This window comes from Opisthorchis viverrini, assembly GCF_000715545.1.
Source record: "Opisthorchis viverrini unplaced genomic scaffold opera_v5_303, whole genome shotgun sequence".
NCBI classification, from domain to species: domain Eukaryota; kingdom Metazoa; phylum Platyhelminthes; class Trematoda; order Opisthorchiida; family Opisthorchiidae; genus Opisthorchis; species Opisthorchis viverrini.
The window spans coordinates 275,003-326,469 of NW_008751963.1; the positions used below are offsets into that span (position 1 = coordinate 275,003).

The following is a 51,467-nucleotide window of genomic DNA, read 5'->3' on the forward strand; positions in this document are numbered from 1 at the left end:
TACCCACAACTTCGAGCAGTTCCAATCCGGCCACGTCTCTGGGATGAACTCTTCCGTACCCAATAAATTTTCGCTCAGATCTGGCTAGCCTGGCTTTCCTACTGCAATTTCGACCTGCCTGTTGCACAAGTTCAAATCCGTATACGGAGTTCAGGTCGCCCTATGTATTAGCAACTTGCCCCCATCCAACCTATTCCCTGCACCTGACATCCCTACAACAGTGCAACCAGTGAGCCTGCTTGCTTTCAGATTAAACCACATTTTTGAGACAAAACTTGACATGTGCTCCCAATTTGAATCATCCCGTCTCCATCTCCACTGTTGCTCACTGTGACTCCGGCCATTTACCTAACCGCCCAGGGTCACTCATGGCCAGCGATGGCTTTCAGTTTTAGTTCATGCCACCGAACTGTCTTTGATCTAGTCGAACCTCATGCCCATTTTTCCCAAAAAGTTGGGAAATAACCTATTATTGCTATATCATCAGGGTTCACCACTGACGAATACTTACCTTTTGTTAGGTTCGTTTAGTTTGCTGTCATCCTCTTTTTGAGTATTTTTCTGTTAAATACTAACCAGATGCTGCTCATTCGATTTCATTCCCTGTTCATCCCCATTGTTCTTATGCTCTAAACTTCGGTAGTAATGGCTCCGAACTCCCCGTGTGGCCGTCAAACGTTCATTCTGGCAGGTCCCTAACTTGGGCCCACAAGGCCTTCAAACTGAATCGAAATTATCTGCGACCCTGTACCAGCCTGTCTCTACCTGTCTTAATCCCTTCGTCTAACCGAGACCCAACCAACACAAGGATGCGCATCCCCTGTTCGATGGCCATAACCTTGACGTTTGTCACGGGGCTGTCCAAAATCCGCCGAAAAGCAATATAATAATAGGCCGCTGGCTATTTGCACACCTAAATTATCTTCGCCGAAAATACGGGGTTTTCGAAGTTGTGACTTTAACCGGGGGCAGGTTAATCCATTTTCATCTTGCGGTGATATTTCGCCTGTAGCATTTCGTTTAAGTGAGCAAACTTTCAAGGTCACAGTCCACCGTGGATTCGCATTTTTCACCGGTTTACGCAACGTAAAACAACGTTCTTCGGTGTTTTTTACGAATAAAAAACATCTAACGAATATCTAATTCAGTGTTCACCCCGGAATACTGGCTGTTGACGTTTGTTTGCTTCACACACCTCAGCTTCAACAAGTACGATCATAAAAGCACAACATAGTTTGTTCGGTGAACACAGTCTCAAATTTCACCAAGCGCAACACCGTCAAACAACAACATGAACTGTGCAGTAGCGATGCGGGGGCCATCTCTGTGGATGACCTACCTTCTCAGATATCATACCTATACTGTAGATAATACGGCGTCACGAGATATCTGCAGGTATGATTCCTATCATGAATATGACGCTCTATAAGTGGTGACCGCCTTAAAGAGGTCGCCGTGATGACGATAACCATTGTCTTCTGCCTCGACTACTTATCGTAACTGCTGGGTCCATGTCTGTGTACGACGCTGATTGTGGGGCCTAACATATGCACGGCAGCCTAATCCTGTAGCCAACGACGACCCCTTATGCTCATAACTCTAAGCGATGTCACTCATCCCGAATACTTATTGTAACTGCTAGGTCCACGTTTATGTGCAACGCTGATTATGGGATCTCACCTATGCACAGCAACATAATTCAATGGCCAGTGACGGTCTTTAATACCCATAACCGCTTATCTATGCTACCTCTAGTAAGCCCCAGCCTAGTATCTATGCAGGCAGGCAAAAATGAGGCCTCAACTAGGTGTGATAGCCCAATATGTTGGCCTGTCATATTCATGGCTGCACTCGATGTCGCCTTACCTGGCTGCCTATCGCACCTGCTAGTTCCGCATCCATGTGTGGCGTTGATTGATCGGTAACTTAATCCAATCTAATCTGTCGTACGCGTAAATGTACACGTTGTCGCTCAATTTCACTACTTAGGATAACCACCAGTGCAGTATTTATGTGAATCGATGAATACGAGGCCCAAACTATGCACACATATCTAATCTAATGGCCAACGACGGACCTCATACTCACAGCCGTACGCGATGTTACCTACCTTGACTACTTTCTGAGACTACTAGGCCAGTGTAAATATGCGACGCTGATTATTAGGGCACAACTATGCGTAGTGTCTTAATTTAACTGCCAACGCTTACCCGTCGTACCCATAACTGTGCGCGCTCTCGCTTATAATAATGTTTTATTCCCAACTGGTGGGTAGCATACCGTCAGGATGATGACAGTATTACTGTCAGAATAAGAGCACGACTGATGGGGGTTGCGATATGTGGGAATTTCCTGATTGTGGTTGCCGGTAAGTGAACGAGTGGGTGCGGTCAAAGTAGGAAGTGCACAATTGCGGGTGTGCTATCAAACTGGTTATCAGAGTGCCGTGCCGTCACTGCACTGAAATGCTTCGGTTTCTAGACAGCTGCCTGACGGAAGTTGTGATTGCGGTAATTATGCCGAGATGCGCAGTCCTGCGATCAGCGGGATGTTGTGCATTTGCCGGGGGATTTCTCAGGGTGAGCGAAACCAATGTAATATTGCGCGTAGTATTTGTTGTTTTTTTCAGGTGGGGGATCCCTTCGTTCGTAGTGCACAGATCAGGTGGAGTGGACAACGGCCAAACAGATCGTCCGTAGCGCATATTTCCACGGGTCAAAGCTTGGAAAGATGAAATGAGATGACATCTAACGAATATCTAATTCAGTGTTCACCCCGGAATACTGGCTGTTGACGTTTGTTTGCTTCACACACCTCAGCTTCAACAAGTACGATCATAAAAGCACAACATAGTTTGTTCGGTGAACACAGTCTCAAATTTCACCAAGCGCAACACCGTCAAACAACAACATGAACTGTGCAGTAGCGATGCGGGGGCCATCTCTGTGGATGACCTACCTTCTCAGATATCATAACTGTACTGTAGATAATACGGCGTCACGAGATATCTGCAGGTATGATTCCTATCATGAATATGACGCTCTATAAGTGGTGACCGCCGAGGTCGCCGTGTAGATAATACGGCGTCACGAGATATCTGCAGGTATGATTCCTATCATGAATATGACGCTCTATAAGTGGTGACCGCCTTAAAGAGGTCGCCGTGATGACGATAACCATTGTCTTCTGCCTCGACTACTTATCGTAACTGCTGGGTCCATGTCTGTGTACGACGCTGATTGTGGGGCCTAACATATGCACGGCAGCCTAATCCTGTAGCCAACGACGACCCCTTATGCTCATAACTCTAAGCGATGTCACTCATCCCGAATACTTATTGTAACTGCTAGGTCCACGTTTATGTGCAACGCTGATTATGGGATCTCACCTATGCACAGCAACATAATTCAATGGCCAGTGACGGTCTTTAATACCCATAACCGCTTATCTATGCTACCTCTAGTAAGCCCCAGCCTAGTATCTATGCAGGCAGGCAAAAATGAGGCCTCAACTAGGTGTGATAGCCCAATATGTTGGCCTGTCATATTCATGGCTGCACTCGATGTCGCCTTACCTGGCTGCCTATCGCACCTGCTAGTTCCGCATCCATGTGTGGCGTTGATTGATCGGTAACTTAATCCAATCTAATCTGTCGTACGCGTAAATGTACACGTTGTCGCTCAATTTCACTACTTAGGATAACCACCAGTGCAGTATTTATGTGAATCGATGAATACGAGGCCCAAACTATGCACACATATCTAATCTAATGGCCAACGACGGACCTCATACTCACAGCCGTACGCGATGTTACCTACCTTGACTACTTTCTGAGACTACTGGGCCAGTGTAAATATGCGACGCTGATTATTAGGGCACAACTATGCGTAGTGTCTTAATTTAACTGCCAACGCTTACCCGTCGTACCCATAACTGTGCGCGCTCTCGCTTATAATAATGTTTTATTCCCAACTGGTGGGTAGCATACCGTCAGGATGATGACAGTATTACTGTCAGAATAAGAGCACGACTGATGGGGGTTGCGATATACTGATTGTGGTTGCCGGTAAGGAAACGAGTCGGCGAGGGGGCGCAGTCAATGTAGGAAGTGAACAATTGCGGGTGTGCTATCAAACTGGTTATCAGAGTGCCGTGCCGTCACTGCACTGAAATGCTTCGGTTTCTAGACAGCTGCCTGACGGAAGTTGTGATTGCGGTAATTATGCCGAGATGCGCAGTCCTGCCTTCAGCGGGATGTTGTGCATTTGCCGGGGGATTTCTCAGGGTGAGCGAAACCAATGTAATATTGCGCGTAGTATTTGTTGTTTTTTTCTTTTTTTCAGGTCGGGGATCCCTTCGTTTGTAATGTACAGATCATATGTAGTGTACAAGGGCCAAGCAGATCATCCATAGCGCGTATTACGACGGGTGGAAGCCTGGGAAGAAGATGAAATGAGATGAGATCAATAATGTCTGAAGAGTTATAGGGGCCACCAGGATATAATCCTTCAATAGGGGAAAAATGAACGTCTATCACAGTTATGGCAGTGACACCAGGTGGTTGATTAAGACAGGATACGAATGGATTTGCACTCAGTAGTGTAGTCATTAAAGTCAAGCTAAGATTGCCAGTATAACTATACCACCTGAGACAGGACAGTTTACTCTATGTAGGCTGAGGCGGCGTGGTGAGGGTAACCAAACACGTAACGACGGCTGGGATGTCAATTCTGAGATGGTGGACTAGATTTCCTGGGGGTTATTAGTGAGTTGGACGATACTAAGACAATCTAGGAGAAAAGATGTATGTAAGGGAGATAGTCACCATACTCCGGAGCTATCTATAGCAAATATCAGGCCAGTATCTATGCGAGCCGATAAAAACGGGGCTCCAACTATGTGTGATATCTGAATCCAGCGGCAAACGATGAACCATCGTACTCGTGCCTACCTAAGCTATTTATCGTAATTGCAAGGCCTGTGTCTATGTGTAACGCCAGCTATGAGGCTTCAGCTGTGCACAGCTGTTCAGTCCAATCACCAAAGTCAGCCCGGTCATACTCATAACTATATCAGATGCCACCTGCCGAGGCTACTCGTGTTGTGGAATTCGTGGAGTCAATTCACAACATTTGCTTGGACTTGAGCGAAGAATGGTTGGAGTCAATGAATCTCCGGGAAAGTTCAAGAAGATCCGTTCAGGAGAAGATGGATGTTTTTTTTAAATTAGATGCAAATTAGAGTTTTGCTTCTCTGTCCGATGGTCTGTGACCGATAAGTTGGCGTTTCCCAGTAAATAACTCCGAAGCAAGGGCCTTCATCCTTCCATTTGGTGCCGTGCCCAGGATAAGGATGAAGATCCCGTGGCCCCAACCTCTTGAGGATGGGGATGTTCGGACCTTCCTGGAGGCGGTTCAAGACTGCCAGGATGGCGCCTGGATCTGACACGACTGTGTTCCTCGCAGGCCTGCAACAGTCGTTGGATCGCGCTTTGCCAAGGCTGGACGGAGTGACCAATTCCTCGAAGGTGTGCGGCGGCACTTGGTGTTCAGTTGTGGTTGACGCGAGCAACTGGCCAGTTGGATGTGGAGGAGATGGTGCGTCTGAAACGGGAGCTGCCCGGGGCACCACTGACCACGTTGCAGTCGTAGGAGAAGAGGGATGGTTCACTAGCGCAGGAACTGCACAGCAGAGTGAACAAACTCGCCGAACAGCTGGCAGCCTTGAAGACGGAATCGTAAGGGCAAGCTCGAACCAGCCGTTGCTACATGTGTGGCAAGCCTGGCCACTGGAAGAATCAGTGTCCATGTACCCGACCACTTGTACAAAATAAAAATTTAGAGTACTCTTCTTTTTCAGGGTGGGTCGCGATTAGCGCACCGACAAGCTACCATACAGGCTGTTGTCGAGGTATACGGGAAAACGGAGTTATGTTTGATTGATACAGGAGCAGAACTATCGCTGATGCAAAGAGGGAACCAAGCTGAACGCAGACCGTACGGGCTAGCCGTGATAGCTCTTGGTGGATATCGACTGAAGACTGACGGATTGTCAACGCGCTCGATACACCTAGGCGACAAGTCCGTGCAGCATGCGTTCCTAATCAGCCCAGACGTAGAACAGATAATATTGTGGGCGGATTTTCTCAAGCGCACAGATTTTGTGATTGAACTAATGCACGGAATGCTGGTGACAAAGTATGGTGCAATCAAGCTTGAAGGTTACCCAGGCGCTGTTGTTAGTGCGCTGCGTGCGTACAATTCCTCAGTTGTGCTTCTAAGGAAGGTGATTGGAAAATACAGGTTTTGCGTGGATTTCCGGCGCTTGAATGAGCTGACCGTAAATCGGGTTGTAGCCGTGCTTCCGGCTGCAAAGATTTTCTATTCCCTCCAGCACTCCCGATACTTCACTGTGTTCGACTTGCTTCCTGGATACTATGAAAAACCTATCAAGGAGGAGGACCAGGAGAAAAGGGCGTTTTCTGTTAGGTACACCCAATATCAATTTGGACGAATGCCGTTTGGTTTGTTCGGGGCACCATTCACATTCCGGCGCTTGATGCTCCGGGTAACCCAGGGGTTCCAGAATGTTGCCGTGTACGGAGACGATATGGTTGTGTACAGCAATTCGGAACCAGTGCACTCAGTTTACTTCAAAGCTGTATTGAAGCGGATCCGGAAGGCTGGCCTGCGGATAGATGAAGCCAAGACACAGCTCGCTCAAGGTTCGGTGACACTGCTGGGCACGAAATGTGTCTGGGAGAAGTTAGCCCACTGCCCGAAAAATTGGCAAAGATCAAAAATTTTGCTGATCTTAATTCAAAGCAGTCTCTACGGCAGTTTCTTGGACGAACAGCATACCACAGCCGGTTCGTTAAGGATTTCAACGAAATCGCTTCACCACTGTACGATTTGCTTGGTCTAAATCGGAAGTTCGAATAGACCGGAGAAGCACATGAAGCTTTTGAGCATGTCAAAGCACAGATGTTGGATCAGCAACTAACCTTCAAACTTCCCAGGGTCGGAGAGATGTTTATTGTTGCAACGGACGCCAGTGATCGCGGTATCGGCGCGGTCCTAAAGCAGAGGAATGAAGTTATCGAATATGCCAGTCGCGTCCTGACAAATGCTGAACAGAAGTACTCCACCACTGAGAAGGAATGTTTGGCGATCGTCTGGGCCCTAGATAAGTGGAAACCATATCTACTTGGGCAAAGGTTTCATGTCGAAACCGATCACAAAACCGTGGAGTGGATTAGGACTACCGGGAAGCTCGCACGCTGATCGCCCCGACTGCAAGAGTACGACTCCACAATCCAGCACGTGCCAGAAGGAGAACCACTTGGCTGATTGGCTGTCAAGACCAGAGGCTGAAGATGAGGTCACCAAGATCCTGATTGGATCCAATGGCTTCATTGTCGAACTGGATCCCGGAAAGTTGGTGCAACTAAAACGGCAGGATCCTGTATTTCAAAAGGTAGCATCTGCCTTGTTGTATGGGAGGAACGTTGAGAACGGAGAGGGAGACAAGGAATTAGACGCGTTCCAGAGTCACTTTGACCGGCTGGGGCTGAATGAAGCTGGCATAATTTCCTGGAACGCCACTGATTCGGATGTTTTACTGCCCGTGATACCTCGCTTCTTGAGACGGAACCTTATCGTCGAATGCCATGATGTGGCACATACAGGGTGCACGAGGACGTACGACTCACTTCGACGAAGGGTCTACTGGCCTGGGACGAGAAGTAAGGTGGTGAGTTATGTGGTGCCCTGTAGGCGATGCCAACCAATGAAAGAGGATACGACAGGGGCAACCCATCCAATGGAACCTATTCCTGTCTCAGAAATCGGCGAGCTGTCGTCAGTTGACTTCATTAGCCCATTTTCGGTGATAACCAGTAAGAATAAATACATCGCGATGATGCCAGAACACCTGTCGCGATGGATTGAGGCGGCAACCATGCCTAATTAGCGGGCGACGACGATCAGTGGAGTGGTGATGCATCACATCGTCGCCGACCATGGGGTTCCAAAAATGGTTAACCGATCAGAGGCCTTGCTTCAAGAGCAAGGAGTTTGGGAATTACCTGCAGAAGCTGGGTGTCAGACGGCTAAGGACGGCACCATACCACCCGCAAACAAATAGCCTAACCGAACGATCAAGGAGTAGCTTGCGGCCAAAGGTGATTGGAAAATGAACTTTCCAATGGTCTTGCTAGCTCTTCGTGCTTCCACACAGTCAAACACAGGCAAGTCCATGTTTATGCTGATGTACGGTCGACATCCGCGCGTTCCGGTTGATCAGGAAATTGGGTTGTGGGCGGGAAGACGCTTGTCTCCGGAGGAGCTAGAGGAAGAAAGAAGGAGAGGTCGAGAAAGCTTGACCGCCATTCAGGATAGGATTAAGCAGAAAACGGCAAGTACAAAAGTATGAACGTTTCCCATAGGCACGAGCGTCAGCTGGAAGGACCACCAGAATCCTGGAGGGAGTGGACTGGGGTCGCGGAAGCTAGGCAGTCGATGGCAAGGGCCGTTTGTCGTTACCGACCGCCGGCGAACGTCTATACCATTGAAGATGGTCGAGGATCGCAAATAGTGAATGGGACGCGGCTTCACAAGTGGCATGATACACGCGAAAAGCGGCCGAGTAGACCCTATGCCGAAGCCGACCTGACGGAGGTAAATGAAGATCGATGGCATGCGATCGAGCTTTAAGGGGTGGAGGTATGTAACGGTGGTATTACTGATGGAGAGGTACGCGAGTAGTATGTGGTGTTCGTGGAAATTCACTTCACGTCTTTTGAAAAGGAACGATCTGTTACGGAATTCGTGGAGTCTCTTTGTGACATTTGCTTGGAGTTGAGCGAGGATTGATTGGAGTCAATGAATCTCCAGGAAAGTTCAAAAAGATCCGTTCGGGAGAAGATGGATGTCCAGTTTTCGCAAATAAGATGCTAATTAGGATTTTGCTTCCCTGTCCGATGGTCTGTAGCCGGTCAGTTCGCATTTCCCAGTAAATAACTCGGGAGCGAAGGCCTTCTTCCTTTTACTCTTAGTGCCGGGCCCTCGCACATGCTCGTAGCTGGTTATAATGCCCTTAACCATACACATAACAGACTAATCCAATGGCCTATGTTGGTCCTTCATATCCGTACTTCGTTCACCCACCAACACCCCATGCCTGAAAAATACACAACCACCTTTAACAAATCATGTTCCTCCTCATTGGTTGCATCGGTACACACATGATAAGTAGTCAATCCATTTCTCAGTTTTTTGCTCGACAGGGTTTCTGAAAAAAATGTATAATCAATCACGACTCTAGAAGAAATAATTAAACAAAATTGTAGTGGCTAACTCGCTGATCACTTAACAAATCCCTTTGTCAACAACCCCGTGTCGGTGTCCGTGCTGAACTTGGGGACTTATGAAGGTTATGAAAGTTATGAAGGTAAGCTCACAACCAGCTGAAGTAGTCCAAATGGGCGATAACGGGGAAGTCGTGTGCACATCGATGCTTAGACGGTGGGATTCGGCAACGAAATGCATTATTGGGCGCGGCGGAGTTAGGGCTGAATAGAAGCGTTTACTTGTCAGTCGTAAGACCAAGCGGTGTAGACCTGAGCCCTTAGATTCAAGGTCCACACGCGTCGCCAAACGTGCACCAATGGATGCAGCCGTAGCAAAGATCTAGAATGTGGACGGGCGCTTGGTGTTAAATCCGCTCGTTTGGAGTACTAAATCCTAACTTCACTCGATTTCTGCTCTCTGCTACCGATACAATGTTGCTTAAAAACTCGGCAGCTAGGTCTTTCTCGTCGAAACTTGAAATCATCACATTGTTAACCACATTAGTAACCTAACCAGCATGGGGCACCCCTGTGGGCTTCGTCCATCTCATCATTCATCTTGAAGTAGAGCCTTTTCAACAAACTCGGCGATGTTAGACAGTCAGCTTGCCTTGAAAAACCGTCCATAATCGCACTCACAGAGACCTGGCTCACACCAGATGTCCCTGACGCGGAGATCTCGATAAACGGTTACTTTATTTTTCGAGCCGACTCAAAAAGAGGGCGGGCAGCTGGGGTTGCTCTGTACTTACAACCGGCCATACCAATCCCGACTGTCCTCTCTGAAACCACCCCCGCACCCTTTTGCGATGCACTGTGGGTCTAAATACCACTGCGCGGGTCCGATTCTCTCCTTCTCAGTGTGACCTACCGTAGCCCCTCGAGTCCACCTGAAGATGGCCAATTCCTCATACAAACCCTTAGGCAACTCTCCACCGAATAACACTTCACTGATCTCCTGCTGGTAGGGGACTTCAATGCCCCAAAGGCCTCCTGGATAAAACTCCAGCGCGTCGAATCAAGCGGGCGTTCTTCGGCGACGCTAATTGAAGTCGTTCAACAGAGCGCTTAAAGTCAACATGTCGTTGCACCCACCAAATACCGCGCAGGCCAACAACCATCACTGTTGGATTTGGTCATCACCAACGAAAGACACTTCGTTGATCAGGTAGAAATTAACGCTTCACCGGGACATAGCGATCACCGTGTACTGACCTTTAATTTCACCTGCTATTGGGCCAGAAATTCGGAACCCCAAACGTGGTTTCGAGACTTCTGCCGTGCAGACTTCTCAGGAATGCGCATCTTTCTTGAACAGCTCCAGTGGAAGAACTATAAAGGACCATTGTCCAAAAAGTTCATGGGGCTGACGCAACGTTCGTCCCAAAAAAACCGGCACGCACTCGGATGTATTGCAGGCTGCCAAAAGGATTCGCTGACTTGTGGAAAAAAGATCCTAACTCTTTCTCAGAAAGTTGACTACAGGGGGTACAGAACATGAGCTGGCACTTCATACAATGGGGAACCACTGTAAATCAGACATCCCCAAATGGAACATACAAAAACAAGCCACCATTCTGGACCTCGCTGGAAAAAAGCAAAAACGTTCTGTTCAAATACATGAGACATCGCCGCAGAAACAAGACATCGGCGTTCTTCTTGAGGGAGAGAAACGCAGAACCGACGAATGACCCAGCAGTGGTATCTGAGGTTTACAGCGAACACTATGCCTGTCTATACTCAGCCCCACCTGAAAGAAACGTCCTCCACACTGGCAAATCATTTACACCTGGTGTTTCGTCAGTCGCTTGACGAAGGCCACTGTCCCCCTGCTTGGAAAGCAGCGACCGTCAAGCCAATCTACAAAACTGGTGACTGACTGTCGCCTAGCAGCTATAGGCCTATAGGCCTCACTAGCGTCCCGTGCAAGGTGACGGAACCCAATCTGAAGCGAGCTATACTAGACCACCTTACTTCCGGCAATCTGATATCTCCAGCTCAACATGGATTTGTCCCACACCGCTCTTGCGTGACCTACATGCTCGTGTTTATGGACAACGTATTCCAAACCAAGGACGAAGGACGCATGTCGGATGCCATGTTTTTCGACCTCTCGAAAGCATTTGATAGGGTTCCACAAGTCCTGCTGCTCCACAAACTCGAGTCTTACGAGATTCAAGGAAAAATCCTTCATTAGATCAAGGCGTTCCTATCAGACACATCATTCCGAGTGAGAATAAGCTCCACCTGCTCTTATTCAGCGCCAGTCTCCATTGGAGTTACCCAAGGGTCCGTCCTGGGACCACTCCTGTTTCTGATCTACGTCAACGACCTCCCAGATATTCTTGCGAGTCCATGTCTACTTTGTGCGGACGATTTGAAATCCTGGAGTACTAATGCCAGTTCCCTCCAAATTGATGTAGACGCTGCCAAGCAGTGGTCGTTGGACTGGCACCTTCCTCTGAATGATGAAAAGTGCGTCCATGTGTTGTTTGGAGGGGATTCAGCGATTGCCTTTGTTATGCATGGTGAAAAGGGACCAGAAAACATCATGAGGATAGATGCCAAAAAAGATTTAGGCATCTGGGTCTCCTCAAACTTGTCCTTCGCACTACACCATGAGAAATCGGCCCAAAAGGCATTCGCCATTTTACGGATGATCCGACGCACCTTCTCCCGTATTACTCGCATGGACTTCCAAATACTCTATGGGGCCTACGTCAGACCGCTCCTGGAGTACGCCAACCAAGTTGTCTACTCAGGACGTACGAAAGACGTTACCCTCATTGAGCGTGTCCAGCGGGCCGCCACTAGAATGGTTGCCGGCCTCAAATCCGTGGACTACGAAACGCGTCTCGCGATGCTTGATCTCTTTCCCCTGGAGTACCGTCGCCTCCGAGGGGACCTAATTCTTACTTACGCCCTGTTTGAACGAAGCTTGGCAAACAGGTTTTTTACCGTTGACCCAGCAAACACCCGGCCGGGACATAGTAAGAAAATTTTCAAGCTCAGAGCACACACATTCATTAGACAAATTTTTTTCTCATTTCGGGTTGTAGGTGTGTGGAATGACCTTCCTTCGACGGTTGTACACGCTCCTTCTCGAACCCAATTTAAAGCACTATTAGACACTTATTTATGCGAATCCCCGCGCTGAGAACATAAAGAGCAGTGCTACACCCTTTTTTCACTTGTGCCTTTCAGATGAACGACAGACGCTGACCGACAAGAACAAAACCGACCCGGGAAACTTGGGCAAAAGCCTCGATCCTGTGTATCCACCCGTGTAATTATAATAATGATAGCAATATTACTAATGTTTGTTCCCAAATTGTGTGTAGCATACCATCTGGCATGATCATGCGTTCACATTCAGAATGACGTATGACTGTGGGATTTGCGGGTAGTGGGGATTGCGCGGAAAGAAGACAATATCATAAAAGGCTGGAAGTATTCGATGAAATAGTATTAATAGGTTTCTTTCCTAGCTTGTGAGAAACGGTGAGCATGAGGTCCGACTAGTTCAAAGACAGCCTGCTGACACGAACTAATACTGAAAACGATTGCTGGCCATGGGTGACCTTGGGTAGTTGGGTAAATGTCTGAAGTTGTGAGCGACAAAATCGATAAGTCGAGCAACGAGCACCGAACAATGGATCCGAATTCAAAACGAAAGTGATCCCGACGAAAATGTGCTGTACTGTATGACAAAATATCAATAAATAAACTAATGTACAACAAACCTTGACAGGTATCGACCGACAGTTAGACCCACGACAAACACGGAGACAAGTATCAAGCATGAGAAACCAGTTCGAAAAGTGCCCAAAATGTGAATTTAAACAAGTGATAATACGGTTCATTTGAGGAACCAACAACATGTTCATAGTTTGTGCAACGCAATGCTTTAATGGATGGGATAGAGGTAAGGTGATGCGATAATAAGAAAATGTCAATGAATAGAAAGCAGGATTGGGCGGGACATTTGAATTTACGCAGTTGAGTTCAGGGAGATTGGGCGGGAGAAATTTTTAAGCGTTTTGTGCGATACACCGGCCACCAAATTTCTCCAAGCGATGCGTTGCAAAGTGATACGAGGATACGCTCAAGTAGGGTCTAGGCTATGACTGGTCTAGGGGGAGAGAGAACGCTGACCTCTACGGGAATTCCGGCATCAGACCCAAAAAGTCTACACTCTACTCAGCACCCTCAATCAGGCACAAGCGTCTGGTGTCACATCTGCAAGATTATCTGAAGATTTAACGTGCCTCCACTGCTCCCTGCTGGAATACTCGTGTATGATTACCAAGTGATTTGCAACAAACGTCGTGAATCTGGAAGATCGATCGTTAATCCAGTGCAAAACAATCTGCGAATCCGTCCAAAAATAACTTTTGAACGATATGTCCTTCAGACTCTTAGTAATGATACAGACTGTCTTTACCGCAAGCACGGTCGCTGTTAGCTCCAGCCGAGATACTGTCTTGAGGGGGGACACTCTCGACTTACCAAAAAGCAATCGACAACATGGTCGATTAAGCCCCGCACAGAACCGAACGTAAGCAGCAACCCCATATCCGATATCTGATGCGTCGCTGAACAGATGCAGATCTGCTTCACCTCGATAGCTAATGTCCACTGAGAACATACACCTAGACTGTCCGATTTTACCGAGCGGGGTGACAATGTCAACCCAATCTGTTCATTCTTTTGCACATGACTGGTCGATAGGAGTGTCCCGTCCAAGGCCGGTTCGACACAGCCTTTGTAGCAGTTGCTAAGGTGGTAAGCAGAGCGGTGCCACGATACCAGGTGGGCCAAAAAGGGAACACACAGATGACAATATGCCGCGTCTCGTGTGCGGTCCTCTCGGTATAGCATACTGGAAACAGAATTCGTCTCGTAAATTATCCCATTGTATACCAAGGGTTGGATGTATGACCGGGTTGCAACACGACAACGTTACCGGTGACTCAGCACGCTCGGCACTGAAAAAGTGCTCTATGGCCTCGGGTGCGTTAGTTGCCCATTTTCTGAGGTGGAAGCCTGCCTTGAAGAGCATTTCAGTCAGCTGAGTGGATATCATTCTAGCGGCATCAATGGATGGAACGGACAACAAACAGTCGCCTACGTAGAAATTATTACGAATCGCCACGGAGACTATAAGATCATAGTCATTTGCAAATAGCTCCACAGTTTGCTGCAGAGCAAAGTTGGCGCAGAATGGCAAATAGTTCGCTCCAAACACGTGCGCGTTCATTTGGAACTCCACCGGCTCCAATGAAATATCGCTACCCGGCCACCATAGGGACCGAAGGGCGCCTGTATCGTTTTCCGGAACGCGGACTTGCATACACATCCCTTCTATGTCAACCAAAAGTGCTGCGCGCTCCTTGCGAAAACGCAAAAGCACTTCTATCAGATCAGTTGTCCAATCTGGACCTTTATAGATGTAGTCATTTGGAGATTACTTGTTGAATTGCACCGCACAATCAAACACCACCCTCAATTTCCCAGGCTTCTTCAGAATGACGACTGATTGATGAGATAAATACCACCGAGGACGAAACTCGGGACTCAACTGATGTGCCGGCACTGACGAAGCGTATCCCGTCTTAAAGCTGCGTTCTATCACATATTTATACTGTTGGAAATAGGTCACATCCTTCAAGAAACGCCTTTTCAAACTCTGCAGTTACATGATTGCCATCTGCAGGTTGGAAGTGGCACAACTGCTATCATCTTTCCATGGCAATGGGATAACAAATTGACTATCAATCACACGAACCCTTGCTTTTACGAACTCCAGAACACGTTTATCTTCGGGAGACAAGGCCAAATTAAGCGAGTTAACATCTGCAAACTCGTCATTGTATAGTCGATTCAGTTGTTGCATGATGTTCGGATCTTCCCGAGATAGGCAATTTACAGAAAGGTGACACCGCTGTTCACTCCCTTTTGGGTCTAAGATAGTACATCCGAGGGGCGTTTTCAATCCAAACGGCTGTTTACGTGCCCCTAGTCGCTGGTCCAGTACCCAATGTGAGTCCCCAATGTACGTCACATCCTATCAAAATTGCGGCACACTTGCGTGGTATTTCGGTGATATGCAAGTCGTCCAAATGCGCATGGCGCCTTGCCAGTGCTAGACGAGATCTGACGTTAACGCATGGCATAATACCAGGCACAACGAACGCTTTCTCGATATTGACCCAAGTGCTGTCTAACAGGGATCCGATTTCTAAGTTCTCCACGCACTAATCGGATAGACATGTACCACTCATGGTCTTGATAGTGAATTGTGATGGGTGTGGCGGGATGCCCAGTTTTCGCAACACGTCGTGGCTCACCAGGGTAGTATCGGAGTCATTGTCTAACAACGCGTAGACAACGATCTCACCTAAGGGCCCTTCAATGCGGACTAGGAGCAAGCTCAACGCTGTTGAACCTTGAAGTGCATTGGCAGTGTTATAGATGCCCTGCACCGAACGCGAATGTTCAGGCGTGGTGTGTAGCAAGTAATGGTGACGTGCCTTGCATTCATCTACAACACACTTGCGTTCAGTGTTGCATGCCTTGATCATGTGCCCAGCCCTCAAGCAACGGAAGCACACCTTACACCACATAGCCACATCCCGGCCTTTATCACACTCATACTCCGCAAATTTCACGCAATCTGTTAATGGGTGCGGTTCCCTACGAAGAGGGCAGGATTCAGGTGCCTCAAAAGCAGCGTTAACGAATGAATGTTGCCGTTTGATGGATTGCTTGGGCAGGGTTGTCTGGGCCGCGCGACACTTGTTGGTTTGGTCGGCTATCGTGCCAAACCTACTATGGGATATCCTTGCTCTGATATCCATGAAGTCACGAAGATCTCTAAACGTCGGTTCAAGTTCATCCTTCGTTACACTATTGATGTATTCGGCCCACTTCTGCTGGAGCGATATTGGCAGGCAGCGAACAAACCGTTCGAGAATCGACAGGGAGTTCAGGTGGGCCTCATAACCTATCTGTTTCAAGGCTATTTCGCAATTCTCCAGTTTTATTGTGAGCCGTGGTAAATCAGCTGGAGAAGCCGAGAATGCCCTAAACGTTTCGTGCAGCCCATCTAACAACGATCGGGCGACACAATGAGACCTGCCAAAAAGCCTACTCAGAATTTGGCGGGCACGTCGATAGGCTTCTGGGGGTGGAAGTACCGTGCACCCTGCGATGGCCTCGCGCGCTCTCCCTCTGCAGTAATGCAGCAAGCAAAGCAACCTCTACCCATCATCAGTCGTTCTCGACTCAACATAGAACTCAAACCGACGAATGAATTTCGAATAATCTTGCGAACTACCGTCGAATTTAGCTAATTCGAATATGGGGAAGTCAATTAAAGTCAAAGGGGCTAGCGTATGATTACCAGCCGTACACCCTTCGCTGTTGCGCTTAGGGGAGTGCTTCCCTAAAAGGTACCCTTTGGTGGGGTCATCCCACACTGGTATCTCAGCCGATTTGGATGTGGTTGCAACTGGAACATTATTAGCATCAGAATTAGGCTCGCGGTATGACGGCCCAAGTTCATGTTACCTGCGGCATTCCTCAGCGTAAATCGCCACCCTTGAGGGCGCAGAAACTGACTCATCATCGGCACGCGATTCATCCTCGGAGCAAGGGACGGTGTGCATTAAACGAGCAGCTTCTACGTCGTTATCAGCTTTCATTGGCTGGATCTGACGGTCCTGCTCGTCTCTCACAGCCTGCATTTCCTACACTTTCTGTAGCTGACTTCGCTTTAACTTGGCTGATAATAAGGCTGACTCGGATCTCCTGCTACGCCTGCTATCTCTAGACCCAGCCGAAGAGCCCATACAAGAATGCATATCACGAATCACTTGCCTGCCGTCTGTCTGTATAGCCTCTTCTCCATGATTCTTCTCTTTTAATACACCGCTCCTTGCTATTGGTATTTTCGACGGAGTTCGCGGAAAGTGTTCTTGCCAAGTACTGTAAGCGACAAAATCGATAAGTCGAGCAACGAGCACCGAACAATGGATCCGAATTCAAAACGAAAGTGATCCCGACGAAAATGTGCTGTACTGTATGACAAAATATCAATAAATAAACTAATGTACAACAAACCTTGACAGGTATCGACCGACAGTTAGACCCACGACAAACACGGAGACAAGTATCAAGCATGAGAAACCAGTTCGAAAAGTGCCCAAAATGTGAATTTAAACAAGTGATAATACGGTTCATTTGAGGAACCAACAACATGTTCATAGTTTGTGCAACGCAATGCTTTAATGGATGGGATAGAGATGGGGTGATGCGATAATAAGAAAATGTCAATGAATAGAAAGCAGGATTGGGCGGGACATTTGAATTTACGCAGTTGAGTTCAGGGAGATTGAGCGGGAGAAATTTTCAAGCGTTTTATGTGATACAGAAGTCACAACGAGCGAAAGTGCATGCTAAGATGGATGTGGGATAATTCGACTTGGGAGAACATGGCAAGTTCTATCTCAAAAATATGGTGCAGTCTGAAACTAAAGAGACTCACTGGTTGCGCTGTTGCATTGAAGTCGGGTGCAGGGTTAGGTTAGATGGGGATATGTTGCTGCAGCATAGGGCCAACCGAACACCGTATAAGGATTTTAACTTGTGGAAAGGGCAAGCCGAATTTGCGACGATCCACCTGCCCCATAGAAGGATGATGATCAAGCTGGAGACTGCAGGGACACGTTTTTCAGTAGCTATGTAGCTGTCGCCTCATGGATTTGCCGACACCGACCACACGAGCCATGGTTTTTGAGATAGCCATCGTCAAACGCCTAAAAGCGCATTGGTTCCGCTTCCTAAAAGGGCCAGGTCCCATAGCCATACAACAGAACAGCTCGCATTGCGGCCTGATACACAAGTTACTTGATATTCACGGCCGCCTTGAGGCCATAGATGCTTCAAATTAGCAAAGGTGACCCGAGCATTGCAGCTTCAGGCATTGACCCCATGAGTCACACCACAATCAAAACTACTCCAAATTCGAATGTATATAAAGCGGCGCACCACACTATTTCTCCAACCGGATCAGAAAAATATGTGCGATCTTATGTAAGCTTTGTTCTATCTCTGAGGGTTTCCTCGGTCAACCAAAAATAACCCTTTCCTCACAGAATTGCCCATACAGACCAAATCATTTCATGTCAAACATCTCATGCCATCATCATGCCAGACGGATGCCACCCAAAGTTGGGAATGAACATTATTATTTTTATTATTATTAATACAAAATGACATCCACTACGGGCTCTCATATACCGATGTATGTTAACGGTACACTTTGTGGGTGCAAATTGCACATCTATGGACAGAATGACTTTGGTCAGTTCATCCAAGAACACCTGCGCCTTTTCCTCTCCCTCGGAGATGAGAACGCCTGCATATCCCCAGATCGATAAGATTTTTTCCGGGAAACTGGGTCCAGAAGACATTTCAGCGTTCATCCCATCATCTCGTCGATGATGAAATTAAGTGGAGAAAGGCCCTCTCGATGGACACAACTTTGTATACGAAAGCTTTTGGAGCCCTCCATATATTTTCGTAACATGCCCCTTCTGCACTCCCTGTCCACAACGATGCAAACGATTGTACGGTTGACAAACCTCACTTCGATTGCATGACCTCTCCCCAAAATATACTCCCTCCGCATGATGAACTTCATAATCTGCAATGGAGGAAGGAAAAATTGATTCCGGTCTAAGCTTGTCCTGGTCGTAGCGTACATCCCGAGCAATTGCCCTATAAACCGAAATATGCATAGAGAAAAGATGCTACGATACCACCAAATGCACGTGATATGACGCCTCAGAGGCAACTGGTTATGCAAAGCCCCACACATTTCTCCAGGCCGTAACGTTTCCATTCTGAGGTCAGCTCATCGTATGAACAGGCAACATCACTAAATATCTCTAATCTCATATTTCCGCAACTTCCAAGCTAGCCAGTGCACGTTCCTGATACTCACATACGTCCTCACCAGTTCGCATCGACCGCATACCTATTATCTACTCGTAAATGTCGAGTACCATTTTTGAAATCTGGCAGTGTCGCCTCCTTGAAGTAGTTAGAGATTGTGACAACTTTTGACCGTCTGTTATCTCCGGAAACATCTTAGGTCACATGAAAGTGCTTTCTAGCAAACCTTTCGGGCACTTTTTCCTATTTTGGGTCCTCAAAGTAGGCATGACTGTCTTATTACCTCATTTGAATGGCAACAACAAACCACCATGACCCTTGCTGGACCCAAGAATATCATAACTACGATGACAAACATAAACGGCTTATCCAAAATGTTCACGTACGGGGCCTTCCACGAACCGAGGTAAGGCGTCGCGATGACGGTACCGTGACTACTGTACACAGCCTGATGGCTTGCCCGTAGTCCACTATATCTCTCATATTTCTCAGACGAGCGTGTTACCCACAGGACCGTTTCAGTCTGTTTACTTTGTGCAAGGACGTGCAGGCAGTGGCCATCTTATTGTGCCATCTACTTGTTCTGCACTATTGATGGCTCGATATATCGGTCAAGCCTTAAGCTAGAGATATAGTGTGCTGGTCATCATAATAAACAAAAAGCTTACTAGCTGTGATGAATTCCTTGGTTTTGGCGAGGCGCTTGCCGTGGCAATAGAAGAATTTTCCATATCCAGGTCGCGAATGGCTGCCATAATTTGAGTTTGCGCGGACGTAATGGGCGTGATTACAGTCTGAGTCATTATAAGGTTATTTCCAAATCTAATACTTAAGAAAACACGCGAAGAAACCGGTTTTCCATAAAATTTCCCGCTGTTTTCATAGAGGCGGTGAGCGGAGCCACCGGCGGCCATCAAAACACAAATTCCGCGCCTATATCGGGCTCTGGTTCGTGTAAACAACTTCGAATAAAACTGTGGCCGCATGGGCAGGTTCTGGGTGCCCGAATAATTACCATCAAATGCTATAACTTTGTCTTAAAGTTTCCCTTTTTCGAACCACGGCCTCAAGTTAATTTCGGGTGTGCGTCTAAGATGCGGCTAATAATGGCACGCACTGACATACCCAGTCTGATGGCGCTCTTGCAGCAATTTTCGTCCTACTCTCAACCGTCACCTCTTATCCACTCGTGCCTCAAATTGCAACTGCGAACACATCGTTCACCCTGCCCCAAACCACCTTTTGGACAGGTTTGTTCTAGCTCGTTAAACCTTTCGTTCGGACTTAACCAATCTAGTTTATCACTGCAATTTGTTTGTCCCTTCCACAGGTTCACTAGCTTCACTCGAGGCGTTCGATCGGTCCTAAGCGCTAGCACTATCTCCATATCGGACATATCATTTACATCGAACTTCCCTAAACCGGCGACAGCAGTCGGTTCACTGAGTTTTATTGTAAACCATATTTTGGGGGCGAAAATCACCTACCTACATCTACCTTTCCACCTCCATCTCCATTCTCGCTTTTTGTGATCCTGTCTATTCACTAAACTACCCAAGGTCAATCAGAGTAAGCGACAGTTTCTTCAGTTTTCGTTTAAGTCAACCGGCCTCATCGTTGAACTTGTCATACCCCACGTCACATTGTCCTAGTTTTTTATTGCCACAACTCTGATGACTTTTCGCGTGATAAGCGTGTCTCGTTGTTTGTACCTTCTCCTCGTTGTTTTGCTGTCCGCAGCGTTCAGGTTGTAACGATCCGATCATGTCTCATTTTACATTTTCCCGACAAGTTATAATATAAATACACTGTTATTGAACCTTCCATGCAGGAAAAAACCCAAAGATGATTTCCCGCGTCACAACTCGCCAACTATGCCTCTTACTTGATGACATCAATCAACCTAAAATCCCACTGTTTCTCTACTACCTACCGAATAGCTGTTGTATTCCTGATTCACAAAGACTGAAACCTATTTATCCAGTTGTCCCGTGCCAGCTGTTTTTATTGTCGTCTTGGCAGGATTCAACAAAGGTATCCGAAGTCCTGAAAGTGTTCAAGAAGTCGGATGGCTGTCCCGGTATGTCTACTGCGCACACAATCCATGCGGCAATTGAAATAACGTTCAGCATGAATCCATTTAGCACCTACGGTCTACCACTGGCTTACCTACCGAAAGCGGCCCGTCTACAGACATCTCGATATCATCCCGCTACTCGCCGGCCGCATCTCTTTCCGCTGACGTTACACCGGCTTCATACCCAGCCTGTCTTTTTTAATCACTTGCTGTCACCATTCTAATTGTGGTGAAAGTTTTCTCTACATTAATGCACATCACCCCGTCCGAAGTCTCCCCACACTCATCAGGCTTTACTGATCACATCCCGTTACCTCGTTTCCCCAAGCCCCAACCTTCGGTAATACCTGATTCGTTTGTGAGCCTCTGCACACGGACCGCGATCTAAATAAAAAAGAATCATAAATGGACCAAAAAGGGAAAAAATCCTGCGAACTTACATCGGCTTCGTTTTGCCTCTACGTATTGTCCTGGCCAACCTGAAAAATTCACCTGCACAATAGATTGCACACTCCAGCCCAATGAATTTGGATATGACATCCGCAACGGGGCTGTCAAGAAACCGAGCTATGTCAGGCCATTGATGAAACGGTGCAACTCCATCTAGTTTGATAGTACACCCACAACTATTCCTTTCCGTACTCTCTCCCACTCGTTCCATTTATTGCAAACGCGAACAAGCTCTCCACATGGTCCCAGCTACCTGCATGACGCGTCTATTCCTATTTCCTGAACCTTTCGTTTGGAACTGACCATTTCAGCAGAATTTAGGCCTATGCTCCTCATGAAGTCAATGATTTTCTGTACAATTCGCATTCCGGCTTGTGTGCTATTACCAGTTCACCCTTACGACAAATTGTTATACCTGGCGACTTCAGGGAGTCCCTGCAGCTTCACTGTACACCATAATTCTGAGATTTCTGCTACTGTTTATCCGCGTTGTTAACCCCTTGACTTCCCTATTCCCATTTACGCTTTTTATGACCCTTACCAATATGACATCATGATGGGCAACTGCATGACACTCCCATATCAGAAAACCCATGAACCGCAGCGGACGATATTCCTAGAGAAACGACTTTATCGGCTCCATCGGTCGTGCACCGTTACTGAGTTTCAGGTGGAAGGATGTCTCTGTATCCTCGATTACATCAAAAGCATGCATCTGCCTTCATCCCATATTTTATTCACCCTTGAGCAGGTTACCGTATTATCATGGAGTTATGTGAAGCTATATAAAACCTAAACGTGAGGTCCGAGCAAGATGTACGGAAAAGTAGGTGCTAATATCGTCTGGGCATATGGCGTCTGTTTTTTTGGCACCGAAATTCCACAGACTGGAAACTTGGACACAAATTACCCCAACAGCCCACAGCTCCCGCCTAAAGATACGCGCCAGAAAACTTGTTTAAATTAAATTCACAGTTTAACACGATCTCCGCATCTGGTGAACATTTGAAGAAGTGGATTATATTTGTGCTTTCGGGCGCTACAAACCAACCGATACACTTTGGGGTCTCACTACAATGACCGCACATATTAAGCTATCCGGAATTCCGGCAGTTTAATGTAAAGCACTGGGGTCAAACCAGAAGTGAGTTTGTTGAAAGTCCGTTGCATTTAGAGTTGAGGATTTCTTCGGGATTTATTTGATTCCAGCTGCGCGTCAGTGCTGTGTGTCTGAGTGAGGGAACTTTTAAGGGCACAAGGTATCACCAGTTGGTATGCGACTAGCATAAAGTAATTGAAACTAAAAATTTACTTGCTACGAGGCATTTTTTCGTACGATTGATGTGTATATTTATCTCCTACTACGGGCACTCCCGATAAGCCACCAGGAGCCCCAGACTGGAGTCAGTAGTCCGCTTGTGCATCCCGCTGAGTTGCTTTGACCTATTTTGGCACCCTAATTGACGTGTGCCCGCCATTCTGCTTCCAGTACATGTACGTTTTTGCCTCCCCTCTCTTCTGTCCTGCATTGCCCAACCTGTGTGAATATGGGCATTATGTACTGTCGCATCCTTGTGAATGTTGAGTGCCTCTAATTTCCCGACTAACCACGCTACATTTGGTAGCAGAGGTGGAATCCAGTATTAGGTTGTAGATACCTACGCAATATGTCTATCAACCCCAACGAGATACGTCAGTGGGCCACCCAACGGCAAAGGCCGTTGACTTTTGACAACTAGATGTGCCTTGAATTCAACATGCTCTAAGACCACCGGCGACGTTTCTCCATGGTGACTACTTTGCTCAGTGGTTGTTTTGTATAAGGGTAGTCCTAACACATGTACCTCCGGAGCGACATGGAAGATTTATCCTGTCCCGTCCAAATGGCTGCCGCGCGCGCAGCGTCATCCTTTCGGGCTTTCCACTGTCTTCACCACCAAACACCCTCTGGACTCACTTGTGCCCCCCTGATCGACACATCACCGCCAAGTGGTTGCTTTCAAGAGCATTTTTTGAAAAAGAATCTAGACTTCCGTGAATCAGCAGATGAGTATACGGGCGCTTTACGAGGCCTCGCAGCGAAGGCATAGCCGGAGGGGCTGCAGAACTTTTTGACACACCCACGGCCCATCAGTGCAGTCGGAAGGTTGAGCGCACTTTGTGAGACGCATTCCAGGTCGCCCGGTCCTGCGAACAACTGTGTGATGGAGATAGTCCGGTTTGGAGTCTTGTGACATCATTGCGGACTTCACAAGGTCAATGGTAGGGCCCACGAACCATCAGCGTATGCATCGTGCGCTCCCGAAGTTGGTTTTACCGTGCATGATTTGGGAGGAATGCCCGGCATTATGGCTCTGTCTGTTGTCTGTCATATCCCTACCACGTTACCACAGAGCAAATGAACTCAAAGGAGGTGGGCATTTTGGCAGACTCCGGAGCTTTCCGCTCTCTTGTATTGATTGATTCATTACAACCAAAAATAACTGCGGTATCTGCCCCGAAATCTTGGCGGCCAATGGATATGCCATTCCATCGCTTGACACGAAGAGAACAATGCTTGTTTCGTCTGATTTAGTGGCGGATTTTATTTTCTTCTGCGCGCTAGTAAATTAGAGCGTAATTGTGTGTATGGGTTTCTTAACAATGCACGGCGCCCATACTTCCTAGAGAGACAACGTTTGGTAATCCCAACAACCATCTGTCGAGATATAAAATGATGCGTTTTGTGCTTCCCACCATAGAACTTGGAAGGAATCCGCATGGGATATCTGGTGACCTCCTCTGGAAAGAAACAGTGTTGTTAAATATGCAGTTAATACACACAGCCACAAGCCAATACGTAACACCGGAAGCATTCCAATTCGCCATCGGACACATTTCCGAAATGCTAGTTTGGCACTCGTCAGTCATGCTGGTAACAAAGATGGTAGTCTGAGGACATATGTAGACCACAGAAACTAAAGCGNCTGAACGTGACTCTTTCCCGGCCCGACGCGTCGGCGATGCCATTGATGCAGTATCCTATCCAGAGTAATTCCCTATTTCGGATTTGGTGTCCGGGTATTGGGAAGTCTAGGTCCACCCAAAGGACCATTGCCATCAGACCTGCATGAATTTAAAACAACGTCACTCAGACTTTCAAAGGCACCAGCTACATTTCACTGTCTCGCTTACACGGCTTTTGAAGGGTTGGACGCTAGACAACATCACTGTTCACGGAAGAAGGGTGAAATAACGCAATACAAGAAGCTCTGCTTTTTTTCAGAGAGGCTGGCCTAACCCCTCGTATGGAGAAATGCAAGTTTCGACGGCGTAAAGTGCTGTTTCGGGCAACATTTCCTCTTTCGGGTGACCTTGGCTCCTAAGGTTCCCCCAGACTTACATCAGTCAGTGCAACGCTTCACAGGCTTACCCGAAAGAATTTGACATTTTCTTCGACCATGGGACGTGATGAAGCTTTCAGCCGCTTTCACCGACCAATAACATCTCCACCTATCCCAGCATACCCAGAGTGTGGGAGATCCTGTCTTAGATACGGTGCTGCTGACCGGAGTTGTCATCGCAAATGGTAGTCGCATTCTAGATGTGACAGTAACTGCTGTACTACCCGACGCGGAATGCTTGCCTTGGTGTACTTTCTCCGTCAATTCCTACCTACCTGTCTGACTGGCAATTCCATGTCCGGATGGACCACCATTCACTACATAGCTTGGAGAATTTCCGCGACCCCGATAGTCGGGCTGCAAGCTGGTAGGAGCGGACTCAGTATCATACTTTTAGTTGCATTTATTGTTCTGACAATAGACATACGAGTACCGATACCTTGTCTTAAAGACCAGTTCAGGAACTGGTGTCTGTTAGTGTGCTAATCCCGTCTATTCGAATGACTGTCTATTCGAATAAAATAAAATGAAAAATCCAGGGATACATATATTGAACAGATTCATCGCCTATACCATCAGGGTAACCCCAAACCCTCTGGACGTCTGATGGCCTTGAGATCTCTGGTGGCGTAGTGTTTGTGGTCACACTTCGGGGAACTGCGAATTGTATCTCGAGTTCTTTGACCTGTGGATAGTCGGGATGGTCAAACTCATGTCATCGTCCTACGTAGTTGCTTCCAGCAGACTGTCAAGCGGTCCATTGGGACTTGAGACACGCCGGATGGAAGCAAACAGAAGCGCAATTTTAGCGACGCTACTAGTGGTTTACGCTGCACAAAGATGGAATTCCTGAGGTATAGGCTAGGCCCAGAACCACAGGGGATGGGCGAAGCACACGTGCTACTGCAAGGATAGCGGGTATATGAACGCAACAGGACAGTCATACTGTGACCAGTGGTTGAAGCCACTAGAAGCAGTGACATCCCGACAGTATCACTAGTGCTGACCAGCAAGAATATATAGGGTTGGCCATCCCAACCATATCGGAAACAGAAAGCTTGTGCACTTCAAAAGAACTGACTCTAGATCCACACTCTACACATGCAGACAGAAAGTACAGCGGTGACGACATGCAGATCAAATGTCGCCTGACACAGGTCAAACGTAGGTGAATCGCAGACGACGGGACGCGAATTACACAACATAACGGCACAAAACCTACATTTAAATGAACGCGCTGGAGGCTTCCGAATAAGATGCCTTCAAAATCCAGGATTAAACCAAACCTAGGAAGCACGTCTTTAGGGGACACGACTTCAACATGGGCTCCGAGAAAAACAATCGAAATATCAAAGAAGTTAAGGAAGAGGTTATTCTAACTGGGAAGTTCAAACCATTGAGTTGCAGGCTACGGAGTACCACTCGAGCGATATCATGCAACTATCAGGACGAAAGAGTACCCGGAATGGAACTACAGTCTTCTTGGATGCAGTCAACACGATTTTAAGACATAATCGTTACGAACCGTGTTTTCCATAAAACTTAAGAAGACAAGTAAATTTCACATCACAAGGTTGTGAGAAAAATAAGATTTCGCTGGCTGCGACTCAAAAGTACCTAGTCCATAAATATGCCAAGATTCTTGAAATACAAACCAACGGAATATACGGTCAGATAAAACAAAACCACCTCCCCCCGTTTTTCCTCATGAACGCATCGGACAGTCGAAGAGGACCAAACAGTTTTGCGGCAATCGTTTTTGTTCAAGTGAAAACGCGGATGCTCGACAAACAGTTGGCGCCAAAAACTGAGCAGCGGAAGCTCGCAGGTACAAACCAATGTTTGACCTCAAACGAACTGCCATCAAAACAATGGGAACTCGAGGACGCTAGCAGGAATTTTCACCTGTGCCAGCGAGACCAACACTCGCCTAGACTAAACTAGCAGAACCTCGGGCGGCAACAGACGACAGATGAGAACTCTGTGTCAACCAAACAAGAGGATGGAACATAGAGTTCTGTCGGCTAGGGTGAATCTACCGGTACGGCTAACAACGGTTTCCCAAGGACACTACTATCAGCACTACTGAGAAGGAAGTAACACAACACAGACGCTCACCTTCGTGACACGGGTTACCAAAATCCCCTGGACTTTACGCGATAATGACCCGTATCTTTTGCGGTAAACGTACCACATGACGCCAGCTCACTGATACCAGTACCAAGGAGTGACTTCGACGCCACCAAGACCTCCGTGGTTCCAACCCGACCTCTGCCTCTCGACTCCCCCCTGTCTAGGCTTGGGCGACCTGGCAGTATCCCAGCCTTCGTGCAACCTTCGGGTGGCATGGGAGTTAGACACCGAAAGGGTGCTACAGCTGAACGACTTTTTTCCGGGGGACTGAACCTTGATTGGGTTCAGTGAAAACGGTGTGGTTCGCACTCTATAAGGAAGAAGCCACAATACGCATTAATCCTGTCAGGTAGACCCCAGCTTATTTGTCTCAGCCGATAATTTGAAGACATATGTCCCGAAGGTTCTTCCTGTTCTCTTCCAGAGGATTTCAATGAAATCTCAACTAAAAAAAACATGGAACTAAGAGACATCGTTCACTCTTCAAATAGGAACATTCGCAACCAGAAATTAGAGCAATCAGAGCTAAATGCTTAGGTCCGGTACGTCTGACAGTGACAAGAAAGAGTTCAAAGGCTGACAACTGTGGCAATAATGTTTGTAATAACTTACATCTCGCAAGAAGATGATCAACAAAAGCAATAAGAGAACAAAGGTAGAAACTAGTCACCTGAATTGTTAACCGACATCACAGATGTAGTGTGCAACAATGGTGGGATATAGTGGGATAGCAGTGGGGACAGAACGATTGAAAGAGAACTAGGTATCACAAGGGTAGGACAGCAGGCAACGGGCACTTGATTATGCCAAACCTATACAGTTGTTGGCGTACATAATTGTCCCACGACTGGCGGTGCTTGCTGTACAGGTTCAAGTACAGGCCAAATACGACGAGGAGTGCTGACCAGACGTAACTGCAAAAGAAAGATAAAATTACCTTGTTAGGCAAGCGTGGATGGGTCCGGAATTGTTTCGGCTAATTGATCCACGTGATTCAAACAGGAACGACAATTTGAGGTCATCTAAGAGAACAACGGGACTTGCAGCCCAAAAAAGGAGTGAGTTCTTTCGTTGCCCATTGAGAGTCGTTGAAGTTGACGAAGCAAACTAAGAGAACGCGATACCTGCGTACTCGATCACTGACTTACTGCTGCCAAGATATCTTTGCCCTATCTGGCGATAAAAAATGGTTTTCATGACATCACAAATACACTGATCATGAACTGTCAACTTGTCGTGGTGACCACAAAGCCGCTGCTTTTCTCTTTGACCATGTTGGACTTAAAAATTGGTTTTCGGTGGCGTAAAACACGTAGCGCATCCAGTACTTTAGTCACTGAAATTTGATGAGGGTTCGAAACCCATGGATACCTTCATCTGGTGTAATCAGTCAGCCGTGTTCACGTACTGCTTGGAGTCTGGGCGTTACGTGTGGGCAGAAAGTGAAGGAAATTGGGCGTTGATTTGTTCGCTGAGCTGGGCTAATTGGTTGCAAACGTTTTACCACCAATCGAGGTGACAGCCTCAGTGCGTCGTGAGCAGAAGTGTGTGGTTGGTGTGCGTGCCGACCTTCACCGAACATTGGTGGTTAAGGTGAGCATTCCTATTGATCCACTGGTTGACCTGTCTTCTTAGTAATGAATGCCCGGCCAGCCTTGACAACTGACCTCTCCGGTTAACCCCCCCCCAGTGACTCAGTGTTATCATTGGGTTGACAGTCCTTGCCTCAAACCCAATGGTAACGCTGAGTCGGGTGGGGTAACCGGAGAGGTCCAAGCTAAAGACATCCACCAATAAGAAGACAGGTCAACCAACGCTAGCCCTGCGCGCAGAGGACATATGGAAGAAAGCAGTGTTTGACCATTGATGGTCGGGTCTGGTGAGAATATTGCATCAGTAATCCTAAGGTACGCCAGTTGGTCTTAAGATGAAGGAACACTCCAGTGATGGATGAATTACTCAGGCTGCACGCCAGAAAACCGTCTGCCTCGCAGAGCTCTTTTCGCCCAGCCCTGTGCTGAGTGTAAGCGACTGAGGGGTAGACAGTGTATGACCAGGCAACGAATTGGGAAAATACCTAATCGGGTCGACAACTGCCATCTCCCTCGATGGGGACCCCATGACTCAACTCACCAATGGTTAACCACACAGTAACCATTGCAGTCCGAGCTAACAATATTATCTTCAATGAACTTCTTTATCAAGGCCTGATGGCTTAATGTTCTATTCTCTGATCCATGCCACTTAGGCAGCAATCAGTAAAACTAAAGTTCCAAGTGACCCATTCTGACTTTTATCGACGGAACGTGTGTATTTCCCGATATGCTCAGCTGACTTGATCGCCATCCCGTTACTCGAAACAGGTGATGTTTCTAACCAACTGAAACTGAATGTTCAGCAATCCAGGGGGATGATGTTTCGTCAACTTCTAGGAGCTCTGTGATGACAAGAAGGACTGGAAGGTAGGAGAAACTAACGACCAGAAGAGACAGAAAACAACTAGTCACTACCGAATAAACACCCTTACCGAAACAAAAGGCTATTCGTTTTAAATCAATTGGAAAATGTTTGGGACCGATTGGTAAGTCATCGTTTCAGAGGGGTTTGGTTACCAAACCCCTCTGAAGCTATGCGTCTTAGTTTGAACATAAAATGACAAAAAGATCTCACTGAAGAGCTATAATTCATGAGTTTATCGACGTAACCCTAATCAAAAACAGATAAGATACACTGATGACAAGCCACACAAATGAGGGCATGATTGGCTAATCAACACAGCGATTCCAACAATTATGCTAAGGAAGAGCAGTACGTGACCTCAGTGCGACTGTGCACCGATTGTTGGAACACATCCTGCTTCTTCCTCCACAGAATTGCCAGACAAACTCAATGAATTAGACCCCGATAGGACATTCATCCGGGTGCAATCGACGCACCACAGAAGTTGATCAAACGCTGAGGGCGGGCCAAACGATCGTTCACAAGTAATCGATGGACAAAAAACGTCAAAGGCGCTATAACAAGTGTGTAGTGCGCTCTTCCGGACGAAACAATCGACGATTCTAATAGATCAAGTAATTTATGGTCGTCTGGTCCTAAAAACGCCAGCACCATTGCTGGCAGAACAATCTGAAAGATAACTGGCACAAGAGGAAAAGTAGTTCCCATTGCAGGAAGACAGCGTGTTTGTTAACACACTACGGATACCATGTTCGAGACTGTCTACAGATTACACTTGACTGACAAGCACCAATCTGGGTGTGATGTATAAGGAATCTCAATTTCGAGGAGCAAGAACAGCTTGTCTTTGTTATAAAGCAGAGGTGATCTGTCCTGGAAAAAAAAGGCAAAAACTTAACCCACGGCCTGCCAGCTATCAGGTCCTACGTGAGAATTGTAAAAGATTGAGGAGCAATTACCATTCACCAAAAGTCGGATTTCCACTGAAACTTAAAACCAAGTAGAAGTTGTTTGAATCCCGCCTTTGTTCACTGTGAAGCACTGATGCTAAACCATCTTAGGCCATCCACGGGATCCGCAAGAATTTGAAGTAATTCAGAATTAAGTCCCTTCAAAACTGACAAACAACCAAGACTCCACTTTCAAGAATGCACAGCCTAATGCTACGGATTCTATCCATCAAGATGGCTGAGTGAAATACGTAAAAGAAAGTCTGATGTAAAGGAAACTACTCACAAGGTTGCTGAAAACTCTGCGACAGCCCACGACCGGTTTCGCCCTTCTGTTCCGGGCTCATCAGGTAGGCGCGGTCCCCGAGTTTCCGTCAACCTTATGTTCTACTTGAACCCAAATTGCACTGTTTTCGAGAAATACACTCATTTGCAAATCTATTCGGTTTTCACGAGCGAGTCGACTGAATCTCTTGTTTGTGATATTCTACAACTGAATGTGCTGCACACAGGCCGCCTCATGCTTCAGTTGGCACGATATTCGAGATACCGCAGTATATTTTCATAAAGGAAACTACTCTTCGACAGCTCACATAAGGTTGATGGAAACTTGGGACTGCACCACCCCAAGAAGGGTGAAACCGGTCGTGGGCTGTCGAAGAGTTTTCAGCAACCTTGTGAGTAGTTTCCTCTATGAAAATATACTGCGGTATCTCGAATATCGTGCCAACTGAGTCATAAACGAGAGATTCAGTTGAGTCTCTCGTGATAACCAAATTGATTTGCAAATGAGTGTATTTCTCCAAGAAAGTCTGACATATTCACTAAAGAAGTCAGTTTTGGTGAGTTTTCCACTGTCATAAAGAAGTACTTATCAGCGCATTCATAGAATTCAGTAGTAACTGAGCTTCGGTACTAAACAACACTAAACCAGAAGCCGACAATAGATTAGGCGCATTGGTGATGTAGCATGGTGTTTGGATGGGTACACGTTCGTCGCACGCTTAACACTAACGCACGGAGGTTCCAGTCTGACATTTTCCCCGTTCTTCTGATTCTGTCAAATTTTCTATACCACTACAACGCCACTCTTGCCTTGAATGCTTGTGGTCCGTTTGAGACAGTTAATTCATTGGCCACTTGAGGGTGAACTCCGTGGACGATCACCAACGGATCAATACATGCAGGCGAGATCGACGAGTATGGTGTGGTTTGGAGCGCGTTCACCACCATTCGGTGTTAGAGACGCTGCTCCATGTGTTTCCAACAGATTCCCATGTAACTAGGTGTCTTGCTTTTTCTGTTCTCCAAACGCGATTGACTGTTTCATGGTGCACAGATATATCAGAACAGGCTTAACGCAGTACCGTAGTGGAGACGGCAGTGACACTCACCGAAGAAAAGAGGCTTCGAACAAAAGGCGAATTTTTTTAGAGTACTGAGGGAATAAGTCATGCTGAGGAATCTTGTTGTGACGAACTTCTTCGATGGACGTTGACTGCCTCTGAAGAATACACAACCCTTCCGACAAGCAATCCATCTCTGCACTAAAGATGTTCTTATTGGGCAAGTCAAACTAAGAAGTCACTAAGTTGTCCAACGAATATTGCTATTTCAAGTGTGACGTTCTGAAGGAAAAAACACCCACCCTGTGGAGAGGGTTAGAGTGGGTTGGTCTAAAAAAACTTACCCCATTGCAAATGGCTTGTCAAATAAAATGAAGGAAAGAATCATCGTGACTGCTTTCCGGAATGTGGTGACTAGACGGGAGATGGAGGGAATGGTAGAAAATATTGCGGAATGCACATTAAGAGCCGGTCTGTTGAAAAAAAGGTAAACAGGAAAACCACACAGAAGCAGGGGATGTCAAACAACAGTATAATCCAAGTTAATTAATTTCCCTCCAGATATAACCTCGGTATCTAAAGTTCAAGGTCGCTTCAAATTCGCACTCCACGTTGACGACAAAATCGAAAGAAAGTAGAGATGGGACAACCCCGATGAACTGCACCAGATATCAGGAAGTCTGTAGACAGTACACTGTACATGCTAACCCAAATGAAGATATGGGAATAAATGGCACGTGGGTCGGCGGTACGTGTGGCATTACTCAAAAGTTTGATGTAATGTAAGGGTATGGTTTACATCTCACTAGGCTGAAATCCTACTTGACACTCTCAGGTTTGCGTCTCTTTGCTGAATGTAGGTGTCGCAAAGTAAGAAGAGGCAGTAGCCGGGGAACGATAGGCCTGGTTGGAATAGCCAGCTGAGAACGTGCACCATCATCGATTTGCCCCGATTCATTTTGTTCCCAAACATGAATGAACAATCTGATCACGACAGAACAAAAAGATTTCCATCTACGTTTGGAAAGCGATTGGTGGATCTCATCTAGTTCAACAGATCACTCGCGCTTCATTGCAGAAAGACATACTAGTAATTCAGAAACTATCGGAAGATTCAAGCTCACATAACACGGTTTGAAAGACGGGCTAAAAAGTAGAGGGCTCCTTTGAAATGTTCCACCCACCGGTCACAATCGTGATCTTCATTAAATATTAGGCTTCAAAGAATAATTTAGACTCGTAGAGTGCTTACTAGAACCGACTTTTCGGTTAGCCGGAACAGACTCCCTGCATTCTCAAACGCACTGACCTATTCCATTTTTTGAACTTTGTGGTTCACGCGACTCTCTGGCCACACGTTTGAAACATCGTCTACACGAATTGTACTGAGCAAAAGAGGGTAGAGCGACTCCCGTCAGAGAGATCCAGTGGCTTCCGTACATGTGCTGGAGAACATCACAAATATAGTTGTCGGTGTCACATATAGCCGTAGCCCAGCTACGTTCAATGTTCTCTAGTATGTCTCCCTGACATGCAGCTCACAAAGTTTCTTTACTGCTAACTGAGGAGCTCGGTCCCGCGGTGTAGCGAAGAAACTTGATGAAAATGTGCATCAAAAGACAGCGGGAAATTTAGCAACTTGTGTATACCGAAACGACCGGTAGCCACCAACTGTAGTCGGTGGCCGATGGCGATGTGATCAATTGGACTCCAAGGCCGGTAGGATGCCAGGTGCACAGTGACGTCCTCCGAGCCAAAACTCAGTGCTGCTGAGTAGGCAGCTTATGATCATCACAAAGTTGCATTATCGCTGCGTTTCGCGTCCAGACAATAGAGACCGTTAACGGGTCGCTGAGGAACTGAAGCGTCTTAACCATGTACTGAAACTCCTCACTATCATGATTATATCCGAGCTTTTCTCAGCGGACATGGGTTGGTAAGTTCCCCACAGAATGCGTCTTTGAATGAAGCAGAGCTACGGTCTGTTGACATATAAACAGACACAACAAATAACGTTTGGCAATTCGACCAGTGCGAGTTTTTATCGAAGTGGAAAGTCGGAAGGCGCAGAATTGGCTGTGTTTCATCGAGTAGTGAAGCACCCGCTCGCGAAATGAGGGCTATACCGACAACCCGTTGCAACAGCTGCAGATCACTCGAAGTTCGTAGCCGGTAGCAAAAAGATAGGGGTGTCGTTAGCTCAGAAACTGCGAGTTTCAGAGATGTGACAGGTATTAGTCGTGGAGGGGCAGCTTGTTAGATGGTCTAAGAGTCCGAACTTTAGGGGTTGCAGTAAAGACAGAAGATGCCCGAAAACGGGTGCGGAGCTGTAAATATGGGCGGTGGCGTGCGATGTCTTAACGTGCCTACAGTTGGGAGTGACGACCAGGAGAGGTAAAAATGAAGAAAGATGGGAGGGGTTAGCAGTCACATGCTTCCACGTAATCGCCCTAGTGTATGCAGCGAATAAGGCGAAGCGGTTGACTTTACAATACGTCGGCCGGTGTGATATGCCTGCAAGCCTACACCTATCCCGGAGAACGACCAGGGTTGGGACCTAGTGCTGGCCTATGTCAAGCATACTGAGGTGCCTACACCTCCAACCGCTCAATCAGACAATCTGGAAAGAAACTGACAGCACGAACGCCACTGACATTGATTAGCCGCAACATTGATTAGCTTGCAACGTCTCCAGCCAAGCACAGACGGGGTCACGGGAACCCCATCCTGGAAGCCGCACAACACCAACAACACTCAAACTCTTCGTGATCTCTTTCACGCCTTTTTGCCAAGTCATGTGCTGTCCACCTCGCGGTTTGCGCCATCCTGAAGGAGGCAGGAGAACAACACTCGTCTCGGTAGACGGTGTTTCGGCATGCGTAGCACATGACCGAGCCATCGTAGTCGATGATGTTGGATGTTTTCCCGGATTGAGGTGCCTGCATTTGGTTGAAAAGCCTGATCGTAAGACAGCAGCTGTTGGCGTAAGGTTACCGGAATGGTCAACATTTTAAGCAGCGAATTGCCACACGTCTTCCAACCCCCCATAAAAACTGTTTGTCAGAGCTCTATTCACTATCAACCTGACAGGAAAGGCTCAGTAGACGTTGACTGGGCATCCGCTTGTAGAGCTCAATGGGTTACTGAGATACACACACCATTGCGAGATGGCTCAAGTGGTTAGAGCGCGAATTTACAGACCGGGAGGTCCGTGGTTCGAATCCGAACTCCGCCTGTCGACTAACCCTGTCTAGGCTTGGGCAACTTGGCAGTATCCCAGCCCTCGTGCCTCCTTCGTGTGGCATTGCAGTTAGGCACTGAAAGGGTGTTACAGCTGAACGATTTCTGTCCTTACAATAGTAGAATTTCGGTAAAACGGAGAGTGCGGAATTTAAGTATTTCAGTCATACTTGTCGTAAGAAAAGCCATTTAGGCAGAACAGTTGAGAGGCAGGCACGACAAACAAGACACTGAGATTAACTGGTGCGCATGTTCAGGGTCAAGGTCTATTGGATTTGGTTACGCAGGTTTAAGTAACAGCTAGCAGCAGCCAGGCGTACGGAGTTCACGTCACGTGACACTAGCGTGAACGGATTGTTAAGGTAAGGTCTGTGGCTTGCCTAAATCGCTTGTCGCGAACCCAGATAGATCGGTTTTGCCGTGGACATAAGTGTCGATTAATCACTATATGATTTGTAACAAAACGGATAAAGGGAAATCAATATATATCAAATACAGGGATTCGTTGTTCGTCATAGGTATCATAGGTAAAGCATCGTAAGAACATATCGGTCCGATTCTGAGCTACTGGTATGATGAAAAATGTACAGCTGTTGTACAAGTGTCTGTAAATTTTGTTTCTAGTCATTCATCATCATCATCATCAATGTTCAACAATGATACTTCACCGCACATTAGTTTTTTCGATGGCTCACCAAAAGATGCGATTGGGCAGAATGGATTTTCTCCCATGGCAGTTGCTTCTAGAACCGAAATGAGAGATTGGCTCTCATGTGATGAACCTCACAATGGGGCACAACGGACGATGTATAGGCGCTGTGGATAAACTATCCGACAACATCGAAGAGCTGTTTCCGACCTTGTTGGGTTGACAAAGGGCGAGATGGCCCAAGTGGTTAGAGAGCGAATTTACTGACCGGAAAGCCCGTGATTCGAACCTGACTTCTGCCTCTCGACATCTCCTGTCTAGGCCTGGGCAACTGGCAGTATCCCCGTGCAACCTTTGGGTGGCATGGCAGTTAAGCATCGAAAGGGTGCTAAATCTGAACAATGGGTTGACAAAAAAATAAACCGGAGGTACGCTCCCAACGGTGCCATACAACGAAACTCGTCAAAATGTTGAGACCCGAGATAAAGCAGTGCGCCATAGCACGAGAATCATCGAGTGTTCAAAAATTGCTGCTGTTTTGGTGGTTTTATCCGAACCCATGTTCGTGATAAATTGGTGTGCTGTCCTGCTCACTAGAGTCAAGCCTAGTGGTACAGACGTTATCCAGAGAACAGGGCCTGTTGACAATTATGCGGATTCAGCATGCTACGCGGATGGTTTTCAGTGGATTGGGTCATTGGAAGCAATCACTCAGGACGAACCGAAAAAAATCAGTTGCAAAAAGTGTGCTTTTATGGGCCACTCATCCACAACAGTGACAAACTTGGAAGAACTCCGTACGGGTTTCCCGAACTGCAAAACCAGTGTAGTTGTCCAGTATTTGTAAAACTTCGATATTGTCTCATACTCCCGAAGAAGGGGTACCAGAAGGGTGGTATTCCAAGGCAATCATCAACCTTGTTTGACAGTGTAAACTAAAACGCTATTTCATCAAACGAATTCTAGCTTTTTGAAGGGGGTTGCAGTAAATGGCAAGGTATGCGGATTTCGCTTGTGCCGAAAGAGCTTACCGGTTACGGCTGTCAGTGCTCCGTGTGACTGAACCAGGCATAGGACGAAATGCAATCCAAAGTAGCCACAAATCGAAAAAATAACTCCATGACCGAATATTTTGACAGGATGCTGTTTGGGCGACAAGCAAACGAAGGAGATAAGTTTGTTTACTAAAAGTTTACTGACACATGTGTGTGTGATGATTGTGCCACACACGAATCCATGACAAAGTGCTCGGTGGGTTCGTGTACGGCTGGAAAATCACATAAAATGGTTAATACCGAGACCGGTGCGAAACAGTGTATCAACCCGACAGTTCAACTCACATAAGCACTTCTAAACACAAGAAACTGAGTTAATGCACTACTCATAAGGCTGCTGAAAATTCGTCGATAGACCACGCCCGGTTTCGCCCTTCTTGGGGCTCATCAGGTAGGCAGTCCCCGAGTTTCCGGCAACCTTAAGTTCTACAATATCTCGAATATCGTAGCGACTGAAACATGAGGTGGTAGCACAATCAGTTGCCTGGAAACATCACAAACGAGAAATTCAGCTGGGTTCCAGGTGAGTCTCTCGCAAAACCAAATGAGTTTGCAAATGAATGTACTTCGCTAAGAAACTGAGTTCTTGGTTTCCATATTCAGGAACAAGAACAAACGCAGTTTATCGACCCTAATACCAGTCTCTGCTACCCTACATGACGTCTGTATCTAAAATCACAGGAGTAAGCATTGAACTGTGATCGAAATTCTAATGTGTAAAACACGCTGTACTACAACTGGTGTACTTCAGATATTTAAAATTTGGCACCCACAACAGGGTGCTATATCGTCAATCAGGTATCAGTGCACGAAACACAATCAACGTCGATCGCAAAAGGAGAAGGGCCATCGTTACCATAGTTTGCACGCTCAGGTTAGACCCAAATTACAAAGCGTGAAAATAAAAGTTAGGCACAAAAAAAACGGATCGAAAATGTCCTGTGAGCCAGCAGATGTTGACAATAAGCTTACCTCGATAAAATATCGCACCGACGGCAAGAATTGTCCACTCAACAGTATTCCACACAATAGTACAACGAATCCGATTGTATATGAATAGAAAAGCTAGGGTGGATGGAAAAATGCTCAGATGAAATTGGACGCGTGCACGGCGTAGCACGAAGGTAAACACAGTGTGATTGTGACGCAGAACATCGCCCATGGAATGGTACACCAGTGCAAGTGGATTGATTTATTTGGAGAAAAAAGCGAATCCGCCGGCGGTGTTACCATGTATCAACTGAACACGATACGCTTCGGCTTAATCAAACATAGTCTCAAAAGATAGAAAAGTCGATTTTATTTCTAACAATGTTCCTGAAAAATGAGCCGCAAGACAGCGTCCAAGTATTTAGCTCATTGCACAGGATGGAGCAAAACTACGCTTGAGAAGTGAGACATCAGATGGGCAGACAGCATACGATTATCATGACAAACCTTCATCCGGCAGTCGAGTTTCCAACAAAGGGCTATCCTACCATAGCAACATGGCATAAGTTGGCTCTTTGCTCACCAAGAAAAGTGCTTAAGCATCATCATCATCATCATCGACAGCATGACATCAGTGTTCAACACCGATGCTTTACTGCCGTACAACCATGATTTATGTAAAGTCTTATTGTAAAGAGTAAAGCTGGACAGGGAAGGGACTTAGTGCTAACCTACACAATCATTCTGAGGTGCATAGACCTCCAGACACTTACTCAGGCGATCTGGATAGAAACTGACAACAAGAACGCCACTGACATCGGTTGGCAACCATATCTTGTAGTGTCTTCAACCAGGCAAAGTGAGGATCACGCGGNTCCTGGAAGGCGAGTAGCACCGACAGCACCCAAGCGTTTCGTGATCTCCTTCATACTTCTCCGCCAAGTCAAGGGTTGGATACCTCTGTGCTTACGCCACTCTGAGTTGGGTATGGAAAACAGTACTCTTTTCGGCAAACGATGGTTCGGCATACGCAACACATGTCTCAACCAACGCAGTTCCTGGTGCTGGACACATTATTCCATGTAGGTACCCGTTGCACAACCGAAAACGCGCTTCCTAACTGCCTCGTTATGAATTCGCCGACACCAACTCAAACGAGCTATGGTTCTGAGACAACGATTGTCGAACACCTGAAGAAGTCTCAGTTCTGATGCTCGAATAGACCTAGTCTCGCATCCACACAACAAAACAGCCCGTACTGTAGCTTGATACACATGTACCTTAAGATTCAGGCATAAACCATTCTGGCACCATAGGTGTATCAAATTAGCAAACGTGGCCCGAGCCTTGCAGATTTGTGCATTCACCTCATCTGTCACACTACAATCAAAACTAATACATCTTTCAAGATACGTAAAACGCTCCACAACTCCCAGTACCTCTCCCTGGATTGCAAGTGGCGTGCTCAGTGACTGCACGTCCACGAGCATGACCTTATACTTTGTGGGTGCAAAAGGCATACCAAAGGACGGGATGGCTTTGTACTTAAGCATCCGTTGGCTTAGTCAGAAAACACGACTACCGGTGAATGGCCACTGCATATAATAACCAGTCACTGACAGTTATGAAGTACTCAGCTCAAGCAAATATCGTTGGACGAGATACAGTCCGATTTAGAAAAGCTCGGCTTGGTGCTTTATTAGCTGTGCAGTCCAATTCGAAGAAGGCGTGATAATGACGGTGATGAGCGCCAACCAAGGGGCTGAGGACCAGTCTTTCTACAAGAAACTGATGTGCCCCAACAACGGCAAGAGGTTGAGCGGCAGGTTTGGCCGGGACTTTCTTACATTTTGTTTTCTACTCACGTGAGGATCGTGTACCACCATGCGACTACCAGATAATTGCAGCCGACCATTGGTGGAGAGTAGGACTAAAGTCTAGCCCTGATCGGAAACTCGGTGCGTTGTGGATACCATCCATCTCTAGGTGTGGCCCAAAAAAACAGACAAATTGTCTTTGCGTTGGAAACACTTCACTGTGAGTCGAGTATCGTTACTAAAACCAATTGAGAAAAACAGTCAGATTGTATAGGATTCTGGTACAGGTCAGGCTTTTAGTTGAGGAGCTAGTCTACAATGAATACTACCTTGAGTGGAGATTATCTGAGTTTCCTTCAAATGGATCCTGCCAATTACGGTGATTTGTACGGTTCAAGGTTGATGCAGTAACCTAATTGGCTCGAATTATTGATCCATTTTTGTGCTGTCTGCCTTTTCCTGAGGAACAGATGATCTGCGTACGCTCTAATTACATGTGCGTTGTATGCTGATTAGTCTCCACTGCGCAGTAGCACGGTAAACGATGGGTTGTGTTGACAAGAACCAGTGGGGTCTAACAGGAATGATGGGGCGCTCCGGAAGGTACGCGAAGCGAAAATCAGTCTCTATGGTTGAGAAACATGTCCACCTTTTTGCATTACTTATACAAACAAATTCAACAACACTCACAAGTTCCGTGTTACAACACCTCAGTTTTCGCATAACCAATTCCTGATAGTTACCCAACGCGCCATCACAACAGAGAGCGAGGGATACGAGAACCAAGCCTGGAGCGAAGAGGAGATAAAGAGGTGACGAGAAACCAAATATATTCCGATAATATAGTGGGAGTGAGTTATGTACTAGTATGCACACGAAACCATGTCACCTGCCCGACAAGAACGGCATCAACTCAGCATAACCAATCCATAGGAAATGCGGATCAATATGGTCAGTGCAGGAGTGCAAAAAATGCATCGGTGTCGATGAGAATTAGTGTCAGTGGTACACAACAAAAGATACAGTGATGAAAACTAATAGCATTAGCAAATATATATTAATTAGGCAACCTTAAAGGACATATGAATCAAACGCAGTCGTGTACTGCAGATGGTACTTCGTCTATATAAGAAGGCATGGTAGCTTGAGAAGACAAACGAAAATCATCACAACTGTAGTTGTAGGGTTATCACGGAGTTTCCCAAAAAGGGTACGCTGGAATTTTTGTGTTGGTGCGAAAAGGGCCGAGCTAAAATCCTAAATCTTGATTAGCTCAGTCTGACCAACCGGTAAGCCCTCGTATGGTTCGCAGCCGGCTCGCGAAACGACCGTCCAATCGACCTGATGTTCGGTTATTTAGGAAGGCTCACATCGCGATAAGGGCTGTTCACCGAAGTTATGATTCAATGCCGGCTATTCCCATCCAGGCCTATAATGCGATATCACGTGATGGATTAAATTGCATATTAAAAGAACAGGGTACTCGTATCGTTCATTTCTGGTGGTGCGTTCTTCTTGAAACTGCTTTCCAAATAATGTAATTGCATTACTAAAAATGGCTGACATAGGAACTGCTGTGAATGAGTTAGGCATATCTTGATGACATTTTTCAGATGAGTGCTGTGGATGAATTCTAACCGTGGCACCCTATCAAAGCATGACGGGATTCACTGGAGACTGAACGACGATACATACATTAATTGTATTCAACCAAAAGTTGTTCACATTATGTGAACTGATTTTGGCTAACTACACTGGCTGGAGTTAGATCGAACTTATTACCAAATATTGAAACCGTACTGATCGTTTGTACGTAACCTCAAAGGCGTAGGCGTTGGATCGCGACCTAAATATAGCGACGCCCAAGACATCTGGCACCTTAGTTGTGACTGTTTCCAGGTAACTTGATTTAATCTCTTATGAGACGCCTGTAAAAGTGAAACAGACGCCGTGTTGTGATTAATGTGTAAGAGCAAGGTAACAGCTACTTCAGTAACGAAACAGGCTTGGGTAACCTGGCAGTATTCCAGCCTTCGTACGTCCTTTTGGTGGCATGACAGTTAGACACCGAAAGGGCTTTACAGCTAAACGATATTTTTTCTGGTATATTGGCTAAGAATGATGTACCGATAGCTCTAAGCTCATAGTCCACTCTCAGTTACTTGTGAACCGAGCTAACTGCTCGCAATTATGTTAATTAGACCTCGACAGATGAAGGAAATGAACTTCATAACCCCTTCTGTCCTCACGAAATGATGAACAACTTTACTGCCAAGTTATTATCGGTTCAAAGGTACTCAAAACTCGGGAGCATCATCAGGCAAAACTCAGATAGCGAGTTAACCAACTGAATCAAAAGCCATATGAACAAAAAAGAATTCTTTCAAATTTGGCTAAAATGGACTAACTACTGGAATTTACGATGCCAATAACACATTAGCTTACAAAGAGGTTGGTAAAGTGAATCAGAACGATCTTCTCGTGCCAAAATAGAACTGGAACCGTTCGGACCGTAGAGTACTGTGGCTTGCTGAACCAGGAGTTATCAGTGGGCAAAACGCCTTGAATATCTAAACAGAATGAACCTTTGGCACATCCTTGAAAACTGAATTGTTTAGTTATCCCGTTTTTCAACACAAAGGAAAACGTCGGGTGTACAGTGTGACAGTTTACTTCTCTGTCGCTCAAAATCTAACTGAAGTAACACGATGAGACTGATTCCAATACAAGTCAAAAATATGAAAAAATCGTTCAGCTTTAGCGCTCTTTCAGTGCGCAACTGCCATACCACCAGAAGGAAGCATGTGGGCTGGGATAGTGCCAGGTTGCCCAGGTCTAGACAGAGGAAGTCGAGTTCAAACCACGGACCTTCCAGTCAATAAATTCGCGTTCTAACTACTAAGCCACCTCACCCTGCTTCTGGCTTGCTATTTACGCATACGTACAGGGAACCTGAAAATGGGTTTTTGGTATCCAACGGCCCATAACAAATTAAGCCATAAAGCTGCTGTTTAGAAAGTGTGAAGTTCAATTTCTTTGCATAGGCCCGAGAAACCCAACAGAATCGTCCATTTGTATGGCAGCAAGCTTAAACTATACTTTTTTCTGTGGGCTAGATTGCCTAAGTGGTTAGAGCGCGAATTTACTGGCCGGAAGGCCCGTGGTTCGAACCCACATCTGCCTCTGTCTAGGCTTGGGCAACCTGGCAGTATCCCAGGCCTCGTGCTTCCTTCCGGCGGCATGACAGTTAGGCACCGAAAGGGTGTTACAGCTGAGTGATTTCTTAATAATTTTTTCAAGCTGCGGTACCAAGCATTGATAGGCTGACTGAGCCGACCTGCTAGCCCGATTTGAACCCTCAAATGGGATATCAAGTCCAGACTACACTACGCATGAATGGACAACAATCGGGAACGAAGAAATGGCTTACCAAAGAAGGTGAAGGATGGCTGGACTGAAACATCGACCAGCGTGAATGAAATTAACCCGACAGTCATCACTAGAACTGCCGTAACCTCCAGTGCACTGTAACTCTTTCCTAAAAATGCAGAGTAAAGGTTAACAGACATCGGAGAGAAACTTACGCTGAAGTAGGACACCCCCAATGAGAACTGGAATCATTTTGCAGGACTTGAAAATAACTTGGGTCGGGTAGTTCAGATAAGTGATTGACGCGTTGGAAAACGCGATCGTGCCGACAGTCAGAAGGGCCAATAGAAAATAGAGGCGGAAAAGTCCTCTGGAAAAAGATCTGGACGGTACAATATCACCAACAACTCGGTACCTTTTTAGGGAGATTTCTTGGAACCATAGTTCAGAATAGGAGAGTATGGCATAAATGAAGAACTGGAACAATGTGAGAAATGTGGAGTGGGGTTGGATATCATTGTTTCTGAAGATGGACTCCTGAAAAGTGATAGAAAATAACGTGGTCAAATTTTCGTTTGTCAAATTCGTAGTGTCAGTGGAGATTTGCTTGCTTGGAAGAGCGGGACTTGCCCAATAGCTCGGCTAGAAAAGAGACCCACCCATCAGAGGAATAATTTTAGCACCCCGGAATTTCTGCCCATTGAAACGAAAGGTAGAACACACTTCACTTAATCTCAAGGAGGGGGAACGCCCTGTACATTGAATGCTAGCAATTTAAACAGTTCAGATCGTTGGCGCTACAAACAAATTGTCTTCTACCAGAGTAGCGAACTATTCTTGGTCGAAAAGGACTTGCCTCGGTCGATGGTGTGGCCTTGGATGCGCTCTACACATCATTCGACGAGACGGCCCTGTTGAACTTCCGACTGACGGTGATAAAGTTGAAACGACGCACGACGATGCGGCAAGTACCAGTAAGTGTCTTAACAGTTGCGGTTTCGTTGCTATTGTGTAAATACATCTTCGTGACAATCTATCATATTTGGTGCTTGTACTTCCAGTTCAGTTAAGCGCCGTGACACCCAAGATTAGGGGGGTAGACGGTCACGAAACAGGATAACAAGGTTGCGCATGCTTGCTGGCCACACAGCATCTATTCTGGACGAAGTTAAAGGTCAAAGCATGCACTCACAATAACTACTTGGAGTACGTGTATACGGACACACTCCCATGATCCCCTGGGGAAAACGCGGCAGATTTAGTCACCTATCCTCGTCGAGGAAACGTTTTGAAATCCACCGGAAGTGTAACATCAAAATTTTGCTTGTTAGGTCATCCCTTTATTTCTAGTTTCAAGGAGTTCGTCACTATCATCAAGGTAAGTAAAGCCGTGGTCCAATAAACGCGGGAATACAACACAAGACGTTCGAACATTCGCCTACAAACATAGTTAAGCGACGGACAGACCATAATGTGATATGGTAGTCGGATCAACAGACGTTTTACTAACTGATGGTTTGAAGACACTTGCGACAGGATAACTGAATTCTGTCGTAATTGTCGTGTTGGGCTTGTGTAGGGTGAGGCCCCCAAAAGACGCTGAGTCAGTTCCGGTGATGGTGCCTTTATCCCAGACGATGCTCAGAAAGACTTACTTTAATGACGTCCTACCTCCTGGTCGTTTCCCTTGAGGACATCAGGTTTCTTCTCGCCATGTTTCTACCTCTCTCTGTTTTCCACTCTTTACTAAGGCTCCCTTTTCTCAAGATAGTTTAGGATTGGCATGTATTACTAGTGTAACGGTTATATTACTGAGGTGAGAGGCATGCGAGTAATGTTTTCTTCTTGTAAATTCACTTTGTGTCTCATGAAAAGGAAGGTTCATTGCGGAATTTGTGGAGTCGCTTTGTAGCATTTGCTTGGATTTGAGCAACGGTCAATGAATATCCAGGAAAGTTCAGGGAGACACGTTCAAGAGAAGATGGATGTTCAGTTTTTGTAAATAAGACGCATATGAGAGTTTGGCTTCCCTGTCCAATAGTCTGTAACTGATCAGTTGGCATTTTCTAATAAATAACTCCGCAGCGAAGGCCTTCTTCCTCCCATTTGGTGAAGCAAATGCTACAAGGCAACTGCACAAATTTCTTAATAGATCTCCCTTTTCAAGAGACGCAAAGCAAATTTAAAAGAAGAAAACATTACTCGCACGCCTCCCATGTCAGTAGTATCACCGTCACACTAGTAGACTGCTGTATACTGCTGTTAGCGATGATGACGCTGTGGTTGCTCTGCAATACTTTAAAATGACCTATTACTTAATAGAACCACTGAAACAGAAACAAGGAGTGGCAACTTCTATTTTTGTCATTGAATAGAAGGCCGAAAAAAGTGGAGAACGCCGGGGACCTAGACTGTATCACAGCGAGACGAGCTTTTGCAACCCGCCAGTGCCACCGACCAACAGCCGAAAAAATCGTTACTTTCTTAAATGAGGACCACTCAGGGGAGAACCTAATCGCAATGAGAAGCAAGGGACTGAGAAAAGGCAGCGTTTTCGGAGTCTGCTGTCTCTCTCTGGGGGCCAGATAACTGCACAAACCGGAAAAGGTCTTTATCATGCCCGTCAGGCTAGTTGCGAAGAGGTGCTTATCGTTATAAACAGCATATCAGATTCTGCGGCTTTTCCCCCTTATACACAAACACACATTAAAACACTATACAGAGGGGAACGGGAATCCTATGGTCCGCAGCTTGACTGCAGCCCAGTTCGCCTCACATGCAGTGCGAACCTTTGACTAGTCCAAGTTTTGTGTTCAATAAAACCGATATATGGGGAAACCTGTTCCAACCAGCGCAGCTTGTTCGACCCAGAGTTGATCAACCAGCCGATGCTCTGGTAAATATCACTCAATGTTTTGTGAGTTAGTTCCTAGTTGTGGTGCTACCATGACCATGCTAAACGAACAGCCAGACAGACCATTAGGTAAGAGTTAGCGCTGTCGTTTTGTATAAAGTGCTCTTTGGATATCACTTTTGAGGTGATACACGGGGTGAAATTCTCTTAACAGTACTTTAATCCTCGAAGTAAATGAACTGAGTTCATCTGCCACAGGACTGCTGAAAAGATATGTAAGTATATCACCAAACTCAAGCCACTTCTTTTGAAGTTTGGCTGGTGGCGAGGAGTATAGAAGTAGGGGTTCACAAGCACACGCTGAACTAGTACACCATTTAGAAGAATCTGCTCAGAGACGTTTGTGCATCAGTTTCCACTATAGGAAACTCAGATGGAGGGAACCAGCACAAACTTCTAACGACGCGGAGCACAGTAGCATAAAACCTAAATCGAAAAGACAGTTAATCAGCAAAATAACTATCGAGAGGGAAATAATGGATAGATTTTGTTCTCAAACGGTGCAGAAGGCATTCCGTCAATTCGATTTTCTCATAACAAGAGACTGCAGACATTCTTAAAAACAAAGCTGTTCAGTATCGTCATTACTAATTTGAGAGTAACACGGACCATAAAATAAAACGCCTCGTAAGTTTAGCAGAAACATCTCAGGCGAAATATCGTTGATAGGGACATCAAAACCACATCAACTATTACAGTATTAAGAGGACTGACTCACCTGTAGAGCTCCGTAAAAAAGGTAGGCCACGAAAATTCCAAACACTGAAACTGCGAACTGCTGATTTCTGGATAGTTTTGAGAGGTTAAATCCACAAATAAGTACATCAACTTCAGGCCTGGAAGAGTGATGTGAGTGTTCTTTGATATCCAGCGTAACGGAACAATTGGGGACGCTATGTGAGACAAGTGCAGACGACAACTCTTCCTGGTGCTGAGGGCATACTGTTTCTGCATCGTCCGTCCTCATCACGAGTCGAGGATACACTAAAAATCAGGCTACAATTTCGAACAGACAAATGAAATTTTAGCAGGTGTGTCAATAAGAGCTAGCCAACTGACAAGGGACAACAGGTTTCGACGTAAAGAATATTGCTAGATCGTATAGCAACAAAACCAAGGGAACCGAGTGCTTATCTGAGACAAGGATTATATGGTGTCGGCATAAAGCTTAACTACATCCGACCTAGAACATATTACAATGTCAGTGATGATTCGAGTTGACTACGCCAGAATAGAGAGTATGTTCATAAGTTGATGTCAATTGTGATCCCTCTAATTATTGTCAACAAGTGCGTAAAAGGTGCTATGAATCTGACAGGACGCCTTCAACACGCTGATATAAGATATTGCTCCTACGGATTAACGAACACAAAAATTGTGGGAGATTCAACAATCACGGTTAGGAGAAAAGCCTGCTGGACGCCCTTTGTCAACACTGCGCTTGCTCTTTCTCTAATACATGGCAGTCGTGAAATCTCATTTTATTGAGTTTGTTGGTTGTTGATCAGGTGGCTGTTGATCTGTCCGCCGAGTTTGGCAATTGGCTTGCAAACGTTTCGTCACCATACGAGGAGACATCATCAGTGCGCAGTTGATGTCTCCCAAAACAGCAAAGACGGAGTTATCGCAGGCAGGCAAGGGAGAAGTACCCACTCAACTGCGCACTAATGATGTCTCCTCGTATGGTGACGAAACGTTTGCAAGCCAATTGTAAAGCTCGGCGAACAGATCAACAGCCATCTGACCAACAACCAATAAACTCACCCGAGCTACCAATATTTCAACATATTGAGTTTGTACATTGACAGGCCACGTGCAGGGAATGGTCATTACAGGTGATTTTGCAGAGGATCGTGGAACGTACCCTTCCTTCTGATATCACAGCGGTCGATGCTTTCGGTGAACCAAGTGGTCACTTTTGGTACCAACACAGAGATTTCCGGCAAATGATCGTTCAGCTGTAATACCACAGACCTTTCGGTCAGTAAGCCCTGGTCATTTGAGCTACCTCGAGCTCAGAAAGAGTGCTGAAGCACCGGGGTTTTAAACCGTATCAAAACGTCAATCTGTGCCACAAGCTGAGAAGAACTAAGTGGTTGGGGAGCGAGCTGGTAAGCAGATCTGTGGCCAAGCCAAATCCCGCGTAAACTTGGATGATCTAACAGTAGACTGATCCCCGTGCTTTTTTCGGGTTGCACAGTAGCTATGCACCGGAGTAGTTCCATAGAATGATTTGATCTGATTTTTCAAGTTTAAAGTACCACAAAATGCCTACCGTCCACCGTTATACATCGAAAGTTGATGCACCTCAGGTGAGCTGTGTCCCCTGCATTCAAACAATACGGAAAGACGGGACCAACCACGGGGGCTCAGGGTGCCATTGGTGTTATACCATCCTAAGGAAGATAGAAATTATTCTGCTACACTGAGTATCAAGCACTACAGCGCTAGGTGTCAGTGTTCGACAAACCGGTTCCTTCCTCAACACGATTTCGGTCGCCAGCATCTTTCTGTCACATAGACTGAACCTTACCATGAAATGACGGTTTGTGCGCCTACAATTGGGCTGTACTGGGTGGTGTCCGTGCCACACTCACAGTCTGCCACACCAAGTTGGTTAATCCCTAAAGGTTCAAAAATAGTCTCCTGGCTATCCAGGTTGGGGATCGAAACATGTCTGGTGACTTGTTTGATAAACACTGAAATGCACTTGCACTTCCTGAAAAATATCACCGCCTAAGGGCCAGGTTTTTTTAATCAAAGGCTTTGTTCGAGTACCCCAACCGTCCTGTCTAGATGTGGGAGCCCAATCAGTAGCTTAGCGCACGTACAACCATGACACTCACAACTAAAAGCAACCTCATGCCACATCGACCGTCGCGTGGTGTGATCCGCCAGATTACCTTACCTCCTGCACACAACAAAGCGAGTGAGTGAAAACATGCTACTGCTAACACCGCCCTTCGTACACTACCTAGTTCTTTCTATTATACCCTACCCATCTCAACTCAAACACTCCCCGCAGGTCCCAGCACTAAGATGGATCGTTTCGTTTGCCATGCATCACAGTTAGCTACAGCTTCTGTATGTCCGACATCAGCGACAACTCTAAACACTTCGAAATCTGTTTTCAAACCCCGAAAGCTGGATTAATAAGCTGCTTTTAACGTTTGCACACTGAAACGAACGGGGAAACAGGTGGCTCTTGCTCGTACACTGGATTCCCTCTGGATTAGTGTGTGCTATCTGTCAGAAGCAATGATACAGGACGCAAGTGCTGTAATTGGACCGACCACCCCTTCACCCTCTTCCAAGTTTTGGCTGCACATCTCTGGGTGTAGTTGGATATGCTGTGTAGTGCATTGTATTCAGCGAATGAACGGAAGCATTCCTACTTGGTTGTATATCCGTTGATAGTTGCCTCTGTGCGGTTCGTTTGGCAACGTCTGTGAGAGAATTTCGAGAAAGCGTGGTCCATTACACTCTGTTTGTTGTCTGCTTACATCCCGAAGGGTTGTATCTCTGGATCTACCAAAGTCAATTTCTGTGGTACTATATGTATCGTTTTACAACGGGCTAAAAGCAAAGACATCTTTGTGGTTGCTGGTGACATGCACGCCCATGTGGGTAGACTAGACGCTGCTAAGGACCCAATCGAGCGGTCACTTGGGGTTGGATACGAGACGCACGGACAACGCGAATCGTTTACCTTAGATATGTGCGGATCACAGACTGTTTCTTTACAGTACCGATTTCCGGAACAATAGGAACCACTTGACGACGTGGTGCCAACCAACGAACCGAGTCCCTAATCCAACTGGACTACATCATTGTCAGTTACCGGTGGCGAGGTTTGATCATTGCCTGTCGATTTATATGGAACACCAGCACGGACTACGACCATGCACTTGTGAGCTGCTGCTTTTCATCGCACACATATCTCGCTTAGCTATTGAGAAGATAGTGATCCCAGAAATCAAACGAAATTATCAGGACCAGCTCTTCATCCTATGTCGGATTTTACCGGTCACCGGGAAGAGATATCTACAATGCTACTCACAGCCGGAACTCTCACTTGGGGTACAACCCAGCAAACCTAATTCAACTATTGGATCTCGGGTAGGACCGTTGCTTTCCTGGAGGCCTGGCTGCAAATTCCTCTTGGTCATACAGAGCGTCCGTGCTGACCACGAAGCTTGGTGGACCCGAAAGGCCGAAGAAATGAAAGGGCGAAAAATGATAGAAACGTCCGCAAGCTGTTCTACTTGATTCGCTCCACTGGTCCTCGGAAGCCTCCTGTCAGCAAAACTATCAGGGACCAGGGCGGCCCTGTAGGATCTGGTAAAGGAGAGCGTTTGGACCACTGGTCACAACACTTCGAACAACAGTTCAGTTGGCCACCTTCTAACCTCAATCCGGACTGTCGGCCTTCGACAGAACTGTGGACTGTAAACATGCAACCACCCATAACATCAGAAGTGTCCGACTGTGTATCTCTAGTCAAGCGTTAGTGTGCCCTTGGCCTTGAAAAACTTCAACCTTCTCTGTTCACGGATGGCGGTGAATTCTTCAGTCGCTGCTTGTCAGGCCTATTTATGTCTATCTAGAAGAAAAGGACCGTCCAGACAACTGAGGTGAGTGGACATTATTGCGCATTTTCCAAAAGGGTACTTGCAATAAATGTGGTAACTACAGATGTGTTATTTTGATTCCCGATCACTGATAATACAACACCCCTAGCTTTTCAACCAAAAGCCAGTGAATGGTCGAAACAAGGCTTTGTGGAATCCAAGGTAATGCACCTCCAACTTCTGGTCTTCATCCAGTTTTGTTAGGCAGGAATCCACGCGGATCCCACTATACCGCACGTCTTTAGGCGCTGCTACGGCCGAGAAGCCTGGCTCGCTCGAGGTTGGCCCAAAATTCGGGACGCTTGCCGGTCCGGCATCAAGGCGAGATCTGATTGGTCAACAATCTGGACCCAACAGCCAATCACGACCCAGTATTGGCCGAATGCCGGTTGCCAATGGAGCTCCAGAATGCGTCAAAAATTCCAGAAAGTTATAGCCGCTTAGGCTATATATACGAAGCGCTGTACAACTGTTCCTGATTTCGTTTTGGGCGTTAATAGACCTTTGTGCACCTTTGGTGTTTGTTTTGACGTGAACGCTAGCTTGGGAGGCTCAGACCGAGAACTAAGCTGAGGGAAAATACCGTTACAACAATTGGCGAACGGGAACCCACGATGTCAATCGAATTTGATCAGCTCCGAGAATTATTGCAGCAGCAACAAAAGCAGTTTGAAGAAGCGCAACTGAAGCTCATTGAATCGCTGACTCAGAAACTGCATATCCAGACAGCAGCAGTCAGTACTGGTGAGTCTTC

The 51,467-nt window shown here is 46.4% G+C and overlaps 3 protein-coding genes across 3 annotated transcripts in view; 2 read left to right on the forward strand and 1 right to left on the reverse strand.

Moving 5' to 3' along the window:
• Nucleotides 1-28,118: 28,118 nt before the first annotated feature.
• On the reverse strand, nt 28,119-49,902 carry T265_14959 (hypothetical protein; the record flags this gene model as incomplete). The annotated part of the gene is made up of 11 exons (XM_009175990.1): nt 28,119-28,266; nt 32,453-32,522; nt 37,029-37,140; nt 38,025-38,117; nt 40,490-40,587; nt 43,230-43,337; nt 43,384-43,538; nt 43,584-43,705; nt 46,801-47,066; nt 48,680-48,801; nt 49,792-49,902. Coding segments are annotated over 11 exons (1,404 nt in total), but the record flags the coding sequence as incomplete, so codon positions are not given.
• Nucleotides 37,234-47,750, forward strand: T265_09799 (hypothetical protein; the record flags this gene model as incomplete). The annotated part of the gene is made up of 7 exons (XM_009175976.1): nt 37,234-37,248; nt 37,502-37,575; nt 38,666-39,064; nt 39,275-39,566; nt 42,572-42,687; nt 42,844-43,074; nt 47,591-47,750. 7 exons carry the CDS (start codon nt 37,234-37,236, stop codon nt 47,748-47,750), a joined length of 1,287 nt encoding a protein of 428 aa, XP_009174240.1.
• Nucleotides 49,903-51,327: 1,425 nt separating the features above from the next.
• The window catches only part of T265_09800 (hypothetical protein), a gene marked incomplete at both ends in the record, with an annotated part of 7,033 nt that continues 6,893 nt past the window's right edge, over nt 51,328-51,467 (forward strand). The window contains one exon of the mRNA XM_009175977.1: nt 51,328-51,457. Within this exon, the coding sequence (XP_009174241.1) occupies nt 51,328-51,457 (130 nt within the window). The remainder of the gene's footprint in view (nt 51,458-51,467) is intronic.